Consider the following 72,089-nt stretch of genomic DNA (forward strand, 5'->3'; position numbering starts at 1 on the left):
GAATTATCCTCCGGGGCGCTATAGAAAGATTCAAAGTAGGATGTGGGAGGTGGAGAGAGAGCCGTTAGGGAGTTGAATGGAATGGAAAGGATAGGGGCTGCAGCAGTAGATACACGTACCATGTTGGCTAGGAGTTTTCCCGGTTTATTTCCCCAACGAAAATAGCGATTTTTCTGATAGTCAAGATTCATTTGGCCCCTCTCAGAACAGAGGGTGTCATATAGGTCTTTAGCCTGTTTGTATAGGAGGCGGGAGGATTCTGAGGGGTCGGCCAATAAGGTGGAATAGGCTATTGAAACTGCCATGGAAGCTTGAGAAAATCTCTAGGCAAGTTTTTTCTTTTTAGCTGCTAGATACGCTGTAATGTGGCCTCTTAGGACCGGTTTAGATGCCTGCCAGAGGAGATTAATAGCTGTGCTATGGACATCATTGTCCACAATATAATTAGAGCAGGACTGTGCTAAGTGAGCTTTAAAATCGTCAGTAGATGCTAAATAGTCAGGGAATTTCCAGTTATAAGAAAAAGTTTTAGGTTGAAGTAAGGTAACGGACATCCAAATGGGGGAATGGTCCGACAATAGAATATTCTTTATGGCCACTTGTTCTATTTTATGTAAAGAGAACTTGACACCAGCCAGTAGTCTAGACGGGAAAAGGAGTTGTGGGGATGGGAGTAGAAGGGGTATTCGCGGGAAATGGGATGGAAAAATCTCCAGGAGTCTACAAGGGCAAGGGAGTCAATAAGAAGGGAGACTGTGGGGGGGGGGGGGGGGTTCTGTCGGTAAGGTGACGCGGACCTCCTGAGACATCCAGTGCTGGGTCCAAAATAACATTAAGGTCCCCGCCCAGAATCATATGTCCCTCTGCCCATACCTGTAATTTAGAACAAACATCAGAACAAAAAGATGCATTTGGGCCTGTGGGGGCATATAAACATACCAGTGTATACAATTCACCCTCTAAATCGACATTCAAAAAAAGAAAACGGCCCTCCGGGTCGCACCATTCATCATGTATGACGTAGCGGACAGATTTACTAAACAATATCAGAACCCCACGGGATTTACTATGATAAGAGGCAGAGTGAAAACCTTGGATCCAAGTGTCACGCAATGTATTAGGATCGGAGGCCCTCCAGTGTGTTTCCTGGAGGAAAACAATGGGTGGAATTTTTTCAGGTGACTCAGTACTTTTTTACGTTTAATGGGGGTATTAAGCCCGGGTGTGGTATGGAAGGTAGATAGTAACTAGGTCGACAGTAACTAGGTCAACAGGATCTCTAGGTCGACAGGGTATTTAGGTCGACAAGGTCTAGGTCGACAGGTCAAAAGGTTGACATAAGTTTTTTATGGGGGGTTTTGTGTCGCTTTCTTCGTAGAGTGACTGGGAACCCCAATTAGTGCACTGTGTCCGCTCTCCATGCTTCGGGCAAGGTGCCTTGCTCCACTACCACTTCGCTCGGCACAGATTACCGTTCCAATCGTAGTCCACGTGGATCGTTAAGTATGAAAAGATTAAAAAAAGTGAAAAACTCATGTCGACCTTTTGACCTGTCTACCTAGAGACCCTGTCGACCTAGTTACTGTCGACCAATTGTGGTCGACCTAGATAGTGTCGACCTAAAGACCGGATCCCATTAAGCCCTTCTATGTTCAAGGATACACATTTAAAAGAGGTCTTAGGGTGAGGGGGATCAGTACCTGGAGGACGACATGGTATTATCCTATACCTTTCCTGGGAAATGCAAATCAGTAAAATGAGATCACAATGGACAATGGGGGTAATTCTGAGTTGATCGCAGCAGCAAGTTTGTTAGCAATTGAGCAAAACCATGTGCACTGCAGGGGGGGCAGATATAACATTTGCAGAGAGTTAGATTTGGGTGGGTTATTTTGTTTCTGTGCAGGGTAAATACTGGCTGCTTTATTTTTACACTGCAATTTAGATTTCAGTTTGAATACACCACACCCAAATCTAACTCTCTCTGCACATGTTACATCTGCACCCCCTGCAGTGCACATGGGGGGTCATTCCGAGTTGTTCGCTCGCAAGCTGCTTTTAGCAGCATTACACACGCTAAGCCGCCGCCTACTGGGAGTGAATCTTAGCTTATCAAAATTGCGAACGAAAGATTCTCAATATTGCGAGAAGACTTCTCTGTGCAGTTTCTGAGTAGCTCGAGACTTACTCTTCCAGTGCGATCAGTTCAGTGCTTGTCGTTCCTGGTTTGACGTCACAAACACACCCAGCGTTCGCCCAGACACTCCTCCGTTTCTCCAGCCACTCCCGCGTTTTTCCCAGAAACGGCAGCGTTTTTTCACACACACCCATAAAACGGCCAGTTTCAGCCCAGAAACACCCACTTCCTGTCAATCACATTACGATCACCAGAACGAAGAAAAAACCTCGTAATGCCGTGAGTAAAATACCAATCTTCATAGCAAATTTACTTGGCGCAGTCGCAGTGCGAACATTGCGCATGCGCAAGTAGCGGAAAATCGCTGCGATGCGAAGAAAATTACCGAGCGAACAACTCGGAATGACCCCCATGGTTTTGCCCAACTGCTAACAAAGTTCCTGCTGCGATCAACTCGGAATTACCCCCAATGGCCCATCCCAGCAAGTAGGCCAACTGGAACATGTAGATAATGGGGGTAATTCCAAGTTGATCGCAGCAGGATTTTTGTTAGCAGATGGGCAAAACCATGTGCACTGCAGGGGAGGCAGATATAACATGTGCAGAGAGAGTTAGATTTGGGTGTGGTGTGTTCAATCTGCAATCTAATTTGCAGTGTAAAAATAAAGCAGCCAGTATTTACCCTGCACATAAATAAAATAACCCACCCAAATCTAACTCTTTCTGCGCATGTTATATCTGCCTCCCCTGCAGTGCACATGGTTTTGCCCATCTGCTAAAAAAAGTCCTGCTACGATCAACTTGGAATTACCCCAAATATACCTTGAACAAACATGTAATAGATATCTAAGGGTGGAATGTGTCAAGGGGAACATGAGAAATACAACAAATATTGGCCCTCATTCCGAGTTGTTCGCTCGGTATTTTTCATCGCATCGCAGTGAAAATCCGCTTAGTACGCATGCGCAATGTTCGCACTGCGACTGCACCAAGTAACTTTACTATGAAGATAGTATTTTTACTCACGGCTTTTTCTTTGCTCCGGCGATCGTAATGTGATTGACAGGAAATGGGTGTTACTGGGCGGAAACACGGCGTTTCAGGGGCGTGTGGCTGAAAACGCTACCGTTTCCGGAAAAAACGCAGGAGTGGCCGGAGAAATGGTGGGAGTGCCTGGGCGAACGCTGGGTGTGTTTGTGACGTCAACCAGGAACGACAAGCACTGAACTGATCGCACTGGAAGAGTAAGTCTGGAGCTACTCTGAAACTGCTAAGTAGTTAGTAATCGCAATATTGCGAATACATCGGTCGCAATTTTAAGAAGCTAAGATTCACTCCCAGTAGGCGGCGGCTTAGCGTGTGTAACTCTGCTAAATTCGCCTTGCGACCGATCAACTCGGAATGAGGGCCATAACCTGTGAATCATTTTCAAAATTTTAGGAACCCAATGTGGAGGCCCGAAAGGCCAACTATATCCATTAATAATAACTGCAAGATAAGATAGGAGAAAAAGGCAGGAGAAAAAAGAAAGGAGAAGTATCCCGTGATATCTTATTGATATCCCAATAAAATGACTTTCCTCTGAATACATACGTCCGTAGCAGGGGATGTTTCCCATTAAGCAGGTGGGTCCTCTTTTCATTGTTTTCTAATTAAATACACTCCGTTTCCTTAACCTCTGCTTTTCAGCTTTCTTCAATAAAATAATGAATGAGAGATATCTATACCAGACTAGGATACGGTCATTGTGATGATGACCTAGAATAAATTTCATCCCAGAGAACTCTGAAAAGTCAACACTAATGTTATAAAGCCCAGATGATATAAACTGCTATTTATTTATGCTAGCTGTAGAATTGGGCCGGTTTTCCTGGTTAATGTCCCTCCTGACGTGATCTGCAACAGCTCAGCAGTTCTGTCTGTGCGCCTCTCCCTATGCTGTGAAACTCATTCCACCACAAACACCAGGATCAGATTGCTAGAATCGCCCCCATCCCACTACCGACAGGAGAAAGCCAAGGGTTCTGCATGCAGCATCCTTAGAATGGAACTGTTGCTTTGCCTGTTGATCAGTTTACAGGGCTTGCAAAAATGCACATAGGCTCTCCTTCCTAAGCTATTGTGGAACTGAAAGTACCAGCAAGACCTACCAGCTGGAGCCTATTGGATATCTCTTACTGGGGCTAGTAACGACAGCAGTTGCCCCAACTGACTTCAAAAGTCAGGGACACTAATTTGTTTTGTGTACAGGCAAATTAGACACCGTCAGGGCTATAAATAATCTAATCAGCATTGCAGTCTTACATATCTATGTAGTGTGTGGCTGCAAGGGATTGGATGTGTTCTTGAACACTACGCAGATCTGCTCATTTGCAATGCTGATTATTATTTACATTGGACAAGTAGCTTCATATAGTTAGAAATCTAAGATCTCTAATGCAATGTCAAATAGCTCAATGAGTAGGGTGTTTGACTGGAATGCAACAGGTTATGAGTTAAACTCCTGGGTATGGTAGTTGTATATTTAAAATATGTGTTATTTACTAAAGGATATTGTAACTGAATAACAAAGAACTCTCAAGTTAAGTGCATGAATGTGATATAAAAGAGGATTTGTGTCCAAATGCATTTTCTTCTGTTCTACAAAATGGTGTGCATCTGTCTGTCTATCTATCTATCTATCTATCTATCTATCTATCTATCTATCTATCTATCTATCTATCTATCTATCTATCTATCTATCTATCTTTGTTCTTCATGGACTTCTACATGTCTTGATAGTTCTGGGCCAAACTTGGCAAACATACCCTTCATTATCCAATTTAAAATACTGGTGGGGTTTCAAGTGAACGTATCCACCCCTTGTGTGGCCAGGGCCCCAGTGACGATAATGCATATAGAGAATGCATTGGTCTGTTTGTGTGTCTGTTTGGTCTCTGAGGTCATGCTGTGATGTCATAAAGGTAACAACTGTCTATATCAGGACTTAGCTACTGCTGTCACACAGATCACCAGCGGTAGGCGATATCACAGAAATACCTATTCACATAAGGTTAGTGACTGGACAGAGATAAGGGCAGCGTAGTGTAATGCGGCGGCGGTATGTGTACTGGGTGTAATATGGGGGAGGGGAACCTCTGTATAATGCAATACTATGGTGCTGTGTGTACTGGGCATAATATGGGGGAGGAGAACCTGTGTATAATGCAATGTATTATTGTGCTGTGTGTCAGAGGCGTCACTTATCACTGTGAAGGGGGCTTAAGTTCCAGAGAAGGGGGTTGGGCTTCACGGGAGGAGACGGGACTTCATGTCCCGACCTCTGTTTTCGTCACTCTGGGGGTTCAGGAGATGCGAGATGAACGTGGCTACATCTGCAGAAGCAGTAACCAGGAAATGGATGCAGGAACCACCAGACGGGCATTGTGTAAGCGGCACTATCACCGGGGGCATTGTGTAAGCGGCACTACCACAGGGGGCATTGTGTAAGAGGCACTACCTCAGGGGGCATTGTGTAAGCGGCACTACCACAGGGGGCATTGTGTAAGAGGCACTACCACAGGGGGCATTGTGTAAGAGGCACTACCTCAGGGGGCATTGTGTAAGCGGCACTACCACAGGGGGCATTGTGTAAGAGGCACTACCACAGGGGGCATTGTGTAAGCGGCACTACCACAGGGGGCATTGTGTAAGCGGCACTACCACAGGGGGCATTGTGTAAGCGGCACTACCACAGGGGGCATTGTGTAAGAGGCACTACCACAGGGGGCATTGTGTAAGCGGCACTACCACAGGGGGCATTGTGTAAGAGGCACTACCACAGGGGGCATTGTGTAAGTCGCACAACCACAGGGGGCATTGTGTAAGTGGCACTATCACAGGGGGCATTGTGTAAGAGGCACTACAACAGGGGGCATTGTGTAAGAGGCACTACCACAGGGGGCATTGTGTAAGAGGCACTACCACAGGGGGCATTGTGTAAGAGGCACTACCACAGGGGGCATTCTGTAAGAGGCACTACCACAGGGGGCATTGTGTAAGTCGCACTACCACAGGGGGCATTGTGTAAGAGGCACTACCACAGGGGGCATTGTGTAAGTGGCACTATCACAGGGGGCATTGTGTAAGAGGCACTACCACAGGGGGCATTGTGTAAGAGGCACTACCACAGCGGACATTGTGTAAGTCGCACTACCACAGGGGGCATTGTGTAAGTCGCACTACCACAGGGGGCATTGTGTAAGTTGCACAACCACAGGGGGCATTGTGTAAGAGGCACTACCACAGGGGGCATTGTGTAAGAGGCACTACCACAGGGGGGCATTGTGTAAGTCGCACTACCACAGGGGGCATTGTGTAAGCGGCACTATCACAGGGGGCATTGTGTAAGCGGCACTATCCCAGGGGGCATTGTGTAATCGCCACTACCACAGGGGGAATTTTGTGTAAGCGCCACTACCACGGGGTGGCATTTTGTGTATGTGGCACTACCACAGGGGGCATTTTGTGTAAGCGGCACTACCACAGGGTGCATTATGAGTATAAGCGGCACTACTACACAGTGGTGCAAGTAGAAAAAATGTCTTATAGGTACTGTGTGCACGTGCCAAAAAATGGGTGTGGCCAAATGCCACATGGGGCATGGCCAATGAGAATGGGGGCATGATACACATATGGGGGGAGGGGCAGATACACGTTGCCCCCAATAGTGCCAGATACACGTTGCCCCCAATAGTGCCAGATACACGTTGCCCCTAATAGTGCCAGATACACGTTGCCCCACAGTGCCAGATACACATTGGCCCACAGTGCCAGATACACATTGCCCCACAGTGCCAGATACACATTGCCCCACAGTGCCAGATACACATTACCCTACAGTGCCAGATACACATTGGCCCACAGTGCCAGATACACATTGCCCCACAGTGCCAGATACACAATGCCCCCAGAGTGCTAGATATACATTGCCTCACAGTGCCAGATACATATTGTCCCGCAGTGCCAGATACACAAACGTCCCCATATTGCCAGATGTCCCCCAGTGCCAGATATGCCCCCAGTGCCAGATACAGAAATGCCCCCACAGTGCCAGATATGCCCCCAGTGCCAGATACACATGTCCCCGCAGTGCCAGATATGCCCCCAGTGCCAGACTTACATGTCCCCCCAGTACAAGATATGCCCTCAGTGCCAGATATGCCCCCAGTGCCAGATACAGAAATGCCCCCACAGTGCCAGATATGCCCCCAGTGCCAGATATGCCCCCAGTGCCAGATACACATGTCCCCCCAGTGCCAGATATGCCCTCAGTGCCAGATATGCCCCCAGTGCCGGGTACACATGCCCACCCTTCCGCTGCTGCTGTCTCCTGTGTGTGAGGGGAGGAGAGGGGTGTAGTACTGCTGACCGGCAGTCTCCTGACCGCCAGTCAGCTTACCGACGCCAGGATCCCGTCAGGGAGGGGCTAGTGCAGCAAGCCCCTTGTGGGCTCGGTGGCGACCTGCATACGCCACGGGTTCTATTCCCACTCTATGGGTGTCGTGGACACCCACGAGTGGAAATAGTCCCTGTTGGTCGGCATGCCGACCGTCGGGATAGTGACCCGTCGGGCTGGTGGAGGAGGTCATGTGACTGTCGGTCAGCTGACCGGCGGTCACATGAATACCACCCGGAGGAGAGCACAGCCTGCGCCTCTCCTGCCCCTCGGTCACCAGCGGCGGTGTATGTGTCTACCTTTAATTCAGCGCCGATCCGTGAGCCAATCAAAGCTCGCGGTCCAGCAGCCAATCAGGAGCCTTGGCTGCCACACCGTGAGCTCTGATTGGCTCACGGGCCAACGCTGAATTGAAGGTAGACACTGAGGGGAGGAGAGGTGCACGCTGCGCTCTCCTCCCCTCAAACAACAGCGGTGGTGAACATCAGCATAGGGAGGTAGCGGCGGCCCATCGGCGGTTGGTACGGCATACCCATGGCTAAATTCTTAAGGGTACGCCGTACCCACCCGTACCCGCCCACTTGCACCGCTGCTACTATGTGCGGTGTTATGTGAATAAGATTGTGCTACTGTGTGGCGTAATTTGAAATGGTACTCATATGTGGCCACGCCCCTTCCTTGTAAGGCCGCACCCCTTTTTCGGTGTGCACCAAAGGCGCGCGCTGTCACTTTGTAAAGTATGGGAGGGCGCAAATTTATAGTTTGCAAGGGGGCGCCGAACACCCTAGCACCGGCCCTGGCTACTGGTGACCTCTATCCCGCAGACTGGCCGGGAGCTTTGCGAAGTCTGGTAAATTTACACGTGCCTGTACTCGTGTATATAGTGCAGTTTCATTATAGCCTGCCCATTACAGATACAGTATACAGCACCTACATATATATAAAAGACTAATACTACACCCTCAGCATGACAGAGTCCCAGCTCCATGCAGCAGGACTTCCAGAAACCCGGCATCTCCTGTGTGAGTAGCGATCCCCCCCTTCCTTTAATCAGGCCCTGGTGTCCATTATTTTGACGTGCTTTTAATTAGTCTGCTAATAATGAGTTTAGAACAACCTGAAGGTAAGGACTAATACCACCTGCTATGTGCCCCATAGTTATTACAGATCAGCTGGCCGTGCATCCCTGCTACATATAGCTCCATTCCATTTGCTCCTGAGTTGTCTGGACCCTGTCTCAGTATAAACATGGGAACGCTCCGGCAGCCAATGAGACGGGGCCAGCGGATGCACCTAATAAACTCTGTATATAAAACCCATTTATTTAGGAGGCAGAATAATATTCCTTCAGTAATAGCATGGCTGTGACAGGAGCCAGACACTGCACCCCTATGAATGTTAGTAGGGACAGGTTTGTGCAAATGTCCCTGCATTGGATACAGATAAGGCAGCTGTTTATAAGTGCATGGCACTAAATATAGGGTACGGCTGTAACCGCCCTGGTAATATTTAGGAGACAAGCCGATCTGTTTATAGCCAGGCAGCCAGAAATACTCCGGAGCGCTGTCTGCTGGGATATTATAGTAATTGTATACACTGAGAAGATGTTATCAGGGCCTTATTTATACCCTCTCTATTACAGACGAGCTCATTAGATACTAATAGAGGTGTCTGCTTAGTGTTGGTTTATACTGTATGTTGAATGTTTAGAATATGAACTGCTATGGAATCTGGTGCTCAGCACGGATACGGGGTACTGTCCGCATCATTACGGTTCTTTTCTGCCAGTGGCTGCCCACTACGGACGGAGCCCCAGTTCCTCGCCACTAAAAAGTGTTTTTGAAACTCTTTGGATTTGCTTCAACAGTTACATATGGGAAGCCTCCGCCTGCCAGGTGTTAGGGTGCCGGTGTGCAAGTTTAGGTTCTTTGTAAATGAGGACAAACGTACTCAGAGCAAGAGATAGGAAGACAAAACCCAGGGTAACAGGGAACACCGGACTTCAGGAATTAGAGTTCTCCCTATTCTCCCATCTCTCACTCCCCATATTTATTATAAGTGATAATAAAATTTGATTATCGTTTTATCAATACTGTAATAAATGTATTAACTGTGGAAGAGTAATAGCGGGCAAAACATAAAATCAGGACATCAGGATCCCCCTACTGCTGTAAGTCATGTACAGATTAGGTGCACATAAACTCACTCGCTGGTCCTTTACTTGCCAAGGGCCCATATGTCCATCAAACATATTCCCACACCCACTCCCCAGGCCATGAAACTGCAGCACTCAATGCGGGATGCATCTACTTTTATTAGATTGGGGTTCCTCCAGAATAGCTAAATAGAAGACAGCATGAAAACCTTACATCCAAGCTCAATCTGTTATGTCTTTAGGACCACTTACCCAGAATGATCCAGGTGCGGATTGGGAACAAAAAGCGGCCCTGGAAAAATTTGTACTAGTGGCCCCACTTGGGCAGCACCAGAGGTGTAAGGTCTAGCCATGGGCCATGGCAGCAGCTCCCTCCCCACAAGACTTTCCAGATAGTGGGGATGTCCAGCATCAAGTGGAAGTTAAAAGGAAATAAAATTAAATATTATGAACACATTATATGATACACCTTTAGAATTTAGGAATCTATATAATTCTTTAGAAAGATATATTTTCTTTATTACACCATCCGTATCCCAATCACTATTCACTCAATCTTATATGTCAGCCAAGCAGGCAGACAGAGCATACACTAGATCATCTGCAATCACAGGCTAAGTGGCAAAGTCATTTTCATATATGCAAATTTTTGCCATCTTTTTCATCATGTCTATAAATAGGACCACATGTCCTCAAACAAAACAGGCCCTGCGGGTGCGTCGGCCCACCGGGAATCTTCCCTGTAGACCATATGGCCAATCCGCCTCTGGAATGATCATTTACAGATATCATCCCTGGACACTGGGGGCGGCCATTGCTACCTGTTGCTTTGTGTTTTATTTCTCCACATTTTATTGTTTTCTTTTTATTGACTGGTGCCCAGCCCTGTAAGGGGCCGGCCCTCGTATTGTGCCTGGTGGTTGTGCCTTCCCCAACCACCATATGAAATATCCTGCTGCCAACAGGAGTATCAGCCCCTGCTCTGACTGGTGCTCAGCCGGCCCTCACATTGTGCCCCTTTTATGGTGGCTGAGCCTTCCCCAGTCACCATATGAAATATCCTGCTGCCAACAGGGGTATCAGCCCCTGCCCTGACTGGTGCCCAGCCGGCCCTCACATTGTGCCCCTTTTATGGTGGCTGAGCCTACCCCAGCCACCATATGAAATATCCTGCTGCCAACAGGAGTATCAGCCCCTGCCCTGATTGGTGCCCAGCCGGCCCTCACATTGTGCCCCTTTTATGGTAGTTGAGCCTTCCCCAGTCACCATATGAAATATCCTGCTGCCAACAGGGAAATCTGCCCTGACTGGTGCCAGCACTGTAAGGGGCCTGCCCTCGCATTGTGTCTCTATCTGGTGGCTGAACCTTCCCCAGTCAGCACATTAAATATCCTGCTGCCAAAAGGTGGCATAAGCCCTCTGCCCTGACTGTCTCAGCTCCCTGTCAGCCTGAAGCAGGGTACTTCGCCTTACACCAATCCTCTGCAGAGCAACTCAACAGGTAAGTAGCATGGAGGGGGCTACTGTATTAATGTGGGATGTATTGGTATGAAATATGGGATCTGTCACTGTGATGTGAGGTTGGATGTTACTTTCAGTATATTGTAGTCAGTGGTCGAAGTGGACATTTTTAAGTGGGGGTATGCAAAATTGAAGGACGCAATTATGTGTGCGCCGAAGGCACGCGCACTCCAGAAAATGGGGCGTGGTCACCCAAAATGGGGCATGGTCACCCAAAAGGGGGCGTGTCCAGTGTAGTAGAACCCCTTATACTATCTAGTACTGGTGCCCCTTTCACCTTATAGCACATGGGGGGTAATTCCAAGTTGATCGCAGCAGGAATTTGGTTAGCAGTTGGGCAAAACCATGTGCACTGCAGGGGAGGCAGATATAAATGTGCAGAGAGAGTTAGATTTGGGTGTGGTTTGTTCAATCTGCAATCTAAATTGCAGTGTAAAAATAAAGCAGCCAGTATTTACCCTGCACAGAAACAAAATAACCCACCCAAATCTAACTCTCTCTGCACATGTTATATCTGCCCCCCCCCCTGCAGTGCACATGGTTTTGCCCAACTGCTAAAAAATTTCCTGCTGCGATCAACATGGTACGAGCCGAAATTCACATTATAGCACATGGTACTAGCCGAAATTCTCCTTGTAGCACACTGAATGAGCCGAAATTCACCTTGTAGCACACTGAATGAGCCGAAATTCACATTGTAGCACACTGAATGAGCCGAAATTCACATTGTAGCACACTGAATGAGCCGAAATTCACATTGTAGCACACTGAATGAGCCGAAATTCACATTGTAGCACACTGAATGAGCCGACATTCACATTATAGCACACTGAATGAGCCGAAATTCACATTGTAGCACACTGAATGAGCCGAAACTCACATTGTAGCACACTGAATGAGCCGAAACTCACATTGTAGCACACTGAATGAGCCGAAATTCACATTGTAGCACACTGAATGAGCCGAAACTCACATTGTAGCACACTGAATGAGACGAAACTCACATTGTAGCACACTGAATGAGACGAAACTCACATTGTAGCACACTGAATGAGCCGAAATTCACATTGTAGCACACTGAATGAGACGAAACTCACATTGTAGCACACTGAATGAGCCGAAATTCACATTTAGCACATGGTATGATCCACAATTCAGGGACAGGGACAGCCAGAGTGACAGCAGGGACAGGGAGAGTAACGACAGGGGGAGAGAGTAACGACAGTGACAGCAGGGAGAGAGAGAGACAGCAGGGACAGGGACAGTAAAGACAGGGAGAGAGGGTGACAGCAGGGGAACATTTTCTGACTGTGGTTGGCGGAGGCACCCATGGGCAGCAGCGGTGATAAGGAGGCCTTTGGTGCGGTGAGGTCCCTCTGACTGCCATTTGTTGCGGGCGCTGTGAGCGGGTGAGCGGCGGTGAGCTGCTGGCGGCGGTGAGCGGAGCGGCTGGGCGGCGGTGAGCGGCTCCAGTGCTCTACACAGTTTATTGAATATTAACCTTGATGTGGTACATTGTATGTTATGTAATATGTGTAAGGGACACCCTTTGTATGGTGACATGCAAGACTGAATACTATTCGCCCCACGGGGACACACTGGCACGAGGGGACTGGAGAGACTGCTCGAGAAGCCCCTCGAGCCAAGCTAGTAAGGAAGCACGAGTAGACTGGGAAAAGAGATAAATAGAGGAGGTAGAGCGGGTGAGGTCTGCTGGCGGTAGGGAACGGGCAGTACGAAACCCGCTATATGGGGATACCCTCTGTAAGGTGGCACTGACCGGAGGATCCGGAAGTCAGACGCAGGAGGCGGCGGTGTTGGAGAGGCAGAGCTGAGCCCGTGGAATCGCCTGGGATCCACCGGAGATAGAGCCGGACAGTAGAGCTTCGGGCGGCTGGCGGCGGTGAGCGGAGCGGCTGGCGGCGTGAGCGCTGGCGGCGGTGAGCTGGGCGGCTGGCGGCGTGAGCGCTGGCGGCGGTGAGCGGAGCGGCTGACAGCGGTGAGCGGCTTCAGCGCTCTACACAGCCGCAGAGCAACATGTGCAGCAGGATGGCCACTTCCCTCACCTCCTTCTCTCGCACACTTTTTCATTTAAACAAACTTCCGAGTCAGTGGAAGAAGTGGCGGTATACCATACCGCCGTGTACCGCCCCACTTCGACCACTGATTGTAGTGGATAATAATGAAACGTACGGTTACTATTAAATGTGGCGCTAATTGTTTGATGATGGGGCCTACTGGTGTGAAGGAGTTTAATTATTAACCGTAAATGCTATCCATTTAATAACTGGTTCATTGTGTAATAAGTAACTGGCTTGGTTGGGGGAAGGAGGCCAAGAATCTTCACTTTCTGGGGGTCATTCTGACCTGATCGCTCGCTGCAGTTCTTCACAGCGCAGCGATCAGGTCAGAACTGCGGCGCCGGTGCATGGCTGACAGACAACAGCTGACGTTGCCTAGCGATCGCCTGATTGACAGGCAGAGGCGGTCGCTCGGCGGGAGGGGGCGGCACAGTGTCGTTTGGCCGCCGTTTTGTGGGTGCGGTCCGGCCAACGCAGGCGTGGCCGGACCGTGCGGGGGGCGGGCCGCAGCGGCTGCGGGACATCACACGCAGCCGCTGCGACCCGGGCAGCGACTAGTAGCTCCGGGCCAGCACGCAAAAGCTGCGCTGGCCGGGAGCTACTCCTGAAGTGCAAAAGCATTGCCGCTGTGCAATGCTTTTGCACTTCTGCGACGGGGCAGGGACTGACATGCGGGGCGGACTAGCCCTGTGCTGGACGTCCCCCCTCATGTCGGTGTGCGTGATCGTAGCTGTGCTAAATTTAGCATAGCTACGATCAAGTCCGAATCACCCCCTCTATACCTATAGTATATTGGAGCCTACAATATCTGTCTCTATTCCAAACAGGACACCAAAGTTACAGGATCTGGGTATCAGAGCTTAGGGCCAGCACCACCAGCAGCATCAAGTAACCAACGCTGCAAGAGTAGGTAGCAGAGAGCAGCACAGTCTGACACCTCTTCCACTCTGGTGAGGTAGTTTCAGTATTACTCTCATCATTCTCCCCCTGTCATGTGTGCTCCCCTACCATTCTCCTCCTGTCACATGTGCTGCCCTACCATTCTCTTCCTGTCACATGTGCTCCCCTACCATTCTCCTCCTGTCACATGTGCTCCCCTACCATTCTCCTCCTGTCACATGTGCTGCCCTACCATTCTCTTCCTGTCACATGTGCTCCCCTACCATTCTCCTCCTGTCACATGTGCTCCCCTACCATTCTCCTCCTGTCACATGTGCTCCCCTACCATTCTCCTCCTGTCACATGTGCTGCCCTACCATTCTCTTCCTGTCACATGTACTCCCCTACCATTCTCCTCACATGTGCTCTCCTACCATTCTCCTACTGTCACATGTGCTGCCCTACAGTGGCGGTTCTTGCCACGGGCAAGCGGTATTTTTGCCCGGGGCGCCGCCTTCCGGAGGGCGCCGGCGCCATCCGGAGGGCGCCGCACCAGGGCAAGATCCGCCACTGTGCCCCCCGCAGTGCCCTGCTGTGCCCCCCCCCCCGCTTTGAAGGGAACCAGACGCGTAGCGTCTAGTTTCCCTTCATTGAGAGGACCTTAGTTGTGCGGTGCGCGATGACGTCATCGCGCACCGCACAGCAAAGGTCCTCTCCATGAAGGGAAACTAGACGCTACGGTCTAGTTTCCCTTCGTGTAGAGGACCTTTGCTGTGCGATGCGCGATGACGTCATTGCGCACCGCACAGCATAGTGGCACAGACACTAGGGGTCATAATTGACCTCTAGTGTCTATGCTGTTCTATGGGAGAGACGTAATAACGTCTCTCCCATAGATCGAAGAGAAGAGAGAGGGGAGAAGAGCGGTGCCGCCGGCGGAGGGGGTCTGGATCAGGAACGGGGATGGTAAGTATTCTTTTTATTTATTTATTTATTTTCTTGCAGCGTCGTGACCACGCCCCCATATTTTGCCCGGGGCGCCACAAATCTAAGAACCGGCCCTGCTGCCCTACCATTCTCGTCCTGTCACATGTGCTCCCCTACCATTCTCCTCCTGTCACATGTGCTCCCCTACCATTCTCCTCCTGTCACATGTGCTGCCCTACCATTCTCTTCCTGTCACATGTGCTCCCCTACCATTCTCCTCCTATTACATGTGCTCCCCTACCATTCTCCTCCTGTCACATGTGCTCCCCTACCATTCTCCTACTGTCACATGTGCTCCCCTACCATTCTCTTCCTGTCACATGTGCTCCCCTACCATTCTCCTCCTGTCACGTGTGCTTCCCTAATATTTCCTCGTCCTGTCACATGTACTGCCCTACCATTCTCCTACTGTCACGTGTGCTCCACTACCATTCTCCTCCTGTCACGTGTGCTTCCCTAATATTTCCTCGTCCTGTCACATGTACTGCCCTACTATTCTCCTACTGTCACGGTGTGCTCCACTACCATTCTCCTACTGTCACGTGTGCTCCACTACCATTCTCCTCCTGTCAAGTGTGCTCCCCTATCATTCTCCTCCTGTCACGTGTGCTCCCCTACCATTCTCCTCCTGTCACGTGTACTCCCCTACCATTCTCCTCCTGTCACATGTGCTCCCCTACCATTCTCCTCCTGTCACATGTTCTCCCCTACCATTCTCCTCCTGTCACATGTGCTCCCCTACCATTCTACTGTCACATGTGCTGCCCTACCATTCTCCTACTGTCACGTGTGCTCCTCTACCATTCTCCTACTGTCACATGTGCTCCCCTACCATTCTCCTACTGTCACATGTGCTCCCCTACCATTCTCCTCCTGTCACGTGTGCTCCCCTACCATTCTCCTCCTGTCACGTGTGCTCCCCTACCATTCTCCTACTGTCACGTGTGCTGCCCTACCATTCTCCTACTGTCACATGTGCTCCTCTACCATTCTCCTACTGTCACATGTGCTGCCCTACCATTCTCCTCCTGTCACATGTGCTCCCCTACCATTCTCCTCCTGTCACGTGTGCTCCCCTACCATTCTCCTACTGTCACGTGTGCTCCTCTACCATTCTCCTACTGTCACGTGTGCTCCTCTACCATTCTCCTACTGTCACGTGTGCTCCCCTACCATTCTCCTACTGTCACATGTGCTCCCCTACCATTCTCCTACTGTCACATGTACTGCCCTACCATTCACCTACTGTCACATGTGCTCCCCTACCATTCTCCTACTGTCACATGTGCTCCCCTACCATTCTCCTCCTGTCACATGTGCTCCTCTACCATTCTCCTAGTGTCACATGTGCTCCTCTACCATTCTCCTACTGTCACATGTGCTCCTCTACCATTCCCCTACTGTCACATGTGCTCCTCTACCATTCTCCTACTGTCACATGTGCTCCTCTACCATTCTTCTCCTGTCACATGTGCTCCTCTAGCATTCTCCTACTGTCACGTGTGCTCCCCTACCATTCACCTACTGTCACATGTGCTGCCCTACCATTCTCCTACTGTCACATGTGCTCCCCTACTATTCTCCTACTGTCACGTGTGCTGCCCTACCATTCTCCTACTGTCACATGTGCTCCTCTACCATTCTCTTCCTGTCACATGTGCTACTCTACCATTCTCCTCCTGTCACGTGTGCTCCCCTACCGTTCTTCTCCTGTCACGTGTGCTGCCCTACCATTCTCCTACTGTCACGTGTCCTCCCCTACCATTCTCCTCCTGTCACGTGTGCTCCCCTGTCCTACTCTTCCTGTCACGTATGCACCCTTCCCCACTACAGTCATTAGTGTGTTTCATAGTTTCTTGGCTCACCTAACACCAAGTAGGGCAGAATCATGTTTTTTTCCACTGCATTTCACAATGTAATTTACAGGTCTATATAACAAGGTGCAGAGTCTAGGAAACCTTTTGGGGAATGCTATGCTTACTTGTATAGATCACAATAATTTGACGTATGTACAGTATATATGTGCATCAGTTTGGAAAGGAAGGAATTAGACACTTTACCTAGCAAGCAATAAACATGTCGATGGACATCGAACAGAACCTGAAAATGAGGAATCCTGACAATTCATGTTTCTGTTTTATTGACATCAATTTACTTTCCATGACTTAAAAGACGTGAATAAATCGTAACCCTGCACAATGTTCTTCTGCCTACAAATGTCATTATGTGAAGATCAGGATGTGAGAACAGGAGATGTTACAGCAGAGAAGAGCAATTCACTAATAAAACCGCAATATTTCCCCGACCAGTGATGTGCAGATAAAAATTCGCACCCCTCACTTGTACACTGGCCCTGCAGAATACTGACTGGTCCTTTTTCTCTCTAGCAATAAAAACCCTTTCTCATTATTCAGCGTATTCCTGCGACCCCATACTTATATTTTATTTCTTGGAGCATGCAGTCCACATGTATTTATTCCAAAATTGCCATCACTGAGTTTTCTACCTACAGTAGCTCCACCAAATTTGGCATGGTGGTGTAGTTTGACTAGGATTAGGTTTTTGGCCACACGGTATTTAGAGGATGACACTGGGGTGAGGCAGAGGGTGACAGCCATGAGGGTGAGGCAGAGGGTGACAGCCATGAGGGTGACACTGGGGTGAGGCAGAAGGTAACAGCCATGAGGGTGACACTGGGGTGAGGCAGAGGGTGACAGCCATGAGGGTGACACCAGGGTGAGGCAGAGGGTGACAGCCATGAGGGTGACACCAGGGTGAGGCAGTTGCAGAAAGACAGAGGGTGACACAGGGGTGATATTTAATGGATGACAGGCAGAGGATGACACTGGGGTGAGGCAGTGGGAGTTAGAGGGTGACATTAGTGACACGTAATGGGTGACATGGAGGAGGGTTGGGGGCAGAGCCGGCCCTAACCAATATGATGCCCTAGGCAAGATTTTGGCTGGTGCCCCCTAGCACCACCGCTGGTTTCGCCTCTGACCTTGCACCTCTTTCCCAGCACCATCACCCCTCATCCATAGCAGTCCCTATTTGGGTATTTGTACCCTCTATATGTTAAATAGGAACAGTTCGCACATTTGGCACACAGCCCAAAAAGGGGTGTGTTTTTGCTGGCAAGGGCCATGGCCACACAATAGTAACCCCAATTCCAATTACGCCACACAGTACTGCAACTTTATTCACATTTTATCATGCGATAGTGTCCATAATTCATATTACATCCCACAGTAATATCACTTTACCTTATAAACGTTACTCCTCACAGTAGAGCCCCTTATTCACATTACATCACACTGAATTGCTCCTTATTCACATTACACCACACCCTATTGCTCTTTATTCACATTAGACGACACAGTAGTGCCCTTTCTATACGCAAGGCCACATAGTAGAGCACCTTATACACATAATGCCACACATTAGTAATGCATTTATACACAATTCCACACAGTAATACCCCTTACACATATTAGACACATTAATGTCCTTAAACATAATGTGCCTAACACATTATGACAACCTTTATTAATGCCCTTTTACACATAATGTCCCTTACACACATGCTGCACATTATTAATGCCCTTATACACATAATGACACACACAGTGCCCCCTACACATTTGCTGCACATTACTAGTGCCCCTATACCCATAATGACACACATACAGTAGTACCCCTTTACACATATGTTGCACATTATTAATGCATTTTTACGTGACACACATAATGCTCCTTACACATGTTCCGAACACTACTGCACAACCAACCCACTCACATGCACACAGCACTCACACTTCCACTAACACTGTGACCTTTGCCTCTGCTTGGATACAGATGTGTCCTCATAAATCTTGCCTCAATGCTAATGTTGATCACCTTTTTTTTAATGAAAATGCATCTTATTTGCATTGCTATGTGGCTAGGATGCACAAGCAGCTTCTGCTGATTAAAATGATATGCGGCATGTCTATATACTGTGTGAGACTGTGGCTGTATCTGCATATGAAATGCTACACACAGAATATAGGCATGTCGCATATCATTTTAATCAGCAGAAGCTGCTGATGCCCTTAAGCATATCAAATGCTCTAGGCAATTGCCTAGTTTGCCTATGCATATGGCCGGCTCTGGTTGGGGGTGCTGGTAATGGGCACTTAGAGCTGTGAGGGGAGAGTGGGGCCTGTGTGGGTAGCAGGTGGGATTGTACTGGAAACGCTGCTAATAATAAAGCAGCACTGGTTAATGTGGAGCACTGACAGACAGGGGGAAGAGCCGGCATGAAGCAGAGAGTTGTGTAAGTGGACTGAGGGCGCATACTCCGGTACCACCAGCTGGCTCAGCACCTCCGACACCTCGCCCTGCAGACGCTCTGAGTCCTTGCCCCTCAGTAGCCCTTTCAGCGTGCGCTCTGCTCCGTCCATCACCTCCGCGGGTTCTACACGGTGTAGTAGGCTAGAGCTGGGGGTGCCTGACATTAGGGTGTGCCTGTGCACATGAGGCACCGCCCATGCGCATGTCTATGACAATAAGTACCAGCTACCAGCTTGCTCAGTGACAGGGCATGGAAAGCCTTGTCATTCCATAATGCTGGAGAGCTCAAAATTGACTGGATAGAGGTGTGCCAGCTAGTCCTGCCAAAGGCAGTCCAACATGGACCAGCCAACCCCTGTGCAGACAGGCACCTGAGTGAGCAGAGCTGCGAAACATGGAGGCCCACCGGGGCTTTACCCAGGCTCCCGACAGGCCCGTCCAACCACGTATAGTATCAATCTATTGTTTTAAATAGGTTTTTTTTTCTGTGGTTCATCCTATTATTAGTTATTAAAACATTACAAATGTCCAAAATAGGAAAAATAAGATTTTAAACCTACCGGTAAATCTTTTTCTCCTAGTCCGTAGAGGATGCTGGGGACTCCGTAAGGACCATGGGGTATAGACGGGCTCCGCAGGAGACATGGGCACTCTAAAGACTTTAGATGGGTGTGCACTGGCTCCTCCCTCTATGCCCCTCCTCCAGACCTCAGTTAGAGAACTGTGCCCAGAGGAGACGGACAGAACGAGGAAAGGATTTTTGTAATCTAAGGGCAAGATACATACCAGCCCACACCATCCACACCGTACAACTGGGAACATACGAACCCGTCAACAGTATGAAACAAAACAGCATCAGTCATAAACTGATCAAAACTGTAACATAACCCTTATGTAAGCAATAACTATATACAAGTCTTGCAGATCCAGTCCGCACTGGGACGGGCACCCAGCATCCTCTACGGACTAGGAGAAAAAGATTTACCGGTAGGTTTAAAATCTTATTTTCTCTTACGTCCTAGAGGATGCTGGGGACTCCGTAAGGACCATGGGGATTATACCAAAGCTCCAGACCGGGCGGGAGAGTGCGGACGACTCTGCAGCACCGATTGAGCAAACAGGAGGTCCTCGTCAGCCAGGGTATCAAACTTGTAGAATTTAGCAAAAGTGTTTGAACCCGACCAAGTAGCTGCTCGGCAAAGCTGTAATGCCGAGACCCCTCGGGCAGCCGCCCAAGAAGAGCCCACCTTCCTAGTGGAATGGGCCTTTACCGAATTTGGTACCGGCAATCCAGCCGTAGAATGAGCCTGCTGAATCGTGTTACAGATCCAGCGGGCAATAGTCTGCTTAGTAGCAGGGGCGCCAACCTTGTTGGCTGCATACAGGACAAACAGTGCCTCTGTTTTCCTAACCCGAGCCGTCCTGGCTACGTAAACTTTTAAGGCCCTGACTACATCAAGAGACTTGGAATCCTCCAAGTCCCCCGTAGCCACAGGCACCACAATAGGTTGGTTCATATGAAACGATGAAACCACCTTAGGCAGAAATTGAGGACGAGTCCTCAACTCTGCTCTATCCACATGGAAAATCAGATAGGGGCTTTTGTGAGACAAAGCCGCCAATTCGGACACCCGCCTCGCAGATGCCAAGGCCAACAACATGACCACTTTCCAAGTGAGAAATGTTAACTCAACTGTTTGAAGAGGTTCAAACCAGTGAGATTTTAGGAACTGTAACACCACGTTAAGGTCCCATGGTGCCACTGGGGGCACAAAAGGAGGCTGGATATGCAGCACTCCCTTTACAAAAGTCTGGACTTCTGGAAGAGAAGCCAATTCCTTCTGAAAGAAGATTGACAGGGCCGAAATCTGTACCTTAATGGAGCCTAACTTAAGGCCCATATCCACTCCTGTCTGTAGAAAGTGGAGAAAACGGCCCAGATGGAAATCTTCCGTAGGAGCATTCTTGGCTTCACACCAAGATACATACTTCCTCCAGATACGGTGATAATGTTTCGCCGTCACCTCCTTCCTAGCCTTTATCAGAGTAGGGATGACTTCCTCTGGATTACCTTTCCCAGCTAGGATTTGGTGTTCAACCGCCATGCCGTCAAACGTAACCGCGGTAAGTCTTGGAACACGCAGGGCCCCTGCTGCCACGTATCTTCTGTGAGCATTTCCTGAAGATCTGAATACCAGGCCCTTCGAGGTCAATCTGGAACAATGAGTATTGTCTGCACTCTTTTTCGACTTATGATCCTCAATATTTTTGAGATGAGCGGAAGAGGAGGGAACACATATACCGACTGAAACACCCATGTATTGTGCCAGGTCAAGGGACCCTCAGGCAGTAGCGGTGGACGGCCTGTCCACCGCTACTGCCTGAGGGTCTCTTGACCTGGCACAATACCTCCGAAGCTTTTTGTTTTGGCGTGACGCTATCATGTCTATTTGAGGAAGTCCCCAAAGACTTGTTATCTCTGCAAAAACTTCTTGATGAAGTCCCCACTCTCCTGGATGGAGATCGTGTCTGCTGAGGAAGTCTGCTTCCCAGTTGTCCACTCCCGGAATGAAGACTGCTGACAGAGCGCTTACATGATTTTCCGCCCAGCGAAGAATCCTGGTGGCTTCTGCCATTGCTACTCTGCTCCTTGTCCCGCCTTGGCGGTTTACATGAGCCACGGCTGTGATGTTGTCTAATTGAATCATAACCGGTAGGTCGTGAAGAAGATTCTCCGCTTGTCGTAGGCCGTTGTATATGGCCCTCAATTCCAGTACGTTGATGTGTAGACAAGCCTCCTGGCTTGACCATAGTCCCTGAAAATTTCTTACTTGTGTGACTGCACCCCATCCTCGGAGGCTCGCGTCCGTGGTCACCAGAACCCAGTCTTGAATGCTGAACCTGCGACCCTCGAGAAGGTGAGCACTCTGCAGCCACCACAGGAGAGACACCCCGGCCCTGGGGGACAGGCTTATCTTCCGATGTATTTGTAGATGGGACCCTGACCACTTGTCCAGAAGGTCCCACTGAAACGTCCTCGCATGGAACCTGCCGAATGGGATGGCCTCGTAGGTCGCCACCATTTTTCCCAGTACTCGAGTGCATTGATGGACTGACACTCTTTTTGGTTTTAGCAGGTCTCTGACCATGTTCTGGAGTTCCTGGGCTTTTTCCATCGGGAGAAAAACCCTCTTCTGTTCCGTGTCCAGAATCATGCCTAAGAAAGATAGCCGAGTCGTCGGAACCAACTGTGACTTTGGTAGATTTAGAATCCAGCCATGCTGCTGCAGCACTCTCAGGGAGAGCGACACGCTTTTCAGCAATTGATCTCTCGATCTCGCTTTTATCAGGAGATCGTCCAAGTACGGGATAATTGTGACTCCCTGCCTGCGCAGGAGCACCATCATTTCCGCCATTACCTTGGTGAAAATCCTCGGGGCCGTGGAAAGCCCAAAAGGCAACGTCTGATACTGGAAATGACAGTCCTGTACAGCGAATCTCAGGTACGCTTGATGAGGGGGATATATGGGGACATGAAGGTATGCATCCTTTATGTCTAGTGACACCATAAAATCCCCCCCTTCCAGGCTGGAGATAACTGGCCGGAGCGATTCCATCTTGAATTTGAACTTCTTCAAGTACAGGTTTAGGGATTTTAGATTCAGAATGGGTCTGACCGAGCCATCCGGTTTCGGGACCACAAACAGGGTTGAATAGTACCCCTTCCCCTGTTGGACTAAGGGAACCTTGATAATCACTTGCTGTTGACACAGTTTTTGAATTGCAGCTAAAACTATTTCCCTCTCTGGGGGAGAAGCTGGTAAAGCCAATTTGAAAAATCGGCGAGGAGGCACCTCTTCGAATTCCAGTTTGTAGCCTTGGGATACAATTTCCATCGCCCAAGAATCCACGTCTGACTGAACCCAGACCTGGCTGAAGAGTCGAAGACGTGCCCCCACCGGTGCGGACTCCCTCAGTGGAGCCCCAGCGTCATGCGGTGGATTTAGTAGAAGCCGGGGAGGACTTCTGCTCCAGGGAACTAGCCGTAGCCAGCATTCTTTTCCCTCTACCTTTACCTCTGGCGAGGAAGGAAGAGCCCCGACCTCTTCTGGACTTATGCGACCGAAAGGACTGCATCTGATATTGTGGTGCTTTCTTTTGCTGTAGGGGAACATAAGGTAAAAAAGTAGATTTACCCGCGGTAGCTGTGGAAACCAGGTCCGCGAGACCCTCCCCAAATAAAACCTCACCCTTGTAAGGCAAAACTTACATATGTCTCTTTGAGTCGGCATCACCCGTCCAATGGCGGGTCCACAGGGCTCGCCTAACAGAAATTGCCATGGCGTTGGCTCTTGAACCTAACAGCCCAACGTCTCTAGCAGCGTCTCTCATATATAAGGCTGCATCTTTAATGTGACCCAAGGCCAATAAAATGCTATCTCTATCTAGGGTATCAATGTCAGATGACAAGTTATCTGCCCATGCTGCTACTGCGCTACATACCCAAGCCGACGCTATTGCCGGTCTGAGCAAGGCACCCGTATGTGCATAAATTGATTTTAAGGTAGTTTCCTGCCTGCGATCAGCAGGATCCTTGAGGTCTGCCGTGTCTGGAGACGGTAGCGCCACCTTTTTGGACAAGCGTGTCAAAGCCTTGTCCACCCTGGGCGAAGATTCCCACCGTAACCTGTCCTGTGCAGGGAAAGAATACGCCATAAGAATTCTCTTGGGAATCTGCAGTTTCTTGTCTGGAGTTTCCAAAGCCTTTTCAAATAACGCGTTCAGCTCATGAGATGGGGGAAAGGTTACCTCAGGTTTCATTTCCTTAAACATGCATACCCTCGTATCAGGGACAGAGGGATCATCTGTGATATGCAAAACCTCTTTTATTGCAATAATCATATAATGAATACTTTTGGCCACCCTTGGGTGTAACCTCGCATCATCGTAGTCGACACTGGAGTCAGAATCCGTGTCGGTATCAGTGTCTGCTACTTGGGACAGGGGACGTTTCTGAGATCCTGAAGGGCCCTGTGATACAGCCAAAGCCATGGATTGACTCCATGTTTTTTCCCTGGACTCTGTTTTGTCCATTCTCTTATGTAATAAAGACACATTTGCATTTAAAACATTCCACATATCCAACCAATCAGGTGTCGGCGTTGCCGACGGAGACACCGCAATCATCTGCTCCACCTCCTCCTTAGATGAGCCTTCCGCTTCAGACATGCCAACACACACGTACCGACACCCCCACACACTCAGGGATATATATATATATATATATATATGTGGAAGAAGTGGGAGATAGGCAGGGGGTCAGTGCAGGGAGCCCAACGCGTTTCGTCACATATGACTTCTTCAAAGGGTCGACGAAACGCGTTGGGCTCCCTGCACTGACCCCCTGCCTATTTTTAAGCTAAGTCTTATCTCCTACCTTATATTTATTCATATATATTTTTATACTTTTTTTGAAAATTTGTACTTTTATCTATTAAGTTTTATATCTTAATAAATTTGAATATTTTTATATATATATTTTTTGGCTGATAAATTTTAGGATCTTTTAATATACATTTTCAAACAACACAAGTCGCCGGTACCCCTATCTCCCACTTCTTCCACAATTTTTAGCATTGCTTCACCAGCATTGCATCTTTAGGGGGTGGCAGACACCTTAAAAAAGGTTATGTGTGTTTTTTAAATGTTTTTACAGTTTTTCTCTTTTTATAAAATATTTTAACGGAATATTGGAATCTATCCCACAAGTGGCGCTGTATATATATTTTTCTCCATATATATATATATATATACATATGGAGACAGTCCCCCAATAAGGCCCTTTGGAGAGACAGAGAGAGAGTATGCCAGCACACACCCAGCGCCACCGGGCACTGGAATAAAATCCCAGTCAGTACAGCGCTTTCATATAAATATACTCACTGCGCCAAATAAATGTGCCCCCCCCCCCTCTTTTTTGCCCTCTGTACCTGTGTTCAGCAGGGGAGAGTCCGGGGAGCCAGCTTCTCTGCAGCGTGCTGTGGAGAAAATGGCGCTGGTTAGTGCTGCGGGATCAAGCTCCGCCCCCTAAACGGCGGGCTTCGGTCCCGCTCAAATCTTTATACTGGGTTTTTTTTTTATATACTGCCTCCGTAGTATATATCTATGCCAGTGTCCCTATAGGTATCCTAATTGCTGCCCAGGGTGCCCCCCCCCTGCGCCCTGCACCCATACAGTGCCGGTAATGTGGGAGCAATGGCGCGCAGCGTTACCGCTGCGCGGACCTCAGAGAAGATCTGAAGTCTTCTGCCGCCTTTGAAGTCTTATTTCTTCACATACTCACCTGGCTTCTATCTTCCGGCTCTGTGAGGAGGACGGTGGCGCGGCTCCGGGACGAACGGCGAGGGTGAGACCTGCGTTCCGACCCTCTGGATCTAATGGTGTCCAGTAGCCTAAGAAGCAGAGCCTATCATTTAAGTAGGTCTGCTTCTCTCCCCTCAGTCCCACGATGCACAGAGCCTGTTGTCAGCAGTGCTCCCTGAAAATAAAAAACCTAACAAAAAGTATTTTTCAGAGAAACTCAGTCGAGCTCCCCTGCAGTGCATCCAGTCTCCTCTGGGCACAGGATCTAACTGAGGTCTGGAGGAGGGGCATAGAGGGAGGAGCCAGTGCACACCCATCTAAAGTCTTTAGAGTGCCCATGTCTCCTGCGGAGCCCGTCTATACCCCATGGTCCTTACGGAGTCCCTAGCATCCTCTAGGACGTAAGAGAAATAAATAAACACTTAGGGGCAAATTTAGTAAGGGCGAGATGTAATAAAGGGGAAATGCCGCCAAAAACCTGAAAACGGCTTTGGCCGCATTTCCCATATATACTAAGACTAACCCCAGGAATCCCAGTCTGCAATGTGGAGAGTAATGCCATCTTTTACTGCCATTACCCTAAATATGTCTATGGGCTTCTTTCTGCATTCTGCCCTGAGAGGAGAGGGATCTAATCGGATCCCTCCCAGCAACCCCCACGGCCACTGCATCTCATTGCGCATGCGCAGAGGTACTCCCGGGTCTGAAACCTGGAAGTCCCGACATTGCAAAGGAATGAGGGACACCCCCGCCCGAAAAGTGAGCGTGGCCTGTGGAAAAGGGGACGTGGCCTGTGGAAAGGGGGCATGGCTTCGCCCCGCGATCGCGAACCACTTCCCCCGTTTTCAACATTGAGGGGGCATGCCCAGCGCTCTGTGTGTGAGCTGCTGGCATGCCCCCTCTCCTCCTGTCTCCATTGAATATTCACAGCTGCAGGAACCTCCCAACTGCCCTCCCCCCACCGCGGGACACTGCGGCCATGCGAGGGGACGCGGTGCACTAATTGGGGTTCCCAGTCACTTTACGCAAAAAACGACACAAAAAAAAGTAAAAAAACTCATGTCGACCTTTTCATATGTCGACCTTTCATGTGTCGAACATTTTCATGTGTCGACCATGTGACCATGTCAATGTCGACCAATAGTGGTCGACCTAATGACTGTCGACCATAACATGGTCGACCATTCATACCGGAACCGAAATTAGCACCAGCACTGTGTCGGATGTAACAGAACACTGGGCTCTTATAATGGTGTCACGTGTTTCATGTATAACAGGAATATATCAGGACGTATTTATCTCAGTGAGATGTGGGCCGGTGGGACTACATTATAAAATAGGCCCATTACAATCACAGCACGATTACCCGCCGCCCCTACTTCTGCCATACGTCATAAGTACTTACATTCTACTTTCCTCACAACATGCTGCATTTTATCTACTACTTCTTATTGAGGGGCAGATGTACTAAGTTTTGGAGAGAGATAAAGTATCAGCCGGTTCCGGTATGAATGGTCGACCATGTCTTGGTCGACAGTCATTAGGTCGACCACTATTGGTTGACATGGACATGGTCGACGTGGGCTAATGGTCGACACATGAAAAGGTCGACGTGGATTTTTGAACTGGTTTTGGTGTAATTTTTCCCGGAACATGACCAGGAACCCCAATTAGTGTGCCGCGTCCCCTTGCACAGGTTACCGTTCTCAATCGTAGTCCACGTGGATGGTAAAGTATGAAAAATTTAAAAATCAATTTAAAAAAAAAAAAAAAGCCATGTCGACCTTTTGATGTGCCGACCCGTCGTGTCGACCATGTGTCCATGTCAACAATGTCAATGTCGACCAATAGTGGTCGACCTGACTGTCGACCGTAACATAGTCGACCATCCAAACGGATACTGTATCAGCCAACCAGCTCCTAACTGTCATTTCTCAAACACAGCCTGTAACATGGCAGTGAGGAGCTGATTGGCTGGTACTTTATCTCCGTCTACTTTATCTCTCTCCAAGGCATAGCACATCTGCTCCATCTCTCTCCACTTTATCATTCTCGATGACTTAGTACAGTAGTAAGTACATCTCCCCCTGAGAGACACAGTGGGTCTGATAGTATGTGTACACGCCCACGTGACACTGGCCACACCCACACAGCACTGGCCACACCCACACCAGTCACAGCTACTCAGCTCTTCGTTGGTAAATATCAGCCCCTAGCAGTGTCGGACTGGGGCATGAAGGGCCCACTGGGGGAATGCTGCTGTAGGGGCCCATGTTTAAAGGTGTAGCCAGGTTCCAGTGGGGGCGTGGCCAGCCACCACAGAGGTTTGGCTAACCATTACATGTTCTGTGCCCCTTGGTAAATATATAATAAACCAAATTATTGTGAAGTATAATGTAACATATGTATAATGCATAAATCCAGGGCACTGGGGTAGTCTGGAACTTGATCCCTAGAGGAGGAGGAGGGCCCACAGGCAGTGGTTTCCCCTGTTCCCCTGTGGGCCAGTCCGACCCTGACCCCTAGGCCTTTAATCTTGCCCTGTAGTCAGGTCCGGCTCTACCATTAGGCAGCTTTAGGCGGCTGCCTAGGGGCGCCAGTCACTGGAGGGCACCACTGAATTAATCTACCAAAAAACTAAAGTGTGTCTCTGTATGCATGTTAGTAATGAACTTACAGATGGGGGGGGTTTGAACACAATAAGAAGCATACAAATATATGTATGTGCGTAAATATTTATGTATACGCATATACAATTAAATGGACAGCCGACATCCTGAATGTTAGTATGCCGGGGAGGGTTAGGCTGCGGGGAGGGAGGGTTAGGCTGCGGGGAGGGAGGGTTAGGCTGCGGGGAGGGAGGGTTAGGGTGAGGTTAATTAATTTCATTCAAAATGTCTGTATTATAGTGGTCGGGATGCTGCTCTTGGTATTCTGACCGACGGCATCCCGTACCCATCCCTAATGAAATATCCACACAAGACCCCATATTACAGTATTATACAGTATATAAAGTATAGACGGCACTCAAGGACTTTTAAAGTAAAAGTATATTGTGAACAAAGTCACAAAATTTTGTGACTTGTTTACAATTTATTTTATTATTTTAAAAGTCTGTGAGTGTGGTCCCTTTTCTCTGTATGGTGGTCATTCCGAGTTGTTCGCTCGTTGCCGATTTTCGCAACGGAGCGATTAAGGCAAAAATGCGCATGCGCATGGTACGCAGTGCGCATGCGCTAAGTATTTTAGCACAAAATTTAGTAGATTTACTCACGTCCGAACGAAGAATTTTCATCGTTGATGTGATCGTAGTGTGATTGACAGGAAGTGGGTGTTTCTGGGCGGAAACTGACCGTTTTCTGGGAGTGTGCGGAAAAACGCAGGCGTGCCAGGATAAAACGCCGGAGTGTCTGGAGAAACGGGGGAGTGGCTGACCGAACGCAGGGTGTGTTTGTGACGTCAAACTAGGAACGAAACTGACTGAACTGATCGCAGTGTAGGAGTAGGTCTCGAGCTACTCTGAAACTGCTAAGAATTTTCTATTCGCAATTCTGCTAATCTTTCGTTCGCAATTCTACTATGCTAAGATACACTTCCAGAGGGCGGCGGCCTAGCGTGTGCAATGCTGCTAAAGCGAGCGAACAACTCGGAATGAGGGCCTATATGTATAATGATGCAAATCACCCCAGCCCACCTAGTGGCCACCTGCATCTCCCCTTTGGAAGGTGATTGTGGGTGGGGTTGCAGGTTAGGGGCGCTAGGCTGAAGATTTGCCTAGGGTGCAGAGAGACCTTGCACCGGCCCTGCCTGTAGTCACATACTGTAGCTGGACAGGTAGCTGTATAGTGTCACATGCTGTAGCTGGACACTTGGATGACATCATAAAACTCATCCTATTGCATCACTGATGCAGCAGTTGGCACAGTATGTAAGCGGGCACAGAAAGCCAGTAGTGCCAGGACAGGACACCCTATGGTGCAGCGCTGATAATCTGCAACGATTACTAAGACTCCGCCTGATTTCTTGGCTTTTACATTTCCTTCTGGGTAGATCGTACACACAGGAGACAGAGGTACATATTATAGACTAGTTACCAGTCCGTCAAAATGACGGAACAACATAACAGTAATGTCAGCGCCAGCGACTGTGCGCACCTGAATGAAGCAACATTTGAATTGCTCTATTGGGCGCTAATCTAGTTTTCGAAGTTTATTAGGATATTTTGTATAATGTACTATTAAATGAGGTGTATTGATAAAAATAAAAAGTCACAGAGAATAGAGAAGGGACTTTTTTTATTTCCAAGTAGTTTTCAAAGAAAAAAGTCGACAAAATTGACAACTTCTACGTTATTGCTAATATCTTAACATAAAATAAACTTAATCTAAAATTAGACTCTCTCTCTTACGTCCTAGAGGATGCTGGGGTCCACATTAGTACCATGGGGTATGGGTGGTCATTCCGAGTTGTTCGCTCGCTAGCTGCTTTTAGCAGTATTGTACACGCTAGGCCTCCGCCCTCTGGGAGTGTATCTTAGCTTAGCAGAATAGCGAACGAAAGGTTAGCAGAACTGCTACTAAATAATTCCTTGCAGTTTCGGAGTAGCTCCAGACCTACTCCTAGATTGCGATTACCTCAGTCCGTTTAGTTCCTGGTTTGACGTCACAAACACGCCCTGCGTTCGGCCAGCCACTACCCCGTTTCTCCAGCCACTCCTGCGTTTTTACCTGGAACGCCTGCGTTTTTTAGCACACTCCCTGAAAACGGGCAGTTACCTCCCAGAGACACCCACTTCATGTCAATCACACTACGATCACTCGAGCGATGAAAAAACGTCGCTCGAGCTTGTGCAAATCTCTAAAGTTTTGTGTTAAATTACTGAACGCATGCGCGCTGCGTACCATGCGCATGCGCATTTTCCACCTAATCGCTCCGTTGCGAAAAACGGCAACGAGCGAACAACTCGGAATGACCACCATAGACGGGTCCTCTAGGAGCCATAGGCACTTTAAGAGTTTAAGAGTGTGGGCGTGTTCCTCCCTCTATTACCCTCCTACCAGACTCAGTTTAGAAAATGTGCCCGGTGGAGCGGGTCACAGCTAGGGGAGCTCCTAGGAGTTTTCTTAGTTTTTTTTTATTTTAAAAGAGTTTTTAGGTTACAGGAAGGCTGCTAGCACCAGCCTGCCTGCTTGGTGGGACTAAGGGGGGGAGTAGGAACCAACTCTAGAAGTTAATGGTTCTCTATCTCCGCTGACAGGACACTGAGCTCCTGAGGGTGCTGATTGCAAGCCCATGAGGCGACCGCTCACTCCCGCAGCACGGCCGCCACCCCCTAACAGAGCCAGAAGAAAGAAGAGTGGTGAGTACAGCGCCGGCAGCCCGATAAGCGGGAATGGCGGCACAAGGGTGGGAGCGCAGCTCTGACAGGCTGCGCTCCAATGCAGGCTCAGTTACACTTTGTGTGTGCGCTTGAGGGGCGTCCTGAGCCAGCACTGTTACCCTACACTGGTCAGATCAACTAACAGGGGCTAATCCCGCTGTTAGCAGCAACACCTCAGGCCAGTATAATATAACAAGTGCGGGAAGCCGCGCGCCATTTCAGGGGGCGGGGCTTCTCCTCAGAGCTGTAGGAACGCAGCTCTGACAGGCTGCACTCCGGAGGGCTCAGCAGTACTGATGTGCGGCGCTGTGAGGGGCGCCCTGAGCCAGTGCAAATACCCTACACTGGTCACAGATGCTAACAGGGGCTAATCCCACTGTTAGCAGCCAATTCACCTCAGGCCAGTATAATCCTTGAAAGCGGGAAGACACGCCATTACAGGGGGCGGGGCTTCTTCCTCAGACCGGATCCAGCACTCACCAGCGCCATTTTCTCCCTGCAGATCAGAGGATCAGAATGCTGACAGGGAGCACTGCCCTCTACATAACTCCAGCTATCCTCAGCGGTACCAGGGTGTTATAGACAGGGGGGGAGTGAGTTGGTAGTGTTAAGTCAACCTCACATTATCACTTCCAAGGACTCTGTGTCCTGTGTTGCAGAGTGTGTATCTTCTCCTGAAGAGTCTCTTCCATGTACTCAGGACTGCAATATGCTTTCTCAGCCTTCTGAATCCGAGCCAGCATGGGTGGATTCTTTAAGGGGAATGATATCCCAGATTTCAACAAGGATGTCACATAATGAGAAAGAGACACATATTTTGAAAAAATCTGTGGAGGGTTTGACATACTCAGTCCCCACTGCTTCGTCTAAGACCCCCCCCCCCCCCCACATACCCACAAGAACGTACACTTGCCCAAATAATGCAAGTCGACACTGATACCGACTTAGGTACAGGGGACGGTGATGGGGATATGCAAGGAAGGGGGGGATGCATCACTTGCTAAAGGGGTGCAACTAACAATTGAAGCCATTAGGGTCATTTTATATATAACTGAGAAGGTACCTGAGCAGGAAGAGGAATCTTATTTTACAGAAAGTAAGAAATCCTCGCTTACCTTCCCGGCTTCCAAGGAGTTAAACTCCTTATTTGAAAAATCCTGGGAAAATCCTGAGAAAAAATTCCAGATACCAAAAAAGGTTCTCATTGCTTTCCCTTTCCCTGAAGAGGACAGGAAAAAGTGGGAAACCCCCCCCCCCCCCCCCCCCCCCTATAGTAGACGCTTCTGTGTCTAGGTTGTCAAAAAAGATGGTTTTACCAGTTTCTGGTTCAACCGCTTTAAAAGAACCAGCTGACCGCAAGATTGAGACTATGCTCAAATCACTATTCACAGCTTCTGGTGTAGCTTTAAGGCCCACCATTGCTTGTGTGTTGATTTCTAAAGCCATAGTAAAGTGGTCAGGCACATTACTTGAGGACTTAGATGCTATGGATAGGTGTGACATTTAATTGTTTTTGCGTCACATACAGGATTCTGCTGTTTTCATGGTGGAGGCCATGAAGGACATTGGCATGCTGAATGCGAGGGCTACTTCCATGGCGGTCTCGGCATGCAGAGGTCTCTGGCTACGCCAATGGACTGCGGATTCAGAATCCAAGAAAAATGTGGAGAACCTATGTGACTGGATGGTCTCGTATGAAAGCCCTCACCGCTTTCGCATCCCGTCCCCAGTACACAGAATGGATGTTTAGGTCACACTGGACCTGGCCACAAAGGGGATTCCCGCTTACCGTCAGTAAGCGCCTGTTACTGACTCTGGGCGGGTTTACGCTGCCACCACCGGCTAGGAAATCTTATCCTACATCTACACTGCAGTCCTTTCGGACCGCAAAAGTTAAAAAATCCAAAGCCCCCTCCACCTTCTTTAGAGGAGGTCAGGGAAAATCCAGAAAACCTGCATCAACAGGATCTCAGGAACAGAAACCAGGTTCTGCTTCCTCAAATCTTCTGCATGACGGTGGACCTCCCAGCCTGGAGATCAGGCAGGTGGGAGCGACACTAAAAGATTTCGGTCACATCTGGGCATCATCATGCCTAGACCCCTGGGTAACAGATATTGTTGCCCAGGGGTACATACTGGAATTTCAAGTGCTCCCACCTCACAGATTCTTCAAATCAGGCTTACCAGCTTTGCTGACAGAAAGTGCTATCCTACAGGATGCCATTCAAAAATTGGTTCAAACAAATGTCATTGTTCCAGTTCCACCTCACCAACAACACAAGGGTTATTACTCAAACCTGATTGCGGTACCGAAACCGGATGGCTTGGTCAGGCCAATATTAAACCTAAAGTCATTGAACTCCTACTTGAGGGAGTTCAAATTCAAGATGGAGTCTCTGAGAGCGGTGATCTCACGTCTGGAGGAGGGGGAATTCTTGGTATCCCTGGATATCAAGGATGCATACCTTCACGTTCCGATCTGGCCACCTCACCAGGCTTACCTCCGATTTGCGCTGCTGGACTGTCACTATCAGTTCCAGGCTCTGCCATTTGGCCTCTCCACGGCACCGAGGGTTTCCACCAAGGTCATGGCAGAGATGATGCTACTCCTTCGCAAGCAGAGAGTGAACATTATTCCATACCTGGATGATCTGCTGATAAAAACATCTTCCAGGGAGAGGTTGTTGCAGAGTATTGCTCTCTCAACTCAACTACTCCAGGATCATGGGTGGATCTTCAACCTTCCAAAGTCACATTTGGAGCCGACAAGAAATTGCCCTTCCTGGGGATGATTCTCGACACGGAGGTGCAGAGGGTGTTTCTACCGGTGGAGGAAGCGTTGGTGATACAATCGATAGTACGGGATGTCCTGAAGCCAGACCAGACATCGGTTCATCAGTGCATTCGCCTTCTGGGGAAGATGGTAACCTCCTACGAGGCTCTACAGTATGGAAGATTCCATGCAAGGCCCTTCCAACTGGATCTCCTAGACAAAGGGTCGGGTTTGCATCTTCACATGCATCAGCGGATACGCCTGTAGTCAAAAGCCAGAATTTCACTCCTCTGGTGGCTACAAACTTCTTACATACTCGAGGGCCACAGGTTCGGGATTCAGAACTGGATCTTTCTAACCACGGATGCAAGTCTCAGAGGTTGGGGAGCAGTCACTCAAGGGGAAAATTTCCAAGGAAAGTGGTCAAGTCTGGAATCCACTCTTCCGATAAACATTCTGGAACTCAGGGCCATATACAACGGCCTTCTTCAAGCGGCACATCTTCAAGATCAGGCCATTCAGGTTCAGTCGGACAATGTAACGGCAGTGTCTTACATAAACCGACAAGGCAGAACGAAGAGCAGAGCGGCAATGTCAGAGGTAACAAGAATCCTTCTCTGGGCAGAAAAGCACGCTGTGGCGCTGTCGGCGATCTTCATTCCGGGAGTGGACAACTGGGAAGCGGACTTCCTCAGCAGACACGATCTCCATCCAGGAGAATGGGGCCTACACCCAGAGGTGTTTGCAGAGGTGACAAGCCAATGGGGTGTTCCTCAGATAGACATGATGGCCTCTCGTCTCAACAAGAAGCTTTGGAGGTACTGTTCAAGGTCACGAGACCCACAGGCAGTGGCGGTGGACGCCCTGGTAACTCTGTGGGTGTTCCAATCGGTGTATGTGTTCCCTCCACTTCCGCTCATCCCAAGGATTCTCAAGTTCATAAAAAGATCAAGAGTTCAGGCGATCCTCATTGCTCTGGACTGGCTGGAGGATCCGATACCTCTTCCTCTTCGCGAGGACTTTCTTCAACAGGGGCCGTTCGCTTATCAAGACTTACCACGGCTACGTTTGACGGCATGGAGGTTGAACGCCAGATCTTAGCTCGGAAGGGTATTCTGAAAAAGGTCATTCCTATTCTAATACAGGCTAGGAAGGGAGTTACGTCCAAACATTACCATCGGATCTGCAAAAAGTATGTGTCTTAGTGTGAAGCCAAGAAGTTTCATACAGTGGAGTTTCAACTGGGACGGTTTCTCCTCTTTCTGCAAGCAGGTGTGGATATGGGCCTACGCTTGGCTCCATAAAGGTCCAGATTTCGGCTTTATCCATTTTCTTCCAGAAACAATTGGTATTCTTCCCTGAGGTTCAGACATTCTTGAAAGGGGTTCTGCACATCCAACCACCCTTTGTGCCTCCTATGGCACCATGGGATCTTAATGTGGTACTGCAGTTCCTACAGTCTGATTGGTTCGAACCTTTGCAGGAGGTGGACGTCAAGTTTCTTACTTGGAAGGCGGTCACACTGTTAGCAGTGGCATCTGCTAGACGTGTTGCAGAATTGGGGGCATTGTCATGCAAGTGCCCCTACTTGATTTTTCATGAAGATAGAGCTGAGCTCAGAACGCGTCAGCAATTTCTTCCAAAGGTTGTGACAGCCTTTCATATCAATCAACATATTGTGGAGCCAGTGGCTACTGACTCCTCAATTACCTCAAAGTCCTTGGATGTTGTCAGGGCTTTGAAAATATATGTAAAGAGAACTTCTTGTCACAGGAAGTCGGACGCTCTGTTTGTCTTTTATGATCCCAACAAGGTTGGGTGTCCTGCTTCTAAGCAGACAATTTCTCGCTGGATCAGGTTCACTATCCAGCATGCTTATTCTATGGCAGGCTTGCCGTGTCCAAAATCTGTTAATGCCCACTCTACTCGTAAAGTGGGTTCTTCCTGGGCGGCTGCCCGGGGTTTCTCGGCTGTATAGCTTTGCCGAGCAGCTACTTGGTCAGGGTCGAACAAGTTTGCTAAGTTCTACACGTTCGATACTTTGGCCTCTGGGGACCTAAGGTTTGGTCAGTCAGTTCTGCAGGAGCCTCAGCACTCTCCCTCCCGTACTGGGAGCTTTGGTACATCCCCATGGTACTAATGTGGACCCCAGCATCCTCTAGGATGTAAGATAAAATAGGATTTTAATTACCTACTGGTAAATCCTTTTCTCGTAGTCCATAGAGGATGCTGGGCGCCGGCCCAGTGCTTCGTATTCCTGCATTGTTACTTGGTTCAGTATTGTTGGTTCAGCCGTTGATGAATTGTTCCGAGTTGGTTAGCTTGGCTTTCCTTTTGTTGTATGTGTGTCCGTCTTCTCGGGCACAGTTTCTAGACTGAGTCTGGTAGGAGAGGCATAGAGTAAGGAACCAGCCCACACTGTTAAACTCTTAAAGTGTCCATGGCTCCTAGTGGACCCATCTATACCCCATGGTACTAATGTGGACCCCAGCATCCTCTACATACTACGAGAAAAGGATTTACCGGTAGGTAATTAAAATCCTATTTTCATTGACGGAAGTATGAGATCTTTCAAAAAGAAAACAATATGAAAACAGAATCAGTCTTATGGAATTGTTACACCGACGTTGAGGTTGGGTCATAATAACCTGTTTGGGGTTTGCGCGCTTCTTGTTCTCTGCGCTGGCGCCGGCTGACTGAGTGGCCTCAGGAAACGGGTAGGGAGAGGTCTTAACTCCAGCTACTGAGAGGTTTGGTGACATTGCATAACTATGTAAAACGATACACATAATTTGAGACGCCCCAGGTTATTAATGACCCAACCTCAATGATGGCGCGGATTAGTAGATATCTTCAGCTACTAAAGTTTATTTGGTTTTTCTTTAAAAAGACTGACATCTCCTTATCTGGTAAGACTGTGGGATCTCCAACCTCTGCACACCTACATCTCTGGTTGTTTGTGGCAATGTGGCTCATTGTGGTGGTGTCTGAGGCAGTAACATGTTATTGTGCTGTCTGGTTGGTGTAATAGACTCTGAGACATTCTGTACTATTCCCCCCCTCACTCATTAGCTCCCTCTAGTGCATGTTCTGCAGTGAGGCTCTGCATAAGAACCCAGTGCGCCTATTTGCCCATCTCGCACATGTCACGGCGCCTGCCCACTTACCCGGAAGATTACTCTGCACTGAGCTGTGTGGGTTTGCAAATCTGGTTAAATAAAAATTCAAATAGTAGATGAGATAATGTTATGCAGTAGATAAGGAGAACAACACTAAGCTGATATTAATGAAGGGGGTGATCCTAAAATGATGCCAGGCTGCGCTAGTATACTACTTCCACCATGAGGATTTCCATTTCCACTTGTAATCCCACAACAGGTTGTGTATAGTGCTGTTGCGGGGCAGCCCATGTGGAATGGGGGCAGAGGGGCACCTGTGTATGTTCTCAGGGGGTAAGTAGGTACACCATACATTTACACATACTTAACTGCAATATGGGTTTATAATTGCCCCCCTGTGAAGGTAAGATGCCCCTGGATCTATGACTATCTTGTATAATCGTCTTGCTATGATAATGCCACTCTACCATTTCCATTCATCTATAAATGTTCATATCTTCTCTCTATATTATTGTTTCCCAAAGGATTCAATAACATAGGACCAGAGCTCCTCCGTGCCCCCAGAATGGCTGGAGTCCTGTCATGTGAATACCTGGTGTATGGCCGTGTACAAGCCACTCATGAAGGGAAGAACATCCCGCCCACTAACACGAAGGCTTATACCTCCAATGTGACTGATCCCATCATCATCTCTAAGGGATGGCTTTGTAGTAACACCTCGGCTACTGCTGCCATGAACTGGCTGCCTAGCAACAGTGATGCGTATATTTCCGATAAGCTGTTCCCCACTGTGGCGAATGAACGGATCCCAATTAACACCGAAGCCTACGTGGCGAATGAACAGATCCCTATTAACACTAAAGCCTACGTGGCGAATGAACAGATCCCTATTAACACTAAAGCCTACGTGGCGAATGAACAGATCCCTATTAACACTAAAGCCTACGTGGCGAATGAACAGATCCCTATTAACACCGAAGCCTACGTGGCAAATGAACGGATCCCTATTAACACCAAAGCCTACGTGGCAAATGAATGGATCCCTATTAACACTAAAGCCTACGTGGCGAATGAACGGATCCCTATTAACACCGAAGCCTATGTGGCGAATGAACAGACCCCTATTAACACTAAAGCCTACGTGGCGAATGAACAGATCCCTATTAACACCGAAGCCTACGTGGCAAATGAACGGATCCCTATTAACACCGAAGCCTACGTGGCAAATGAACAGATCCCTATTAACACCGAAGCCTACGTGGCAAATGAACAGATCCCTATTACCACTAAAACCTACGTGGCAAATGAACGGATCCCTATTAACACTGAAGCCTACGTGGCGAATGAACGGATGCCTATTAACACCGAAGCCTACGTGGCGAATGAACGGATCCCTATTAACACCGAAGCCTACGTGGCGAATGAATGGGTCCCTATTAACACCAAAGCCTACGTGGCGAATGAACGGGTCCCTATTAACACAGAAGCCTACGTGGCAAATGAACGGATCCATATTAACACTGAAGCCTACGTGGCAAATGAACGGATCCCTATTAACACCGAAGCCTACGTGGCAAATGAACGGATCCCTATTAACACCGAAGCCTACGTGGCGAATGAATGGATCCCGATTAACACCGAAGCCTACGTGGTAAATGAACGGATCCCTATTAACACCGAAGCCTACGTGGCGAATGAACGGATCCCTATTAACACTGAAGCCTATGTGGCAAATGAATGGATCCCTATTAACACCAAAGCCTACGTGACGAATGAACGGATCCCTATTAACACTGAAGCCTATGTGGCAAATGAATGGATCCCTATTAACACTAAAGCCTACTTGGCAAATGAACTGATCCCTATTAACACTGAAGCCTATGTGGCAAATGAACAGATCCCTATTAAAACCGAAGCCTACGTGGTGAATGAACGGATCCCTATTAACACCGAAGCCTACGTGGCAAATGAACTGATCCCTATTAACACCGAAGCCTACGTGGCAAATGAACTGATCCCTATTAACACTGAAGCCTACGTGGCAAATGAACGGATCCCTATTAACACTAAAGCGTATGTGGCGAATGAACGGATCCCTATTAACACTGAAGCCTACGTGGTGAATGAACGGATCCCTATTAACACTGAAGCCTACGTGGTGAATGAACGGATCCCTATTAACACCGAAGCCTATGCGGTGAATGAACGGATCTTTATTAATACAGAAACCTACGTGGTGAATGGACGGATCCCTATTAACACTGAAGCCTATGCGGTGAATGAACGGATCCCTATTAACACTGAAGCCTACGTGGTGAATGAACGGATCCCTATAAGAACCATGGCCTATGTGGCCAATGAGGAGCTCTCCATCAGTACTGGAGCTTATGTGTCCTCTCCACCCTTCCTGTGAAACTCACTTAAGACCATCATGAAGAGCAGCCTGTCCATCTACAGGGACCGGTGTGATTATTAGTGGCTTGTATCGTCTGCTATTTACAGGTTGTGAGTGCAGCACACAAATAAACTCTGTTTTCCCTACAACATGTTGTGGCTCATCTCTGAGTGTAAAAGGTGCCCTCCGCACCCCCCCCCCCTGAGTGTAAGAGGTGTCCTCCACCAAATGTAAGAGGTCACCCCCCTACCCCCGACTCAGTAGGGACATGAGGACAACACAGCTGATGTTCTAGAATTCAGTGCAGGACATATCTCTGGGTTCGGTATGTTTCGCCAACATTCACCACGCTGGCAGTAAAAATGCGGTCAACATGTTGACAGACAACCACAATGTAGATGTGCAATACATCAACGTAGATGACAGCTCGACATGGTGACATGTCAACAATCTATCTTTGCTCGAACCCTTATATTAGACTGCATTTATTAAATTTAAGCCAATGATGTATACAGGTTGAGTCTCCCTTATCCAAAATGCTTGGGACCAGAGGTATTTTGGATATGGGATTTTTCCGTATTTTGGAATAATTGCATACCATAATGAGATATCATGGTGATGGGACCTAAATCTAAGCACAGAATGCATTTATGTTTCATATACACCTTATACACACAGCCTGAAGGTCATTTTAGCCAATATTTTTTATAACTTTGTGCATTAAACAAAGTGTGTCTACATTCACACAATTCATTTATGTTTCATATACACCTTGGCCCTCATTCCGAGTTGTTCGCTCGGAGATTTTCATCGCATCGCAGTGAGAATTCTCTTAGTGCGCATGCGCAATGTTCGCACTGCGACTGCGCCAAGTAACTTTACTATGAAGAAAGTAAGTTTACTCACGGCATTTTCTTCGCTCCGACGTTCGCATTGTGATTGACAGGAAATGGGTGTTACTGGGCGGATGCACGGCGTTTCAGGGGCGTGTGGCTGAAAACGCTACCGTTTCCGGGAAAAACGCAGGAGTGGCCGGAGAAACGGTGGGAGTGCCTGGGCGAACGCTGGGTGTGTTTATGACGTCAGCCAGGAACGAAAAGCACTGAACTGATCGCACAGGCAGAGTAAGTCTGAAGCTACTCTGAAACTGCTAAGTAGTTAGTAATCGCAATATTGCGCATACATCGGTCGCAATTTTAAGAAGCTAAGATTCACTCCCAGTAGGCGTAGGCTTAGCGTGTGTAACTCTGCTAAATTCGCCTTGCGACCGATCAACTCGGAATGAGGGCCCTTATGCACACAGCCTGAAGGTCATTTAATACAATATTTTTAATAACTTTGTGTATTAAACAAAGTTTGTGTACATTCAGCCATCAAAAAACAAAGGTTTCACTATCTCACTCTCACTCAAAAAAGTCCGTATTTCGGAATATTCCGTATTTCGGAATATTTGGATATGGGATACTCAACCTGTATTAGATTTAAAATAATAGTTTAAAAATGCCTGGTTACTGTTTATAGCGCCACCTAATTGATAGATAACTATTTTATAACGTTTTCTTGTAGTGGAAGAAAGACAACTTAAACAAACTTAAAATACACATAGAAAAATAAAATCTATCATTTATCTTGTCACATTGAAGAATAGCAGCAGCCTCTGTACTACTTACACACTGGACCAGGACTCAGGAGGACTGTGTGTGTGTGTGTGTGTGTGTGTGTGTGTGTGTGTGTGTGTGTGTGTGTGTGTGTGTGTGTGTGTGTGTGTGTGTGTGTCTCTAGACCTGAATGCTCTAATTAGATAACAGGTTACACAGGACCCAGACACCCAGGTGGGGAGGAGGAGAACTTGGGATTCCTGGGTCACTTACAGCTCTCCCTACTCTTCTATCTCTCCTCTTGTTGGGAAGCTCCATCTACTGAAACCTGATACTCCTGTGTGTCTCTGCCTGCACTGCATATTGTTCTGCTCGCATTCTGGCCGCCTGGTTCTGCTGCTACACAAGAGGGAGAGCTGGTGATGTCAGTATGCTCAGGCCGGGGAGCCTCCTGACAAAGGGGGGCCCGGGGTACAGTATCCCCTGCGCGCACCTCCCCCTTAATCTGGCTATGGGTTGTTGACAAGAGATCAAATACTGGGCTTAGCTCAGTCGGGGTCATTCCGTGTTGATCGCTATTTTTTTCGTTCGCACAAGGTATACGCAAAATTGCGAACACGTTGCACAATTGCAAATATACGCCCCCAACGTAATTTTGCAATTTCGTACGCAGTATTACACAAAGCAGGCGTATGCCAAATGACATCGCAGTAATGCGATCCCATTGCATTACCAGAAACCTCATCGTAAAAATCCAAACTTCTCGTAGATATACACATTCTTCTTAAAATTACACACGCTTTTGCTTAACAACGCACAACGTTTTTTTTCCCTCAAGTGAAATTACACCTTTCAATTCAAACTCAACAAGCCATCCGCAATTACAATTTTAATTAGTGTAATGAATGATTCTGGTCATGACCAATTAAGTCTTCAAAGAATACCTGCAGAACACTTTGCAGGCATAATTGGCCATTACCATGTTTGTTTATAAATAAGTGAAATAGATGTCTAAACTGTGCCTGGCCTAATGTTAATTTGCAGCTTTTTGTGTGGAGGTGTAGTGTGTTAATAAATGTGTTTACATGTTTTACTAAACAATAAGCTCCTAACTGACATATTTTTTTTTTCATTTTTAAAATAAGAATGAAATTACTAATCTTAAATTTGATGTGTGAATTTTTTAAGGTAACCAATTTCTGCTAGGCAATATGCTGTTCCTTTATTGCATTAATAAACTCAACAACCGCTTAACTGTAAACATATTTTTTTATTTGTCAATATAACAATATTATTTTTTTTTGTATAACAAGACAAAAAATATAAAAAACTAAAAAAAAATTTGCAGCTGGTCAACATCGGCAAGCATGGCCTGCAAGTTGTGTTTTAAGCTGGCCAGGATGCCAGGCAGGCTTGTGGGATCTCTAACTGCATCATCTGAAATGAAAGCCAAAAAAAAAATTACTTACATTACCTATTACACAAGCAAGCCACAAAGCACACTTTAATGCCCAAGTCACTACATCATGGTTCTTGTAATGAAAAAACAGTAGCAGACCAACACACAAGCATGCTCAGCAATGTATTTTTAAATTATGAAACATGTTCAAAGTGTACCACACCATGCTGGGATTCATTCACATCTGGAGTGACCCAGACTTGTAATTTTTGGTGTTGGCCCTGCATCATCACACTGCATATCAACATCTTCAGAAGGACAACATATCCTAGCATGCCCACACTCCCTGAAATCCTGCCAAACTACATAAGGTCAAACAGCTTTGTTTTGTGTTTTTTTTGGCTACTCAACATTATTACCATGTCACTTTTTGAACACATGTCCCCAGACTTGAACTGTCACACAGGGATACAGGGGAAAGCACCAGTTGTTCAAATTTCAAGCATGTGCAGCCTAAGAATCCAGTTCCAGACTGTGTTCTTGCCTGTTGCATTTTGCTGGGCCTAAACATTGTCAATCCACACCCTTTACATGTGACACTGTTTTTTTTTTTTCTTAGCTTTTGCAACACACTATTGTTGGGCAGTCATTTTCTATTTAGATTTGGCTGGACGTCAGCCTCTGTAGGTCGACATGTGCTAATTCCAAATGTCACAAGATCAACATGTTATGTATGGATACATTACTTTTTTTTCCCCTTCATATGGCACATGTACTCCAATTGCAATGGGAAATGGTTACGATGTAAGCGGAAGTGTACCAACTCACTGTGTCCTAAGCCTGGCAAACAAAGTGAAGCATGCGTGTTGACAGTGCAAATATTGGAATACCCAGGCACAAGTTTAAAAGTCCAAAAACATAACAAACTCCACTCAGGTCTAACTGTTTTGCTGATAAGCTAACACATATAAACCCTGTTGTCCAGGCAACCCTGTCGACCAAATGAGTGTCGACCTAGAGTGGGCAGCCTAAACATTGCCGACGTAGACACTGTACATCTAATGATCCTCACACAAATGTAAATGCAACATCCATACCATGATGAAGAAGACAAACATTTGTCCTTGGCCCAAGATTAGGACCAGTACAACACTGCATTTATTTGATTATTAGTTTAAAGTAGGTAACAAATTATATGAAAATGTTTGTAAACTTACTCTCCTCAGCCACATGTGTTCCTCCGGGAACTTCCTCCGGGGCCTCTGCTGCCCATTCTGTGGGTAGGGAAGGAGGCTGGATGGGGGAAGGAGGCTGGATAGGAGAGCTGCTTCCAGAGGGTGGGTCTGATTGAGAGGGGCAGGGGGGCGGAGAGGTGGGTTGGACCACAGAGGGGGAGGGGGCAGAGAGGTGGGTTGGACCACAGAGGGGGAGGGGGCAGAGAGGTGGGTTGGACCACAGAGGGAGAGGGGGTCGATGAGGGGGATTGCGTCAGAGAGGGGGAGGGGGCGGAGAGGGGGATTGTGCCACAGAAGGGGAGGGGGACGAAGAGGGTGATTGTGTCAAAGAGGGGGAGGGGGGTGGAGAGGGGGTTTGAGCCACAGAGGCAGTGGGGATTGTGTCAGAGAGGGGGAGGGGGGTGGAGAGGGGGTTTGTGCCACAGAGGGGGAGGGGGCGGAGAGGGGGTTTGGGAAAGAGAGGGGGAGGGGTTTGGAGAGGGGGAGGTTGTGGATGAGGAAGGGGATATATTTTGTTGGGGTTCAGGGACTTGAGGTGGGGAAGGAGATTGGGCTGGTGGGGAAAGATTTTGGCTTCCAGCCGCTTCTTGCCATTGTGCTTGCCCTAGAATGACATATGTTAAAATTAGGATTTTTTTTTTCAAATAAATTCACATCAGCATTTCAAAATTACATTGTTCTGTCCCATTTTAATACACAGAGCAAGTTATTTATGTGTTCAGCCTACAGCCTGTGTAGCGACTCAGTCCAACAAAATTCATTTTTTCACAAGCATTTTGCTACCCAGTCAGTACTGCAAGACCTAACCACACACAATCTGGAAACTTGTTAAGTGAGATATGTTTGTGCTACAACAGTGTAATTACACAGTCTGCTAATAATCTCAATAGCACTTCTTAGAGAAAATGTGCAGTCTTTACATTTAATGTTTCTGCTACTAATCTCAGTTTAATACACGTTTACACATTGTAATGCGTTTAACTTACTGCGTCGGCGGCGTCTGCGGATTTGTTGGCGCAGCTCCGCCAACAGCTCCGGCGTGCGACGGCGGAGGTCACTCCACCGCCGCTCCAATTGAATAATGCTGCGCCGTGTCCGGGTCCGCGTCCGCAGTATGCTGCGGACCTCCGCGTAGGCCTCGCGCTTAACCCAATTGGGGATAAAGGGCCCTGCGCGGCCTATGCAGCGGTCCATCACCGCAATCAGAACGCGCAGCTCCCTATGTGTAAAAGCAGCTGCGCGCATGGGGCCTAATTCTGAGTTGATCGCAGCAACAAATTTGTTAGCAGTTGGGCAAAACCATGTGCACTGCAGGGGGGACAGATAACATGTGCAGAGAGAGTTAGATTTGGGTGGGGTGTATTCAAACTGAAATCTAACTTGCAGTGTAAAAATAAAGACGCCAGTATTTACCCTGCACAGAAACAAAATAACCCACCCAAATCTAACTCTCTCTGCACATGTTATATCTGCTCCCCCTGCAGTGCACATGGTTTTGCCCAATTGCTAACAAACTTGCTGCTGCGATCAACTCAGAATTACCCCCTTGGTGCCAATGGCGTTTTCCATACATGGGCATATATTTATAGTGTGTGGTGGCATTTGATTGGTTGTATTCTTATGGTGTCATCTTTATTAAACTTTATTGATATGTGTACATTAATGTGCAGGACAGTTTGTGTATATACTTAGTTCGCATCAGAGGAGATTCGCACCCGCGGACACACACACACACACTATCCACAGGTTTTTTTTTCAAAATTCCTGCATCAAAATTAATAGCATTGCAGGATTGTAGGATAAAAGCAAAATGAACTAAACTTGACAATGTTTATATATATATATCTCTAGATAGTTATATAGATACATACACACACACACATATACCATTAATATATGTAAAAAAAAATTATACATATAAGTCTATATATATATATATATATCTCTATATATAGATATATATTTTTTTATACATTAATATACAGGTTGAGTATCCCTTATCCAAAATGCTTGGGACCAGAGGTATTTTGGATATGGGATTTTTCCGTATTTTGGAATAATTGCATACTATAATGAGATATCATGGTGATGGGACCTAAATCTAAGCACAGAATGCATTTATGTTACATATACACCTTATACACACAGCCTGAAGATAATTTTAACCAATATATTTTAAACCTTTGTGCATTAAACAAAGTGTGTCTACATTCACACAATTCATTTATGTTTCATATACACCTTATACACACAGCCTGAAGGTCATTTAATACAATATTTTTAATAACTTTGTGTATTAAACAAAGTTTGCGTACATTGAGCCATCAAAAAACAAAGGTTTCACTATCTCACACTCACTCAAAAAAGTCCGTATATCGGAATATTCCGTATTTCGGAATATTTGGATATGGGATACTCAACCTGTATATATATATATATATATAGATATATATAGATATAGAGAGAAAGAGAGAGAGAGCGAAAATGAAAGACAGATATATACACACACACGCATATATATATATTTTTGGGGGGGTTTTGAAAATACACAAATAAGTTATTTCTTCAGTTTACTCACCACATTTTGCTGGAACAATCAGCTACACAAAGTCACAAAGTTGTTTTTTGTAGGAACAGATGTTGTGGCATTTGTATGGTAAACAAATGCACAAGGCAAACATACAAAAACAAAAGAAAAAAGGCTGCTGTTATTGTTGTTTAATAACACAATTATACCAAAAATTAAAACAATATTACACAACAAACATGATAAGGAGAACATTAAAGATTAATTATGTACTCAGACACTATAAAATACTCACAAAACACAAGCAACACACTCAGAACTTGACCAAGCCAGCTAAATGCCACCAGTCCAAAAAAACAAATTATAACCCACTACAAAGAAGCATTGCTCACCCATACATACTTTGTTTTGTAATATACTAACTAATTTCAAAACAATATAAAAGTTGTGTAAAGCACGCCGTCCGCTACACAACAGTAAGAAATTAGCAAGCTAACAAACGCACATTTGTATGCAATATACTGCATTAAAAACTCACTCAGAAATGTTCTTAGCACCACGTCCGCCTTGCTTCTATAGTAATTCACACCATACACCCACACACACAGGCTGCATGCAAGGTGTTTAAATAGCCAGTACAGCAATTACTGGACCAATTTGCATAATTGATACCTGTGCGAATTAGCGCACTGGAAATCACACGCAGCTATAAATCGCAAGACAGCTGTGCAAACACACATGCCACCAGCAACATGGCTACATGTGAGCAGATGGCTGCAGAGTTGGACATGGTGCAGCAGCAGATGTCCGCATTGACATCTAGGCGACTAGCGCTGCGGAGACAGATGCTGCAAGCTGCCAGTGGTGATGATGAAAGAGCAGGACCCAGTACTGTGGAAACCCCATCTTCTGATACACAGGAGTTAGGTGTGAATCCCCTGCCAGACACAGATACTGGGGAAACTGAGGGCGATTCTGGACTACCATCACAAACCCTAAGTACACAACCAGCTAGTGAAGAGGAAGATGGTGAGGAGGTACAGGATGATAGCTCACAGGCTACATCCAAAAAACGTAGAAGACAGCCCGCCTTCACTAAGAGGGAGCTACGAGTTCTGGTCACACAGGCCATGGAAAAAATTCATAGAGGCAGCAAAAACATGGGTGCTGCAACCAAAGATCGCATCTGGAGGGACATTACTGATTCTGTAAATGAAGTCGGCACAATTGTCCGCACCTCACAGGAAGTTAGAAGACGGTAAGTGTATATTGACACACCATTTTCTGTCCTAATTATTATTACAAACTTAGCTATATGTGATGTTGCCTATAGCAACCAAATACATAACATGTGTACTATCAATAAAAACAGGCATTCTTAACTTTTATGTCCCTTACCCCTAATTCTAATCACATATGTAGTTGGGCCGACTTCAAGTCCCGCCTGAAGGGCAAGAGTTCTGCGGAGTGGAATGCCTCGAGGGCAACAGGGGGGAGGTCCAGCTGCCACTGTGGAGTACACAGATCTTGAGGAGCTGGCGATGGACTGTGTGAGCTACGAGGAGGCGGGTGGGGTGTCTCATATGGACACGGACCTGCCTGAAATAGTTAATGTACATGACTTGCCAGGTAAGTTTACACACATATTCCTATAATTCTGATTTAGTGGTTACAAAAGTCTAATATTGATTTTTTTTCTTCCCTTTTTTCACTCATTCTTCTATTTGCTTTTAACATAACACAGCACAGGTGGGTGAGCAGGTAGAGTCAGAGGAGGGTTATGAGGCTGAGGTGGAGGGACCTAGTGTCTCTGCCAGTGTGGGTTCACAGATTCCACCGGTCCAGATTCCAACTGCCCCCCCCCCCACCCAACCCTCTGCTATCCCGGACATCCTGTCTCAAATTGCCAGGTATGGTGAAAGCCTGAATGATTTTCAGGACAGGATGATCCGGGAGGTAAGCCAGATACCTGTCCGGCTCACTGACCACAGAACCAGTGTGGTGCAAGGTGTAGGTCAACTCTGCCAAGGTCTGGCAGAGATCAGGCAGGGCCAAGAGCAACTCGCCTCCTCATTCCAACAAATTGCAAATTTGATTCTGCAAGGGCTCCAGGACATAGCTGGCTGCCTTGCCCACAGTGGCAGGGAGCCAGCCACATCTGCTCCCTCCCCTCCCTCTGCCCAGGAAGAACATCCCACTGGGCAGGGCCCTCGAAGGTGACTTCGCAGACTGAGCCGTGAACAACAACCTCAGGCGGGGCAGAAGAACAGAAAGTGATGTCTCTCCAGATGCCCAGCACCCATGTTTGACATGTTGCCTCTATGGATTTTTTTTTTTTGCTTGTGTGGCCAGAATGTAAAACTCCCTCAAGGTTAAAGGGGGTTGTGTTCTTTTTGGATTTGTAGCCTGTGAGTTATTTTCCTGTACACTTGATCCATCTTCCTCTTCCTAGCGTGCTGTGTATGTTAGGGTTGGTGTATTGGGTCCAGAATCTACCTCAGTTTCCCTAAAAGTATCCTCTGGCTGGGGGTTCACAACATATTATTAGTCAATATTATACTTTATATTTTGCCAGTAGATGGGGTTACCATAGTACTGGGTTCTGGGTCTGGGACTGAGGGTCGACAGCACAAAGGTCGACACACCTTAGGTCGACGCCAATTGGTCGACACACCTTAGGTCGACATGGACAAAAGGTCGACAGGAACAAGGTCGACATGGAAAAAGGTCGACATGAGTTTTTTATGTTTTTTTGGTGTCGTTTTCTTCGTAAAGTGACCGGGAACCCCAATTAGTGCACCGCGTCCCCTCGCATGGCTCGCTTTGCTCGCCATGCTTCGGGCATGGTGCCTTCGCTCCGCTACCGCTTCGCTCGGCACACTTTACCGTTCCAATCGTAGTCCACGTGGATCGTTAAGTATGAAAAGGTTCAAAAAAAGAAAAAAATTGTGAAAAACTCATGTCGACCTTTTTCCATGTCGACCTTGTTCCTGTCGACCTTTTGTCCATGTCGACCTTTTGTCCATGTCGACCTAAGGTGTCGACCAATTGGCGTCGACCTAAGGTGTGTCGACCTTTGTGCTGTCGACCTGGAGTCCGGATACCCTGGGTTCTGTTATGTCAAATTTGCCACTGGCAGCTGCTTGTTGCTATGTCCAACTTTGTATGTCATGCTCATTTGTAGCCATGTTGTCTTGTTGCTTTACTTTCTTTTTTCGAAGTAAATTTTTTTTTAAAAAACTTGTTTGTGTGTTTTATTAAAGGTTATGCACTCTTGAAAACTGTGCACTGTAAACTTTAACATGGCATATTTACATTTGTGGAACAAGGGAACAAACATAGAATATTCTTACAAACATTGAATATTATAATGTTAAAAATGTATGCCTTGCACAACACTTAACTGGGCATATAAAAAAAAAACCTTGGAATTCAACTTGGGTTACTAGGGGCAACATGGCATAGTATTAGATATGGTCACATATTCCAAAAAAATAAAAAATTGTGTTAGTAAGTAACATTAAGTGTAGGCTGCATTATGTCGCTCATGTTATTTGGTATGTACAAAGGAAGATGCCTATGTAGAAAACATTTAGCTGATGTGGTTTATAAGTTGGTTTATTCACACTTGATTAAATTGAAAAGTATTAAGCAAATAATTAAAACATGCAGTTAACATCAAAGTATTTTACCAAAAAAATAAAAGACAGTGCATTATTTGTGAGTGTGTCAGATTTAGACCTGGTAAATGAAAATTTGTTATGTGGACATACAATTGCTGATTCGAGTCATTTGTAACTGCAGTGTTTGGCAAGTAATTGCTCAACAGGTGAATTAATTTGCCAATTAATTGCTAAATAGGGCAGACACCCTTGTAACAGTACTTCGCAAGTGCTGAGTAGCTGCAGACTTAGGGTGTGTACACACGGTGAGATTTTTTCTTAAGATTTTGATTATATAGTCAAAATCGTAAGAAAAGTTAGTGCAGATCGCAAGGTGAAAGTCACCTTGCGATCCCGATGCGCGGTCCCGCCAGGTCGGCATCGCAAGAAAAGATAGGCTGTGCAGGCAAGTCAATCCTTGCTAGATCGGTGTCCTATCTAGTTCATCTCACATGTCAATGACATCTCACATAAGCCAAAATCTCACATAAGCCCAAATCGTAAGCACACATAGTCCAGATCTCAAGAAAAGTTAGTCAAAATCTGTCCTATCTAGCCTCCGGGGAGTTCAAGGGAAATCGCAAGTAAAAATAGGACATAGCAAGGATCTCACCGTGTGTACACACCCTTACTCCTCGGCTGCGTCAAGATAGCGAACATTTTTGTGTACTTTTTACCATCGGCTACGCATTTCTGCTCAAAACACGCTTACTGCCAGTTGCATACTCCCACACTAGCCGCCCACTTTCACGCCCATTTTGTTAGATAGCGAAGCCGAGCCTCTGCCACGCCTCCGTCACTCCCTGTTTTCGGTGATGTAGTACGAGCTGAATCTCAGTTAGTAATTTTGCACAAGCGTTGTATCGCTCCCTTTGCGCACGCGCATTTTTACCTTTGCGCATGCGCAGTTTGCGTTTTTTTGCCGTTTGCGATGCGATGAACTGCTGCGAACAACTCGGAATGAGGGCCAGTATGGATTGCTATTCAGAGAAATTGCAGTTGTCTGTGAGTTGAAAGGCGCCGCTCCGACAGGAAGAATAAACGCCCCATGCAAAATTACAAATGCACTGCAGATCGCGATCGACTCGCAGATGCATACGCAATTCCCGAAACATCGAACAAACGTTGCCGTCTGAGGCTGCCACTGAGACGGTGGAAGTAATCTGCGCTGACGTCAGAGACCCTCCCCAAAAACTCCTGGGCACACCTGCGTTTTTTTCTGACACACCCAGAAAACAGCAGGTTTCCGCTCAGAAACGCCAGTTTCCTGTCAGTCATACAGCGACTACATTGTGATTACAATCTGTATGCATTTTCTGTCACTATTAACCTTCACGTATGCGCAGTACGAACGCTATGCATACACAGTCGTTCGATAACCGCTCGATTTGCGATGTCTCTGAATAGCGATCCATACTGATTTAGACCGACAGTCACTTGAAGGACATGTCCAAGTTGTTGGGGTTTTTTTATCTGACCTATTCCCCAGATGGAGCAGATAGGGGGACCAGAAGCTGATAGCCACCAAGAGGTGATCATGCTATGGTAAAGAGGAGTCCATCCAAACTGTGTTCAGCTGTTAGTATGATTTTGTCATATGAAATAATGTTATGGCTAATCGCATTTTATTTGTAATCATCTTTTTTATACTGGATGTAAGTGTCGCACACAATGCTTGGTTCCTGGATTACGGAAACATAAAGCATATTGTATGTATATTAGGGATATAGGGCAGAGGTTCCCAAACTGTGTGCCGTGGCTCCCTGGGGTGCCTCGGGACACTTGCAGGGGTGCCCTGGGTTGGTGGTCCAGGACCAATTCAAATTATTCATGGTCAATATAATAGGCAAAACCAGTGCTGGTGGCTGCCAGTCATAAAATATGTGGCCAAACAGAAGCATATCTTGTCCCTCACCACACAACTGACCCTAAGGATGACATATAAACGCGATCTACTTAATGTAATATTTCTTTCTAAATTTCTCAATAAGAAATTTTTGGCCTAGGGGTGCCGTGAAAAAAATTCTGATATCCTAGGGCGCCGTGATTCCAAAAAGTTTGGAAACCACTGATATATGGGGTCATTCCGAAATGATCGTAGCTGTGCTAACTTTATCACAGCTACGGTCATGTTCCCAGACATGAGGGGGGACGCCCAGCACAGGGTTAGCCCGCCCCGTATGTCTGTCCGCCCCCCCCCCCCCCCCCCCCCCCCCGCACAAGTACAAAAGCATTGCACAGCAGCGATGCTTTTGTACTTGTTGAGTAACTCCCAGCCAGCGCAGCTCCTGCAGCTGGCTGGGAGCTGCTCGTCGCTGCCCCTGGTCGCAGCGGCTGCGTGTGACATCACGTAGCCGCTGCGGCCCGCCCCCTGCACGGTCCGACCATGCCTGCGTTGGCCTGACGCACCCTCAAAATGGCGGCCAAGCGCCGCTGTGCAGCACCCTCCCAGCCCAGCGACCGCCTCTGCCTGTCAGGCAGAGGCAATCGCTAGGGAACGACGGCCCTCGGACGTCCGGCATGCGCCAGTGCACTGCGGCACCAGCGCAGTTCTGACCCGATCGCTGCGCTGCGAACAACTGCAGCGAGCAATCGGGTCGGAATGACCCCCATAGTTTCATTGCCGGCAGTCGGGATCCCTGCGGTCAGGATACCGACAACGGAATACCGACCACTGACAATGCCGCCAGACGGAATCCCGGCTAATAGGGGCTATCCCCACTCGTGGGTGTCCACAACACCCAGAGAGTGGGAATAGAACCTGTGGCGAGCCACCAAGCTCTAGCGGACGGAATCCCAGCTGCCGGCATTACTTACCCAACGCGTATATAACGTACTTGTTGATAACTAGAGAAATCTGTAAACTAATGACATGAACATTGTCATTAGAGAGAGTGAAAGGAAGCACCAGGGTCAGGATCTGGTTATTGCATTTCAAAAGGTCAACACATTCCTTTCCCCCTGGCTGGATGATACAAGCAAGCAGTGCCGTTTCTTGCGGCGTGCGAGCCGTGCAATCGCACGGGGCGCTCGTCGCGGCACTTCTCTGGCTCCCTGCTTTCCCCTCCTCCCAAGTACTCCGCTCGGGGGGGCGGAATTACGCGCAATGACGCGTCGTGACGTCATGACGCAACCGCGTCATTGCGCGAAACTCCGCCCCCACGAGCGGAGTGCTCGGCATATGTGTCACGCATGCAGGGGATCGGGTGAGCAGTACCTTCCGGTGAGGCGAGCACTCACTGTATTCCACTGTGTGGTTTGTGGACTACATTTCCCATAATGCTGTGCCCTTGATTCCTCCTGTGTGTGCATCATGGGAAATGTAGTCCAGGGAGACAGTGCTGGCTTCTGCACTACGAACTGGCTCATGCCTCTCTCCCTCTCTCTCCTCGCACCCAGGGCCGTTTCTAGACAATTTAGCTCCCAGTGCGAGATTTCAAAATGCGCCCCCCCCCTATTGCTCTAAAAAAGAAATGTGTGCCCCCCCCCCCCCATATAGCCATAAAAAGAAAAAGCATGCGCGCGCTCCCGACAAGGGTGTGTGGCCTGATTAAAATGGGCGTGGTCTTAATAAAGTGGACATGGCCTCATCTGATATCATCACACCCACCACAGGGGGGGGAAAATAAAAAAGTCCCCTTTTTACACATTACAGCAGGCAAGTGTCCCCATATTACACAGTACGCAGGCAGGTGTCCCCATTTTACACAGCGCGGCAGGCAGGTGTCCCCATTTTACACAGCACGGCGGGCAGATATCCCCATTTTACACAGCACGGCGGGCAGATATCCCCATTTTACACAGCACGGCGGGCAGATATCCCCATTTTACACAGTACGCAGGCAGGTGCCCCCATATTACACAGTACGCAGGCAGGTGCCCCCATATTACACAGTACGCAGGCAGGTGCCCCCATATTACACAGTACGCAGGCAGGTGCCCCCATATTACACAGTACGCAGGCAGGTGCCCCCATATTACACAGTACGCAGGCAGGTGCCCCCATATTACACAGTACGCAGGCAGATGCCCCCATATTACACAGTACGCAGGCAGGTGCCCCCATATTACACAGTACGCAGGCAGGTGCCCCCATATTACACAGTACGCAGGCAGGTGCCCCCATATTACACAGTACGCAGGCAGGTGCCCCCATATTACACAGTACGCAGGCAGATGCCCCCATATTACACAGTACGCAGGCAGGTGCCCCCATATTACACAGTACGCAGGCAGGTGCCCCCATATTACACAGTACGCAGGCAGGTGCCCCCATATTACACAGTACGCAGGCAGATGCCCCCATATTACACAGTACGCAGGCAGGTGCCCCCATATTACACAATACGCAGGCAGGTGCCTCCATATTACACAATACGCAGGCAGGTGCCCCCATATTACACAGTACGCAGGCAGGTGCCCCCATATTACACAGTACGCAGGCAGGTGCCCCCATATTACACAGTACGCAGGCAGGTGCCCCCATATTACACAGTACGCAGGCAGGTGCCCCCATATTACACAGTACGCAGGCAGGTGTCCCCATATTACACAGTACGCAGGCAGATGCCCCCCATATTACACAGTACGCAGGCAGATGCCCCCATATTACACAGTACGCAGGCAGATGCCCTCATATTACACAGTACGCAGGCAGGTGCCCCCATATCACACAGTACGCAGGCAGGTGCCCCTATTTTACACAGTGCGGCAGGCAGGTATCCCCATTTTACACAGTGCGGCAGCGGCAGGCAGGTTTCAAGTTGAGGGGAAGGAAGGGGGAGAGGGGGGGAGAGAGAGAATACTTACGTCTTCCCGCTCTTCGGTCCCGCCGCCTCACGTCCCTCGCGCCGGCCGCCTCCTCCTTCATGCTTATCTCCTTCTCGCCTCTCCCGAGCGCTCCTGCTCGGGGGGCGGGGCTTCGCGGAATGACGCGTTTGCGTCGTGACGTCACGACGCAACGCGTCATTCCGCGAAACTCCGCCCCCCGAGCAGGAGCGCTCAGGAGAGGCGAGAAGGAGTAACAAAGTGCCGCGGCGGGCGCCCCGTGCGGTTGCACGGCTCGCCCGCCGCTAGAAACGGCACTGCTCGCACCCCTCTCCCCCCATGCCCCCACACTCTCTCTCTCCCCTTGCCCTCCTCTCTCCCTCCCAATGCCTATCTCTCCCCTTGCCTCCTTTTTTCTCCCTCTCCCAATGCTCCCATCTCTCTCCTCATGGCTCTCTCTCTCCATCTGTCTCTCTTGGGGGGGGGGGGGGGGGGGCGCGGCTCTTGGTGGCTCAGTTTGTGCTTTCCCTCCTCCCCATCATTACTACTCCGCTTGGGGGGCGGCGTTTCGTGTAATGACGCATGTGCATCGTGACATCACGACGCAAATGCATAATTACACGAAACTCCGCCCCCGAGCAGAGTACTGATGACGGAGAGGAAGGGGAGCCAGCACAAGGCGGGCAAGCCAAGAGGAGGGAGAGGCGTGCCGAAGAGCGGGAAGCGGGATGGAAAAGGACCTCTGGCCGGCGGATGCCGCTGCAAACGTAAGTGTAACACCCTCTCTCTTTTTTTTCTCTCTCTCTCTCTTTCTCTTTGTAGAAGGGGACTCTGCCTGCTATAATGTGTAAAATGGGGACTCTTGCCTGCTATAATGTGTAAATTGGGGACTCTGCCTGCTATGTGTAAAATGGGGACTCTTTCCTGCTATAATGTGTAAAATGGGGACTTTTGCCTGCTGTAATGTGTAAAATTGGGACTCTTGCCTGCCGTAATGTGTAAAATGGGGTCTCTTGCCTGCCGTAATTTGTAAAATGGGGTCTCTTGCCTGCCGTAATGTAGGTAAAAGAATGCTGTAAAATGTTTTCCTCAGGTGACGGTGATGAGCGCCCCCTGGTGTCCTGAATCTACATTGATGATAAGACACCGGCTTTCCATGCTCTAAGAATGTTTTATTACGTCAGGGTGCCAGCGGTCGGGGTGGGCATTCCTCAGAGCTTTATGTCTGCATTCCCTGTCCATCATCTGCATCCTAAATACTAGCAGTGACACAGGTACTAAACCTTTAACCCAGGGTGCTAAGAAAAGCTGATCATTCTCCTGTCCTGCAACACTGGGCTTGTCCCAAGCACTCAGCCGGTGACTGATGTCGGAAATGGATGTGGATCATTAGATCTACACTAAAAAGGTCTACAGTCAATAGGTCGGCCAAAAATGGTTGACAGGGTCAAAAGGTCGACAGGGAATAGGTAGACAGTAGAAAAGGTAGACAGGGGGAATAGATTGACAGGGTCAAAAGGCTGACATGGAAATGGGCGACACAAAAAAAGGTTGAGAGATTGTGTACCGCCTACAAAATAATGGGCAAAAATAAAATAAAAACTTGTGTCATCCTTTTCTGTATCGACCATTTTCATGTTGACCTTTGTACCGTGTCAGCCGTTTGCACATGTCGATCTTTTGTACTGACCCCTTTTTTTCATGTCGACCTATTGACTGTCTATGTTAATCCACACATATATGGGCCTGATTCAGATTTGATTCAGCTTTGTACAACAATTGGATGGTTTACGTATAAATCCGATGGCGGGGGACTGCGCATGCGCAGAATGAGTCCTGTGTGAATGCTCACCATTCCCCCTTAGCTGCAGAATGATTGACATGCTGTGGTATTTGGGGGGGGTTTGTGACTGGAGCCGTTCTACAAAACGGGGGTGCAGAGTTCCTGGACCCGGCTCAGCAGTAAGCTTCAGCTAACGCAGACTGGCTGAGTGGTGCGGGCTCCCGGATTGCACTTATACAGTATTCCCCCGCCGCTTCCCAATACCGTAAGTATCCGAATCATGCACTACATCCAGAAAAGATAATTAAGTGAGGACCCATCTGTATGACATGATCATACAGTGCTGGAGCATGCCGGACCCCTTCCCAGACCATGTGACTTCATGATGTCACACTGGGGAGTGGGACTACCAGCATTGGTTAATACAGCAGCGGCCAAAGCTCTGCTACAGGGAATACTGGCTCCAGGGTGCCATTCCGGGCGCACTGCAAGCCAAATGCAGGGACCATGGGCAGCGATGGTACCACCACCCGGGGCGACAGCACCCCTCTCACAACCCTAGTGACGACCCTGTGATCATATCTTGGCAGGACACTTTCTATTTGAAGCATGTGCCCCAGTACACGCAGGAATAGTGCTGTAATAGTGGGTGCTCATCCACTGGTGATCACAGCGGCCATAAGTCTCAATGCACTTTCTTATTCTAACCGTACCAAACCGCCAGCAGCTGCATGGAGATGCCGGTTACCAACGATGCTGCTGCCTTACAGTAGTCTCCCAACCAACAGCTGGAACTGTTATTCCATACCCACGTGTAAGTGGTTCCACCCACTTCTTAGATTGTAGGCTTATTTGGGCAGGGTACATATTTTGTTTGTATTATGACCCCCTCTAGGTTGGCACTGTATCAGTGAAGGATAATAGTAGAGGACGATGGGAAATTGGCCCACCTTCTATGTCCTGTGAAGAGAGGACGGATCATCATGGTGCACGTGTTTCAGGCTGCAAAGGTTCCTGTACGCACGGCCGCTTTGGCAGCCCATTACTGTTGGTCATTTTAGATCTAACTGGGAGAAAATGGCGACATGAATAGGTAAAATAAGGCAGCCGCTCCGGATCAGCGCCTGAGGAATATCTGGATGGGCAGTAAATGGTGCGGATAATAAACATGAGAAAGAGAATTACAGCACTAAATGGTATTGTATATTCACAATAAAAAAAATTATTTTTTTATGTACTAATAAAATACAAAATTCAAGATTACATAGAAAACATATAAAAACATTTATATGGTGTCCTTGGTCCAAATTCGGACTTGAGCACACAAAACGCGTCAGTTTCTTGGATAAAGCTTCTGTGAAAGGAGCGAAACGCGTCAGAAGTGTGGATTTTGGACCCTTATATTGCTTTTGAACCCATCTGTATTGCTGTTCACTGCCATTAACATCAGCCCGACACCAATTGAGAGGAGAGAGACCGGGACCTGGGTGCTTGCAAGCAGCACTGGAACGGTTCGGTCTCGCTGTTCCCCGTGGCTGGACATTCTTGTCACTAGCGGGTGTCATTGCAGGCGCTGGATCCCCTGAAACCGGGACCGCTGTACTTACCATTGGGGCTCCATCTTGCGTTACACAACATTAACGGAAACCACACGTAAGGCTCCGATTAGGAGCATATCTTCATGCCATTTTCTCTAACGTCCTAAGTGGATGCTGGGGACTCCGTAAGGACCATGGGGAATAGCGGCTCCGCAGGAGACTGGGCACATCTAAAGAAAGCTTTAGGACTATCTGGTGTGCACTGGCTCCTCCCCCTATGACCCTCCTCCAAGCCTCAGTTAGATCTCTGTGCCCGAACGAGAAGGGTGCACACTAGGGGCTCTCCTGAGCTTCTTAGTGAAAGTTTTAGATTAGGTTTTTTATTTTCAGTGAGACCTGCTGGCAACAGGCTCACTGCATCGAGGGACTAAGGGGAGAAGAAGCGAACTCACCTGCGTGCAGAGTGGATTGGGCTTCTTAGGCTACTGGACATTAGCTCCAGAGGGACGATCACAGGCCCAGCTTGGATGGGTCCCAGAGCCGCGCCGCCGGCCCCCTTACAGAGCCAGAAGGCAGAAGAGGTCCGGAAAATCGGCGGCAGAAGACGTCCTGTCTTCAACAAGGTAGCGCACAGCACTGCAGCTGTGCGCCATTGCTCTCAGCACACTTCACACTTCGGTCACTGAGGGTGCAGGGCGCTGGGGGGGGGGCGCCCTGAGACGCAATAAAAACACCTTGGATGGCAAAAAAAATGCATCACATATAGCTCCTGGGCTATATGGATGCATTTAACCCCTGCCAGAATCCATAAAAAAGCAGGAGAAAAGTCCGCGAAAAAGGGGCGGAGCCTATCTCCTCAGCACACTGGCGCCATTTTCCCTCACAGCTCCGTTGGAGGGAAGCTCCCTGTCTCTCCCCTGCAGTCACTACACTACAGAAAGGGTTAAAAAAAGAGAGGGGGGCACTAATTAGGCGCAGTATTAACTATACAGCAGCTATAAGGGGAAAAACTCTTATATAAGGTTATCCCTGTATATATATAGCGCTATGGTGTGTGCTGGCAAACTCTCCCTCTGTCTCCCCAAAGGGCTAGTGGGGTCCTGTCCTCTATCAGAGCATTCCCTGTGTGTGTGCTGTATGTCGGTACTTTTGTGTCGACATGTATGAGGAGAAAAATGATGTGGAGACGGAGCAGATTGCCTGTAATAGTGATGTCACCCCCTAGGGGGTCGACACCTGAGTGGATGAACTGTTGGAAGGAATTACGTGACAGTGTCAGCTCTGTATAAAAGACAGTGGTTGACATGAGACAGCCGGCTACTCAGCTTGTGCCTGTCCAGACGTCTCATAGGCCGTCAGGGGCTCTAAAGCGCCCGTCACCTCAGATGGCAGATATAGACGCCGACACGGATACTGACTCCAGTGTCGACGGTGAAGAGACGAATGTGACTTCCAGTAGGGCCACACGTTACATGATTGAGGCAATGAAAAATGTTTTACACATTTCTGATAATACGAGTACCACCAAAAAAGGGGTATTATGTTCGGTGAGGAAAAACTACCTGTAGTTTTCCTGAATCTGAGAAATTAAATGAGGTGTGTGATGATGCGTGGGTTTCCCCCGATAACAACGGATAATTTCTAAAATGTTATTGGCATTATATCCTTTCCCGCCAGAGGTTAGGGTGCGTTGGGAAACACCCCCTAGGGGGGATAAAGCGCTCACACGCTTGTAAGGGCTCTACCTTCGCCTGAGATGGCCGCCCTTAAGGATCCTGCTGATAGAAAGCAGGAGGGTATCCTAAAAGGTATTTACACACATACTGGTGTTATACTGCGACCAGCAATCGCCTCAGCCTGGATGTGCAGTGCTGGGTTGGCGTGGTCGGATTCCCTGACTGAAAATATTGATACCCTAGATAGGGACAGTATATTTTTGCCTATAGAGCATTTAAAAGATGCATTTTTATATATGCGTGATGCACAGCGGAATATTTGCCGACTGGCATCAAGTCTAAGCGCGTTGTCCATTTCTACCAGTAGAGGGTTATGGACACGTCAGTGGTCAGGTGATGCGTATTCCAAACGGCATTTGGAAGTATTGCTTTATTAAGGGAGGAGTTATTTGGGGTCGGTCTTTCAGACCTGGTGGCCACGGCAACAGCTGGGAATTCCACGTTTGTACCCCAGGTCGCCTCTCAACATGAGAAGACGCCGTATTATCAGGCGCAGTCTTTTCGTGGACAAGCGGGCAAAAGGTTCCTCATTTCTGCCCCGTGACAGAGGGAGAGGAAAAAGGCTGCAGAAATCAGCCAGTTCCCAGGAACAGAAACCCTCTCCCGCCTCTGCAAAGCCCTCAGTATACGCTGGGGCTTTACAAGCAGAATCAGGCACGGTGGGGGGCCCGTCTCAATGAATTTCAGCGCGCAGTGGGCTCACTCGCAAGTAGACCCCTGGATCCTTCAGGTGATATCTCAGGGGTACAAATTAGAATTCGAGACGTCTCCCCCTCGCCGTTTCCTAAAGTCGGCTTTACCGATGTCTCCTTCTGACAGGGAGACAGTTTTGGAAGCCATACACAAGCTGTATTCCCAGCAGGTGATAATCAAGATACCCCTCCTGCAACAGGGAACGGGGTATTATTCCACACTGTTGTGGTAGCGAAGCCGGACGGCTCGGTGAGACCGATTCTAAATCTAAAATCTTTGAACACTTACGTACAGAGGTTCAAATTCAAGATTGAGTCACTCAGAGCAGTGATTGCGAACCTGGAAGAAGGGGACTACATGATGTCTCGGGACATCAAGGATGCTTACCTTCATGTCAAAATTTACCCTTTTCACCAAGGGTACCTCAGGTTTATGGTACAGAACTGTCACTATCAGTTCAGACGCTGCCGTATGCAGAGGCGTAACTCTGGGAGGCAACGGAGTCATCTGCCGCCGGGCTCCTGCTCTGAAGGGGGCTCCTCTCCTCCCATTCTGTGACACCTTTGAAATAATTTAATTGATAGCTGCCACTATCTTTTCGTCTTCCTCACTGGTTCTTGAACCTTACTAATCACACCCTTTTTATTATACTGTAAATACAAATTTTACAAGTGTCACACCCAGGATTAGAACCCACAACCTATTACACTGGAAGCAGACGCCTTACTGATGAAGCTATTTGCTCCTGTACAGGAAATATGAGAATTCTAACTATATCAAGTTACTTCATATAGTTAGAATTCTTATGCTTCCTATACAGGAGCAAATAGCTCCATCAGTAAAGTGTCTGCTGTCAGTGTAACAGGTCATGGGTTCTAATCCTGGATATGACTGCTAAGATGTGTGTGATTTAAAATAGGAGACGATGAAATGTATATATACAGTATATACATTTTTATATATATATATATATAATATACACACACATGCATACATTTATCTAAGTACGGGGGGGGGGCACCATTATTTATCTTGCCTCCGGGCAACTGGGACGAACTTACGCCACTGGCCGTATGGATGGTACACGGCACCCCGGGTATTTACCAAGGTAATGGCCGAAATGATGATATTCCTTCGAAGGAAGTGAATTTTAGTTATCCCTTCCTTGGACAATTCCCTGATAAGGGTAAGATCCAGGGAACAGTTGGAGGTCGGTGTAGCACTATCTCAGGTAGTGTTGCGGCAGCACGATTGGATTCTCAATATTCCAAAATCGCACCTGGTTCCGACGACGTGTCTTCTGTTCCTAGGGATGATCCTGGACACAGTCCAGAAAAAGGTGTTTCTCCCGGAGGAGAAAGCCAGGGAGTTATCCGAGCTAGTCAGGAACCTCCTAAAACCGAGCCAAGTCTCAGCGCATCAATGCACAAGGGTTCTGGGTAAAATGGTGGCTTCCTACGAAGCAATCCCATTCGGCAGATTCCACGCAAGAACTTTCCAGTGGGACCTGCTGGACAAATGGTCCGGATCGCATCTTCAGATGCATCAGCGGATAACCCTGTCACCAAGGACAAGGGTGTCCCTCCTGTGGTGGTTACAGAGTGCTCATCTTCTAGAGGGCCGCAGATTAGGCATTCAGGACTGGGTCCTGGTGACCACGGATGCCAGCCTGCGAGGCTGGGGAGCAGTCACACAGGGAAGGAATATCCAGGGCTTATGGTCAAGCCTGGAGACATCACTTCACATAAATATCCTGAAGCTAAGGGACATTTACAATGCTCTAAGCTTAGCAAGACCTCTGCTTCAAGGTCAGCCGGTGTTGATCCAGTCGGACAACAATACGGCAGTCACCCACGTAAACAGACAGGGTGGCACAAGAAGCAGGAGGGCAATGGCAGAAGCTGCAAGGATTCTTCGCTGGGCGGAAAATCATGTGATAGCACTGTCAGCAGTATTCATTCCGGGAGTGGACAACTGGGAAGCAGACTTCCTCAGCACGACCTCCACCCGGGAGAGTGGGGACTTCACCCAGAAGTCTTCCACATGATTAAAAACTCGACAGGTATTGCGCCAGGTCCAGGGACCCTCAGGCAATAAGCTGTAGACGCTCTGGTAACACCGTGGGTGTACCAGTCAGGGTATGTGTTCCCTCCTCTGCCTCTCATACCCAAGGTACTGAGATTGATAAGATGGAGAGGAGTAAGCACTATATTCGTGGTTCCGGATTGGCCAAGAAGGACTTGGTAACCGGAACTTCAGGAGATGCTCACGGAGGATCCGTGGCCTCTACCTCTAAGAAGGGACCTGCTCCAGCAAGGACCCTGTCTGTTCCAAGACTTACCGCGGCTGCATTTGACGGCATGGCGGTTGAACGCCGGATCCTGAAGGAAAAAAGGCATTCCGGATGAAGTCATCCCTATCCTGATCAAAGCCAGGAAGGATGTAACCGCAAAAACATTATCACCGCAATTGGCGAAAATATGTTGCGTGGTGCGAGGCCAGTAAGGCCCGACGGAGGAAATTCAACTGGGTCGATTCCTACATTTCCTGCAAACAGGAGTGTCTATGGGCCTGAAATTGGGGTCCATTAAGGTTCAAATTTCGGCCCTGTCAATTTTCTTCCAAAAAGAACTAGCTTCAGTCCCTGAAGTTCAGACGTTGTAAAAGGGGTACTGCATATACAGCCTCCTTTTGTGCCTCCAGTGGCACTTTGGGATCTCAATGTAGTTTTGGGTTCCAAAAGTCACATTGGTTTGAACCACTTAAATCTGTGGAGTTAAAATATCTCACATGGAAAGTGGTCATGCTGTTGGCCCTGGCCTGGGCCAGGCGCGTGTCAGAATTGGCGGCTTTATCCTGAAAAAGTCCTTATCTGATTTTCCATTCGGACAGGGTGGAATTGAGGACTCGTCCTCAGTTTCTCCCCAAGGTGGTTTCAGCGTCTCACCTGAACCAACCTATTGGTGGTGCCTGCGGCTACTAGGGACTTGGAGGCCTCCAAGTTGCTAGACGTTGTCAGTGCCCTGAAAATATATGTTTCCAGGACGGCTGGAGTCAGGAAATCTGACTCGCTGTTTATCCTTTGTGCACCCAACAAGCTGGGTGCTCCTGCTTCTAAGCAGACTATTGCTCGTTGGATTTGTAGTACAATTCAGCTTGCACATTCTGTGGCAGGCCTGCCACAGCCAAAAATCTGTAAATGCCCACTCCACAAGGAAGGTGGGCTCATCTTGGGCGGCTGCCCGAGGGGTCTCGGCTTTACAACTTTGCCGAGCAGCTACTTGGTCAGGAGCAAATACGTTTGTAAAATTCTACAAAATTGATATCCTGGCTGAGGAGGACCTGGAGTTCTCTCATTTGGTGCTGCAGAGTCATCCGCACTCTCCCGCCCGTTTGGGAGCTTTGGTATAATCCCCATGGTCCTTACGGAGTCCCCAGCATCCACTTAGGACGTTAGAGAAAATAAGAATTTACTTACCGATAATTCTATTTCTCATAGTCCGTAGTGGATGCTGGGCGCCCATCCCAAGTGCGGATTGTCTGCAATACTTGTACATAGTTATTGTTACAAAAATCGGGTTATTATTGTTGTGAGCCATCTTTCAGAGGCTCCTCTGTTATCATGCTGTTAACTGGGTTCAGATCACAGGTTATACGGTGTGATTGGTGTGGCTGGTATGAGTCTTACCCGGGATTCAAAATCCTTCCTTATTGTGTACGCTCGTCCGGGCACAGTATCCTAACTGAGGCTTGGAGGAGGGTCATAGGGGGAGGAGCCAGTGCACACCAGATAGTCCTAAAGCTTTCTTTAGATGTGCCCAGTCTCCTGCGGAGCCGCTATTCCCCATGGTCCTTACGGAGTCCCCAGCATCCACTACGGACTATGAGAAATAGAATTATCGGTAAGTAAATTCTTATTTTTCTGTCTCTGCTGATGGGCAATATAATATGGAATATTGCTTTTACATAAAAAACATCTAAGGAACTTATATTTCTACATGGGTTCTAGAAGTAAATTGTTGCGCATTATAACAAGTGTATTACGCAGACTGAAATACAGTTAATAATTTGTCCGTTTGAGAACTGTGCACAGATCAGCTTGGCTCCACCTCCTTGAGTCATTTTTAATAGTATTTTGATAATACTGATTATACTATTGTTCTTACATTGTTAAGATATCTTAGACCGGTCTAGTTTTTTATGTGTATTAAAACTCATGAATTATAAGAAAAATTGCAGTTTGGTCATTTGAACATCAGCCATTCCATATTCAATAGCACAAAGAGTTAATTGTTAGATTAGCGTCAGGTTATTGTGCCTATCCAGAGGTGGCTGGTGCCCAACTGGGGGTCATTCTTGGAAGGAGCTTCTCCAACTTTTCTTGACTGTGAGCCAATTAGTTTTTCATTGAAAAAACACAGGCCCTCATTCCGAGTTGTTCGCTCGCTAGCTACTTTTAGCAGAAATGCAAACACAAAGCCGCCGCCCTCTGGGAGTGTATCTTAGCATAGCAGAATTGCTAACGAAAGATTAGCAATTGCTAACGAAAGATTAGCAATTCTGCTAATATTAGCAGAATTGCTAACAAAAGCAATTTCCTTGCAGTTTCTGAGTAGCTCCAGACCTACTCCTAGATTGCGATCACCTCAGTCCGTTTAGTTCCTGGTTTGACGTCACAAACACGCCCAGCGTCCGACCAGCCACTCCTCCGTTTCCCCAGCCATTCCTGCGTTTTTACCTGGCACACCTGCGTTTTTTAGCACACTCCCTGAAAACAGACAGTTTTTTTTTTTTTTTTTTATTTAATATTTTTATTAGAGAGAAGTCGAGTAAGCTGTTACAATACAGACAGGAGATGACAACTCCGAAAAAATATTGAATCACATACACGTTATCCCATGGGGAATAACCCAATATAATAAGAACAAGGGAGTACGTCATCAATAACAGATATATATAACGACTACAATTTTTCTGTAATTAAACAAGGATAAACATAAAAAGGAAAGGTAGTAAGAAGAAAGAATCTGAGAAGAAGAGAAATAGAGTGGGGGAAAGAAAGGGAAGGGGGAGTGGGAGAATGGTGGATCGTCAAGGAAGCTAGCAAGGTGGGGATGTGCCATGGAGGGTAATACCTCCCTGCTACAGACCATGTCAACTGTCCAACCAAGGACGGCATAGCATCTCTTATATTTATTGTGACCTGTTTGGCGTAGAATAATGCATCATACCGCATCACACACATCACACCCCAGAAGTGGAGGGTGTAGTAAAGATGAACCATGGTTCCCATATCCTCCTATATTTGTCCGATCTGTCATGTAAAGATGCTGTAATTTTCTCCATCATGGAGATATGCCAAATTTTAGCTATTAGCATGCTCCTAGGGGGGGTATTGTTTTTTTTCCAATTCTTAGCTATTACACAGCGGGCTGCATGTAAGATTTGAAGTACAAGGCTATTCGCATGGCTATCTAAATTGGGTAAGGGAAGGCCCAGCAGGGCTGACCAAGGGCCTAGGGTTATCCGTGAACAGAAAATAGAACCAATGAGAGCTTCCACCTGCATCCAGAACATGTGTATTTTTGGGCATGACCACCATATGTGTTTGAAATCTCCAGTTTGGCCGCACCCACGCCAACATAGTGGAGAGGACCCTGGAAAGATCCTATGCAAGGTCGTAGGAACCCGATACCATCTCGTGTAGACTTTATAAGAATTTTCCTTTACTAAGGAGGAAATTGAAGACTGGGCTACTTTTTGTCTAATGGTTTCCCAGGAGTCTTCATCGGGGGGTGGGCCTAGGTCCTGTTCCCACTTACTTTCATGGGGGAGTGAATTTACTGCCTTCAGAGAACGTAATAAACCGTAGAGTATGGAGATAATACCCTGCCGCATGGGAGAGTGAATACAAAGACGCTCCAAGGGGGTAAGCTGGCGAATAACCTGGGATTTGGGAAGGGAGCTTAAAAAGGAGCGGAGCTGTAAGTATTCATGAACTACAGGTTGGGAAATATCATATCTGTCACATAGCGATTGAAGGGAACGCCATGAGGACCCATCTATAAAGTCAAATACCAGACCTGGACGCGGGTCCAAATGGAGCCACGAATGGGATCGCAAGGTGGAGCCTGGGGGGAAATCCCGGTTATCCCAAATGGACGTGATGGGTGAAGGGAAAGTGGACAGGCCATAATGTCGAATGCAGAAAAGCCACAGGGAGCAGGTGAGTTTTGTTGAAGGGATACAAGTATGCATTGACCGTAGTGGCTTAGTTGGCGTAAGAAGGGAAACCAAAGTGGAGACCCCGGCCGCTAAGAGTTCAATTTGAATCCAGGGTAGGTGGGGGGCTGGGGAGAACCATGCAAGAGCCTGACTCAGGTGGGTTGCATGATAGTATTTGCGGATATCCGGTAATCCTCTACCTCCCGCTAACGGGTCACGTACCAGGGTGGAGGTCCTGATTCTAGGGGGCTTATTAGACCATATAAATTTTACGAAGAGTTTCTGCATTCGACATAGGGCCTCAGCTGGGATGCTTACAGGGATTGTTTGAATCAGATACAGAATCCTGGGAAGGATGTTCATCTTCACTGATACTATCCGTCCGAACCAGGCTATAATCTGTTTATCCCAAGCTCGAAGGTCTGACTCTATACACTTAAAAAGAGCTGGGAAGTTTTCAGAGTATAGGGAATCGTAGGAGTTTGTGATATACACGCCTAGATACTTGATTTTCTTGGAGCGCCAGGAAAAGTTAAAGTTAGCAGCTAAGAGAGATCTGGTATTCCCGTCAAGATGCAGAGGGAGGGCTTCCGATTTAGAGTAGTTAATGCGATATCCCGAGTAGTGAGAATATAATGACAGGGTTTTAAATAGATTAGGGATAGATATATTGGGAGAGGAGAGAGTTAAGAGAACGTCATCAGCGAATAATGACAATTTGAATTCCTCCCCACCAACAGAGATTCCTTTGATGTCGGGGTTGGTCCTAACCATACACGCCAGTGGTTCGATTGTCATGGCAAAAATTAGTGGTGACAGGGGGCACCCCTGGCGTGTACCGTTGCTGATGTGAAAGAGGTGAGAGTCTTTGCCATTAACCCGGACTCTAGCAGAGGGGTTGGAGTAGAGTGCCTGAATACCCTGAAGTAGGCTTCCTCCCAGACCGAACCTGCGTAGGGTGGCGAACATAAAAGGCCATAGTATTTTATCAAAAGCCTTCTCTGCGTCAAGCGAAAGAAGGATGGAGGGCAATCTGGTTTTGTTAATAAGATGGACCAGATTAATAGTTCTCCGCGTGTTGTCTCTAGCTTGTCGGCCTGGGATGAAGCCCACCTGGTCAGCGTGTATTAAATGCGGGAGAATTGGGTTTAATCTTAGGGCTAGAATTTTAGCAAATAGTTTAATATCATTATTTAATAAAGAAATGGGGCGGTAGCTAGCACAGGAGTTGGGATCCTTCCCAGGCTTATGAATCAAAACTATTCGTGCCTCCAATGCACGGGGAGAAAGGGGGTTACCACTCAGGAAACCATTGAAGAGCCTACAAAGGTGGGGCAATAAAGTCCCTTTAAATTTCTTGTAGTACATAATTGACATCCCATCAGGTCCAGGGGCCTTACCTGGTTTCTGAGTTTTAAGAGCATTCTCTAATTCCTCAACAGTAATCTCTGAACTTAACTGGGACACTGTCAAGCTACTCAAGGATGGTAGATTACATTTATCTAGGAGGGAGTCGATCCCCTCATCAAATCTCTGTGACGAGGAGGGGGTCACTTCCGAGTTATACAATGATCTATAAAACCCCTCAAATTCATCCAAAATGCGGTCAGGATCATGAGTCAGAGCTCCTTGCTTGGTGCGAATGGATAAAATATTTTTGGAAGAAATCTGAGCCCTCAACTTTCTGGCTAGGAGTTTATCTGCTTTATCTCCTTTTTCATAATATATCTGATTAAGACGTCTAAGGCACTGTTCAGTTTTGTGCGATAACAGCATATTAAGTTCGCCCCTGACTTTAAGTACCTTTTCTAAATCAGCAGAATTTAGGGAGGACTTATGAGCTTCCTCCAACTGGTGGAGTTGATTGGTTAACTCTAAAAAATTTTGGGAACGCTGTTTATTGAGCCTGGCCGCGGTCTGGATGAAGTGGCCCCGGAGGACCGCTTTATGTGCCTCCCACAGAGTCATATCAGATATACCGGGTGTTTGGTTCTCGTTGAAGTAATCAGACAATGCCTGAGTAGTTTGCTGTAGCACTTCAGGCTGTTGAAGAAGGGCATCGTTAAGGGACCAAGAGGGGGGGGAGGGAGTGCGAGCCAGCCCAGACAGAGTCAAAGATATAGGGGCGTGGTCGGACCACGTAATTGGGTAAATACAGCAATTCTGGATTCTAGAGGTCATATCTCTTCCAACCATAATCATGTCAATTCTAGTATATAAGTTGTGGACTGGGGAAAAGAATGTGTAATCTTTAACTAAGGGGTCTACAACCCTCCAGGAATCAAATAGTAGATGGTTTTTAAGTAGCGACTGCAAGGCTCTGGAGTTACGGGCGCTTAAGTGGGACTGGGACGGTGGGAGGGGGTGGGAGCGATCAAGATTATGGTGTAGTATAGTGTTAAAGTCTCCTGCTATTAAGAGGTCACCTTTCCTACATTGGGCAATTTTAGAGTCTAAGGAAGCAAAGAACGAGGCCTGATTAACGTTGGGAGCGTAGATATTGACCATAGTGATGGGAACATTATTAAGTTTGCCTACTATAATAAGGAACCTACCGCGTTTGTCTTTAATAATTCGGTCTGATTCCAAATGTAAATGAGCGGGGATCAGAATTGCGACCCCTCTTTTCTTTTGGGTGCGATCGCAAGCGTGGATAGCGACAGGGTGGCGTCTAGAGCGCAGTTCGGGATGGGAAATACCTCTAAAATGCGTCTCCTGAAGGAATACCAGATCTCCCCTCACCTGTTTCAGAAAAAGAAATAACTTGGTCCTCTTTTGGGGACTATTGAGACCCTTCACATTATAGGATATTACATTGATAGACATAGTGCTACCAGTATAAGCATAGCATGATTGAACCTAACGACCCAAGAATGATCTCCCTGGGAAACAAGGGGAACAAGGGGGAGAGGAAGAGTAGGAAGTGAAAAAAGAAGGGAAAGAGACAGAAGAGGCAAAAGGAAACATATAGAACACTGTAAAATGAACATGTAGTTTTGACCGAGCCAGCGACCCATTGTACACTACGTACGGGTCCGTATGTTTGAGCACCCGTATGGGGAAGCTAAGGGAGATAATAACTCCCCTATGCCCAAACCTGACTATAGTGGCTCGATGGGGGGCGCAGCTCCGACCACCAAGGGGTCCACCAACTAAACCTGGGGAGGGCGGCCGAGGGGGTCGGGGCAACATCTAACCATAATGAACCACCTTTAGGAACCAAGAAGCAGAATGAACATATGCTAAATTATATAAGCTCAGCTCAGGGAGGAACTTTTAAACCTCTAAACCAGATTGCATAACAGTAATAATTAACATATAATAACCCATCAGAGCATCTGTGAAGGAACTTTCATGGAGGGTCATGAGTTGTAGAGGTTTTCTCCGGGACCGTCGACCAAAGGCGTCGAGGTGCTCGTTGTGGGAGGGGAGAATTCGGTGAATGTCGGAGATCTGGTGCATCCCTCGGGGAGGATGATTTATTGGATTCCGGAGGGGGTAAGTTCAGTCTCAGCAGAAGCCTGTGAGCCTCCTCCTTTGATCGTGCCAGCAATCTCTTCCCATCAAGCTGTACAATTAGGGCAAAGGGGAAACCCCATCTGTAACGGATTTGATTATCCCTGAGGATTTGGGTGTATTCCCTCAGGTCGAAGCGCCTCTTAAGAGTAGTAGGGGATAAGTCCTGAAACACCATGAGCTTGTGAGATTCGAACAGACACACGTCCTTATTCCGGGCAGCCGTTAGAATTCTATCTTTGGTCTTGAAATAATGGCAGCGTAAGACTACGTCGCGAGGAGGGGACGAGGTTGAGGGTTTTTGGCGTAGGGAACGGTGGGCCCTATCTAGGAGGAACTGTTCGCGTGGAATGTCCGGCAGGAGGTGTTGAAAAAACCGGAGGAGGAACTCCTCCAGTTGTGCTGATTCCACCGATTCTGGAATATATTTAATGCGCAAGTTATTACGTCGTGCGCGGTTATCAGCGTCCTCCTGTTGGTCCTGGAGTAGATAGATATCCTCCTGCATGACTTGAACGGAATGCTCTAGCTCCTGCTGGAAAGTGATGACTTCATCGATTTTCTGTTCAACATCATTAGTGCGGGCCCCAAGATCAGATATCTCCGCCTTGAGACCGGAGATGGCTTTGTGGATCTCTGAATGGAAGGCCTGTTTTAGCGACTTCATTTCCGTTAAAATTGAGGAGAAGCAGTCTTTCATGGAGGGGTCTGGGTCAGACGAATCTTCCTCCGATTCCGAAACCAAATCAGGGGGGGGGGCGGCTGGTAATTTGGCTGCACTAGACTTCATTTTGGAGATAAAGGACGATATTTCCGCCGATGCTGCTGTGGCTTTCTTAGACTTGGATTTAGATTTAGGCATGGTGTGCGACGGTCCCGAAGATGGAGAGGGTCATAGGTCAGAGCTGAGCCATAACGTAAGTAGTTAGTGATCCATCATGAATTGAGCATAGAGAATAAACATAGGAAGACCCCTGGGGTCGCACCCACAGGCACTCAGCAGGCCATTCCCCCGGCCAGCAGTATCATAGAGGACTGATATATAGAGGCACACTGCAAATGTAGGGGAGAGAGATGATGGGCCAGTATATGTGGGGGCCCAGATGACCACAGCTCAGGTGCCCAGGGTGTACCCCGCGGGGTGGGGAGGAGGGGGCAGCAAACCTCAGTAGTAAATCGTAAATCGAGGCCCCGGCTTTGGGGTGGAGGGTAGGCCGCAACCCGCGGGAGCCAGTATACCGGCTCCCCGATTCCGCGGCGCCACCACACCACACAGGGGGATGAGGTTTGAGGGGTCTTTTGTGAGAAAGGGGTGAGGATTTAAGGCAGTAATTCTCCCGTTTTCGAGGGGCTCATAGAAATTGCTGCCTCATAGATCAGCCTCCAGGTCACCCTGTAATTATTTTTTAAAAGCAGCTGGAGCGCCCCCAGAGAGTGCCCAGGGGATAGAGGCACCAATAGATTCCCCCTAAGCAGCGGCAGAAGCAAATCCGAGCCGCCCCAGCAGTACACGTTGTGAGGGGTTCAGGTGTGGGCACAATGCCAGTAAACAAAATGGCACCGCCAGACCTCCGTGGAAACCTCCGGCCGTCCAGGTCCTCGGAGGCCACTAACTGAGCAGCCGTGAACGGGTGCAGCGGCGGGTGTTGTGCGTAGGCCGGGATCCCCCAGTCCGGGCGTTGGTGAGCGGGTGAAGCAGCTGCGGCGGGAGAGAACGGCAGAGTCCGCCCGCCCTCGGCTTCCCTCAGCGCGACCGCGGTGACCGGCGGGCCTCTGTCCGAGGTAAGGGGGCAGCGGGCAACACTCACCTCCCCACGGAGCAATAGATTGAGAGGCGTCGGGCAGGGAAGT

At 47.9% G+C, this 72,089-nt stretch overlaps 1 protein-coding gene across 6 annotated transcripts; it reads left to right on the forward strand.

Moving 5' to 3' along the window:
* The first annotated feature begins 5,115 nt into the window (after positions 1 to 5,115).
* LOC134965616 (uncharacterized) lies at positions 5,116 to 39,708 on the forward strand. 6 transcript variants are annotated; one of them, XM_063941955.1, is made up of 2 exons: positions 5,116 to 5,189; positions 37,689 to 39,708. In XM_063941955.1, exon 2 carries the CDS (start codon positions 37,730 to 37,732, stop codon positions 39,575 to 39,577), a length of 1,848 nt encoding a protein of 615 aa, XP_063798025.1. In that variant the 5' UTR covers positions 5,116 to 5,189; positions 37,689 to 37,729; the 3' UTR covers positions 39,578 to 39,708. The 6 variants fall into 6 exon arrangements, with proteins under 6 accessions (XP_063798025.1, XP_063798028.1, XP_063798027.1 ...); XM_063941958.1 differs by lacking the exon at positions 5,116 to 5,189 and adding an exon at positions 11,022 to 11,230; XM_063941957.1 differs by lacking the exon at positions 5,116 to 5,189 and adding an exon at positions 27,491 to 27,620.
* The last annotated feature ends 32,381 nt before the right edge of the window (positions 39,709 to 72,089 follow it).

The sequence above is a fragment of the Pseudophryne corroboree genome, chromosome 10 (assembly GCF_028390025.1).
Source record: "Pseudophryne corroboree isolate aPseCor3 chromosome 10, aPseCor3.hap2, whole genome shotgun sequence".
In the NCBI taxonomy this organism is placed as follows: Eukaryota; Metazoa; Chordata; class Amphibia; order Anura; family Myobatrachidae; genus Pseudophryne; species Pseudophryne corroboree.

Coding starts and splice junctions, on each gene's coding strand:
- LOC134965616 (XM_063941953.1), top strand. CDS start 28,006: ATGTGTACACGCCCACGTGACACTGGCCACACCCACACAGCACTGGCC. Junction 28,091..37,688: donor AGCTACTCAGCTCTTCGTTG/GTAAATATCAGC, acceptor TGTTTCCCAAAG/GATTCAATAACATAGGACCA.